This window comes from Mytilus galloprovincialis, chromosome 4, assembly GCF_965363235.1.
Source record: "Mytilus galloprovincialis chromosome 4, xbMytGall1.hap1.1, whole genome shotgun sequence".
NCBI classification, from domain to species: Eukaryota; Metazoa; Mollusca; class Bivalvia; order Mytilida; family Mytilidae; genus Mytilus; species Mytilus galloprovincialis.
Window position 1 is genome coordinate 82,461,395 of NC_134841.1, and position 72,089 is coordinate 82,533,483.

Genomic DNA, 72,089 nt, shown 5'->3' on the forward strand with positions numbered 1-72,089 from the left:
AGTTGCAAATGACATATTCCTATATGTGAGGTCCCCCTTGTTTTTGGTGGGGTTCGTGTTGCTCTGTCTTTTATTTTCTATTTTGTGCTTTTTGACGTACTCTTGTCTGTTTGTCTTTTTCTTTGTTAGCCATATCGTTGTCAGTTTATTTTCGACTTATGAGTTTGAATGTCCCTCTGGTATCTTTCGCCTTTCGTATTGGACAATAAAACATATGGTTTACGTGTCTTCGTTACATAGAAGTTTGATAAATATAAACGTTGACAACCACATTCAAGATTCCTGGCTTTAGACGTTTTATATTAAGGTATATAGGGGGAGGAAACTCTGAGACCAGTGCCTTAAGATAGGTACATTAACATCAACAGAAATTTAAACTAGTTCTTATATACTCATTCTCTTTATTGAATTTCCATCACTGGAATTACAGAAAAGAGAGAGAAAAGAGACAATAGAATAAGTACAGACAAACTATGTAACATTAAAGGCAATTTACAAAATTTACTAACTATTGTTATTTTACATTTAAACTAAGATTCGAACTCATCCGGGCACAGTTAACCTCGGTTTTGACTGTAGTTGTTTACCCTATTGTATTTAGTTTTTTTACATCCCCTGCTTTCAATGTTTTGGTTTTAAGCGTTCTAAATTAACTCAAATAAGCGTGTTGGACGCCCCAAGTTTATAAAGTATTATTTCTATTTGAAGCAGTTTGTAAATACTGCTGCTGGTGGCCTGTTAATAGTTAGAACTAGAGTACCTGAAAACTAGTTAATTATATATTTATATATATAATGTTGTTTTTTTATATGGAAATTATGATTTTATCATACCAAAATAAGGCTTTATATCAAAAACAGCGTATAATTAGAAAGATGTGCTTTATATGGAAATCATGTTTTATATTAAAACTATGCTTTATATAGAAACTTTGATTTTGAATTACTTAAAGCTGAAATATAGACTAAGTTTAAAATAAAAACCGCTGTACTTTTCACGTAGATTCGGTGTTGACATGAATATCAATGATAATTATGTTCATTTCCTGTTACAAAACTTTGAATTTTTAGAAAAACTAAGGATTTTCTTATCCCGGGAGTAGATTACATTAGCCGTATTTGGTAATACCTTTTTGGAATTTTTGGTCCTTATTGCTCTTCAACTTTTTACTTGTTTGGCTTTATAACTATTTTGATCTGAGCGTCACTGATGAGTCTTAATACGTAGACGAAACGGGCGTCTGGCGTACTAAATTATAATCCTGCATATGAAAAGGTGGCTTCTTTTGTATGTTTAATACGACTGAAGACAGATTGCCTCAGATTTAGGATAAGCTGTGTTCTTTTTCAGACTGCTCCCAAAACTATAGACAAATGTGCAGAATAATTGACCATCTTTTCCATATGCAAACTAGTAGGATAAACGGTATTGTAGTTCCATTGGAAGAATAGAGTAATAAATCGGTTTAACTTTAGAAGTAAATCGGTTTATATGTACATAACTTGACAGGTCGACAGGTTGACACTATAAAGGTCGACAGGTTGACAACTGTTAAGGTCGATATGTTGACAAGCGTAACGGTCGACAGGTTGACAAGTTGACAAGTGTTAAAATCTACAGGTTGACAACTGTTAAGGTTGACAGGTTGACATGTGATAAGTTCAAAAGGTTGACATGTTTAATTTTACAATAAAACAAGTTAAAAAGGTTTATCTATTTTACAGTTTCCATTTCTCAAAATGAAATTGTCAACCTGTCGACTTGGCGACCTAACTTCCAGTTACTAATAATTATATTTTACACTTTGGAAATTCTATCAAGTTGTTAACTTGTAGACTTGTCAATCTGTCGACTTGTCAACCATAACTTAATTTTTATTATATCAAATTGTCACCCTGACAACCGGTCAACCTGTCGACCAGTAACCCAAAGTAGTTTGGGCTCAAGTAAATACTTAAAATACAATTATACCACAAATGGTTTTGACGCTATTTTCTAAAAAGTTACATTGAAATATAAGTTAGCGATCAATCTTCATAGTTGATACGGGAAACTCCAATAACGCTATCAAATTGATTGAATTGTTAATGTTTGATTTTGCCGAACGTAGAAGTGTGGTAGTTGTTATGTGCTGAGTAATTAATTGTTCATGTTTTGTGAAACGTTGTTGTTCTTATTCAAAAAAAGACTTAAAGAAGTATGTGTTATCTGTTCCTCAGAACAATATGTAATTTATTTTTTTTTAAATATGACGGTTCCTTATATTTCTTTTTTATGTGAAATCAGTGGTCTGATGGAAATCCAAAGGCGTTAATACATGTATATCCTGAAGAATTTCACAATTAGTTTTAATAGAAAATGCTTATGAAAGATGAATGACATTTATGATCATATTCAAGCATGGGTATTTTATACAAACCAATGAAAAGAATGGTCAGTCACAAACAATAAATCAAAACGACCAGATAAATAAGACAAAAAGAAAAACTCTATATCGATTTCTTTATATAAAAACAATGCAAAATTGAAGCTGTTAACATCAATTATCTGTATGCATCAACCAACAGCTGGCCACATAAAAAAAATAATGTGATAGAAAAACTACCTCTAACATCAAAGTTAGTTGCATTATTCATAAAAATCAGATTAAAATCTTAATCATCCCAGTCCTTATTGTCGGTTGCTAAGGAACATAATTTTCCTTAGCAACCAAGGAAAAATTTACCTCAAAATGACAAAATTTCAATTATGAACAGCTCATTTATTATGTCAGGTGGCTTTTAATAGTTTACCATTAAATGAACAACAGAATATGCTTTATAAAGATATATTTATTAAAGTAAATCATATACGGTGAAATACAGTATGGAATGTCAGAGCTAATAGCTATTTTAAGTACTGTGGATCTTAAGCAAAAAGAGTCAAATTCGACCAAATTTGGTCCCTAAAATATTTTTTTGCAGAAATATAGCCAAAACATGACTCACTACACTTAAAGATTAGGTATTTAGCTAATCATTAATGAAAAAATATCTCTGGGTAAACATATTTTAAATCAATGACGGATAATTCAAATTGGGTCATATTAGGGGTGTAAACTGTTCATGTAGGCCAATTTTTTATATGTTTGCTATCATACCAGACAATTTCCACCATATAAACCAACTAACATGTTATATTTATGTTGGTGTTTGTTGAATATGTTTGTTCAAATGACTGACCTATGGTTGACAATAAAAAACCTTAATGCAAACCTTTAAAAAAATGGGGGGGGGGGGGGTAGTAGTGACATAATTTTTTTTTTTTATTTATTTTTTTTTTTGCACAAAAAAATTAGAAATAGAGAGGCACTAAAATCAAAGAATTTTGGGATGGATACTACAAATGATTTTCTTTAAAAACAGAGATAAATAAAAAGGGTTCATCACTAGGTTCATTATATCTATGGAAAATTTGGGTTTTATGTTAAAAATTGGGGATTTTGAGAATCAATTTATTTTACAGGGTTTACTTTGAGTAATTAAGTAAAAACTCTTTTAAATCAAAACTGAACATATAACTTGGTATTTTTTTTTTCTTCAATTCAATTTAAAGTAAAGGTTAGAGGACAAAATACTACATCTTTGTTGAAAAACCGTAATTTTGGAATTAAGTGTACTTTAGGCAGATGCTAATTTTAACATGTATTACTTTTTCTATGTTGTGATGTTATGCTATTGTTTCAGAACTAGAGTTTCTAAAGAGCCTGTGTCGCTCACCTTGGTCTATGTGAATATTAAAAAGAGGAAGCAGATTGATTCATGACAAAATTGTGTTTTGGTGATGGCAAGACAAGACAAAATATTTTATTTCCTCAGACACAAACGTGTACAAGAGGTCAAAACATAATAAAGTATACATATAAATCGATGGTGATGTGTTTTTACATCTTACTTTACTAAACATTCTTACTACTTACAATTATCTCTATCTATAATGAACTTGGCCCAGTAGTTTCAGTGGAAAATGTTAGTAAAAAAATTACAAATTTTATGAAAATTGTTAAAAATTGACTATAAAGGACAATAACTCCTTAGGGAGTCAATTGACCATTTTGGTCATTTTGACTTGTTTTAGGTCTTACTTTGCTGTACATTATTGCTGTTTACAGTTTATATCTATCTATAATAATATACAAGATAATAACTAAAAACAGCAAAATTACCTTAAAATTACCAATTCAGGGTCAGCAACCCAACAACGGGTTATCCGATTCATCCGTACATTTCAAGGCAGATGGATCTTGACCTGATAAACTATTTAATCCCATGTCCGATTGCTCTAAATGCTTTGGTTTTTGGGTTATTAGCCAAAATCTGCATTTTATATTCAATTTTTAGCCGTGGCGGTCACCTTAGTTAGATGACCGTGTCACCGGACACATTTTTTAAAATAAATACCCCAAAGATGATTGTGGCCGAGTTTAGATTAACTTTGGCTAATAGTTTCAGAGGAGAAGATTTTTGTAAAAGATTACTAAGATTTACGAAAATATGTTAAAAATTGAATATAAAGGGCATTAACTCCTAAATGGGTCAACTGACAATTTAGGTCATGTTGACTTATTTGTAAATCTTACTTTGCTGAACATTATTGCTGTTTACAGTTTATCTCTATCTATAATAATATTCAAGATAACAACCAAAAACAGCAAACTTTCCTTAAAATTACCAATTCAGGGGCATCAACCCAACAACGGGTTGTCTGATTCATCTGAAAATTTCAGTGCAGATAGATCTTGACCTGATACACAATTTTATCCCAGTCAGATTTGCTCTAAATGCTTTGGTTTATGAGTTATAAGCCAAAAACTGCATTTTACCCCTAGGTTCTATTTTTCGCCATGGCGGCCATCTTGGTTGGTTGGCCGGGTTACCGGACACATTTTTTAAACAAGATACCCCAATAATGATTGTTGACAAGTTTGGTTTAGTTTGGCCAAGTAGTATCAGAGGAGAAGATTTTTGTAAAAGTTAACGACGACGGACGAAGATTTTCAAAAAGGGGAAAAACTCATTTTTCGAAATTACATCCAAATTAGTTTGAACATGAAATTTTCAATTGCTGGAATATGTTATATGATATATTTACCCTCAATACATCTAAAAATAGTTTTTTTCATAAGAAAGGACTATTTTATCATGAAAATATTAATATGAAAAATATTTATTTACAAATAGAACCTAAAAAAAGGGGAATTTCAGGGTAAATTACAATGACTAGTATTCTTCTTTTGGCAACTTTCTGCAACATTTACCCAAGAATTTTTTTGCAGCATTTTGTTGACAAAACATCCATAATTTTATATTTTATTGTCCTTTATGTGAGGATTTCTGCGTTTTCGGTAAAATCAGATGTAAAAAATGACAAAAATCGGGAAAAATCATGCCGATTTTTGTGTTAGGTGGACCCCCTTTTGAACCAAAAAACTGTTTTTATTCGAAAAATTTGTCAGTTAGCAATTTAAATGATTGAATTCTTCTCTTACACCCATAAAAATTGAAAATAACAAAAAATGTTATGCTTTATCTCATTTTTACCATAAAATACGATGTTAGCCATTTCTCCTTGCTATACTAATATATACATATGATGTCATATTGTTTCTATGGCAACCAGACTATACAGATTTTTTTTATTGATTTTTTTTTAATTTGACTGTTAGTTTGGACCATTTCAACTTAAAAAAAGTAATCGAAAAAAAATAATCTGGCCAAAATTTTTCATATTTGGTCTATTATTGCAGAGAATTGATGTTAAATTTTGTTCTGATGCCATTCGTATACGGCTGATATTTTTTTAATGTGTTACAGTATACAAATGATATGGTGTGGTATACGACAGCAACACACCACACACATGGGTATCCCTTAAATACATCATTATTTGGAACGCCAGTGTCAACCATCATGATAGGCCTTTGATATTTGGAATGTAATCCTGATAACAAAACTTATACAATTGTTCAAGGCTGTTAAGGGGCCAGGAGAAACTTAGAAGTCTTGAACTATCCAATCTCTATGACTGAATTCAACAGCATTATAGATTTGTCTTAAATTCCTCGTAAATATATATATTCATCTTCCTAAATTCCTCATTATAGTTTTCAAAACAAAATGTATTTTACGTTCAGTTTTCGACAACGGTCATCCGCCAAGAGCATTTTTTAAAGTTCTAATATTGTCCATTGGTCAAAAATGCGTTTAATCTTTGCAAGGAGTTTTCTCTTTCTAAGGTTGCAATTTTTTCATATATCGTCAGATCATGTGTTTTCGTGCGTCATATGAATTCGTACAGGAAATGGTGACCGCACAATTCATTCTAAATAGCAAGAATTAGTTTGAGACCAGGATTAATCCTCATAACCCCACCCAACCCCGGTATTTTCTGTTATTTTGACTGAGCTCCAGACCTCTTCATCTAAATCATCTGAAATTTTTTGGTGTTTGCCGCCTTGATTTGTCTGATTTGATTGCAAACGAATTTAAGAACTGGCATTGAGTTTGTAATACTTAAATATCAACATAATATGCTCAACAACATTCTCTTAATTTGAACCAGCAGTGACAATAGATATTTTTACAATATTCTCTTTGCTCATGTCTATATGCTTATTGGACAATTTGTTGTCTAATTGACGTGCCAGGAAGCTATTATTATAAGGTTATTCAACTTCCGCCATTACATGTAAACGAAAAACAAAAACAAACAGCGTGAATTATCTTTAAAAAAGTACAATTCAACTTTATAGTAAAAACTATTAAAAGATAATATGTTCATTCTATGTAAAGATTTGTTTATTTTTTATGAAGTTTGTTGAATCTATACTAAAAAGTGTTAGTTAATTCAGATATATTAAATGAGTATCTCTGCTCTTGGTGGAAGTAGATATGATATTCGTGATGTGAAATAGTAATATTTGTCAACAAAGTGTTGACTCATTTGTTTTTATTAATATTTTTCTGTACATTCTTTTCATGTAAATAGTCAATATTGAAATGTATTGATAAGAAAATTTATAAACAAATCTGAACGAGGAATAGCTACATGTTAATGTACTTCTTCCTACACTGTAAATTAAGTAATTGCTGCATACATTTATTATTACGATTTATGAACATTGTGCAAAATTGCGAGGTAAATTGTTGCGGCTTTACAATAATGCTGCACACAAAAAAATAAAATTCAATTTGAAATGCTTGCTTTACTATTTTCGAAATAATAACATCATTGAAAAAAAGTGTTTTCAGTATAGCAATATTTATATGATACTGAAGTTGTATTATTTGAGTATTTCCTTGCAACTTGTATTAGGTCCTAATCACCCCCTATAATTCATGGAGCATTGACGCAAGTTAAAATATAAATATTTGTTTTAATTATCCTATCTTAAGTTGTTTCTTTTCCAAAACCTGTGTGTATTCAAATTGAACGACCGGACCTCTTTCCTATTTTTTGGGAGGTCATGTAAAAACAAAATGTGTTCTCTAAACACTCACATAAATTGATGGTAACTTTCATTCATCCTTATATTTTGAAGTGATGACAAAGACCAAAATTTAATTTTGTTGTTGAAAGGACCTCGAAAAGTCCATGGAAAATAGACCGTAAAGACTGCTTTGGCAGAGACCACCATAAGGCGACTTTTACTAAAAAAAAAATTAGCAAAAAAAGCATGATATAGTTTTAATTCAGTATTTTATTTATCGTTTTTCTCCTTCTAGATTTGAAAACCAGATTTAGTCTTGTTTTTACTTGTTAATTGTTAACATTGAAACAATAAGAGAATTATATTGAAATTGTTTTCTTGACTATAAGGCATTTAGTTTCTTCATTTAATACTATTTTAATCTAATGTCGTCGACAATATTTTTCAAATTCCTTTTTTTTTTAAAGAATGCAAAGCTGACCACATGTAATTCAGAACCAAAAGTTTTCATATTTTATTCGTCTTGAAATTTGAAATTATAGTTCATTAATTTATTTATCAAATTTGATCAGATCAGCACTTTTAATAATTCATATACATGTATGATTTTATTCAAGCTGTTGTCTTACAAGCGATAATAGCACGTATGAGTGGAATGAAGACCTATCCATGCGAAGGACACGTACATGTAGCTATATGATAATTGATTTATGTTGGGGAAAAAAACCTTTACTTAGCAACATATTTCATCTATTTACTGTCCTAAGATGATGACGAATATCGATGTACTTATAATTCTAATTCTATAAAACATTACATCAGTTCGTAACTATTAAAATTATAATTTATAAATCAGTACATTATTACAGTAACTATTACAATTCGCAAAGGTTACAGTGCTGTTATAAATGTTCCAACTGCTTGTGTAAATTAGGCTGAAATGCATATTCTAAGTCATCATTATTATGATTTTAATCAGCAATTTTATTTACCAAATAATGAATGTCTCCGATTTCACAATTCATTGTAAACAGTCAAAGTGTTTAAGATGTGTATTGCCAGTGTATGTTTTGTGTCGGCGCCATTCTCTGAAACATTTATTTATCTATTTCTTGTTGGCGCTCTATATTCCCAAACGTTCATAATATACGAGTATACGTTTATCATATATTTGATTCATATTTGACTTGTCTAGGAAAATAGGACCTAATTGTATCTCCAATTTGACAGATTAAGATATCATCTACAGAGTGTTTTACCCTACATATTTCTACCAATAATACCAGTGCCAGTCGGTAGCCTATATTACATTTTTATGCTTAACCTCTCTGCCGTTTTTTTTTTGTAAAAAAATTGCTAAAGGCTTGGGCACAACTTTCCTAAGTAGTTGTCACATTTTAATGCTCTTAACATTATTTTATACGAGCGTCACTTATTCGTCTTTTGAAGATGAATCGCGTGTCTGGTGTATCATACTATAACCCTGTTTATTTTCTTTGGTGACTTCTTCCAAAGATTAATAGTGCTTGAAAGCCTGATAAATCGAAGAAAAAAAAACAAACAATAAATACTTATTGACGAACAGGGATTACTATATTTACCCGCATTATAATGATGATTTCATGAATGGGAGATAGGAGAATCAATTAATTATATCCATGAACAGGGAAGTTGCATTGGTATCTGACTACAATGATTACCTACTATAGGTGAGGAACTGAAATGGTAACATACATTTAGAAATTGGTTAACAATACCTATATACATGGGAAAACTTTGTTTTGGCTTTGACAAAATCAGTTGGTGTATAAGCTTTACTTCTTACATTAGCCAATACTTTTAATGCAAATAATATATATCAGCATCTTTTGCATTAGGTTTCACTTTACAATGTTAAAACGTAGCTTTTGAACTTTACACGTGTTCAGCTGACAAAAGATGTAAGTTTTTAACCAACTATAACTTCCTTCTACGTTATAGTTGGTTATTTGCGTGAGCTGTCATCAGCTGTTACACACTGTCTGAGTATATAGATAACTATCTTACAACTCGGCTGACTACAATACCTACAGGTCTAACATGAAGTTTGTAGCAATCCTATTGATATTGGTCATCTGCTTGGCTGAAGGTGGTCGGACAAGTTACCGATGTAATCCAAGTAAGTGTATATCCAAATTTAGTTACCATCGACAATAATTTACATTAGAGATTTCCATTTTATTATACAGAACACGTTTGCTTTAAATATGATTTCAGTTTCTTTGTTATGCATATTCCTATTTTCCGAAAACAATTCGTTGAGCGTTTAACGTTTTGAAGTAAGCAGCTGTTTTATTTAATTCATTTTTTAAAAGTTTCATTGATACATTTGATCATTAGTTAGTTTCTTTTGTCTTTTGATTTAATTTAATGTATATTCATCCTTCTGCACGTAAATTACACTCGGGGTTTCCTACAAAAGAAACTCACATCTTTGAACACTCATCTTTTTAGAGTGTGGTTTGCAGAAAGACAAAGGGACGTGTTGTAGACGAAGATATTGTTATCCGAAAACTCAATATTTCTATGACCATGGAAAAGGGAGATGTCGGCGGTTTAAATACAAGGGGTGTAATGGTAACAAAAACCAATTTGCCAGCAGATGGAAATGCATGAAAGCATGTCGAGGTATTGTTTAGTGTTTATTCTCTTTTGTCAAACAAATATATAACGTGCGAATTCAGTTTACATTTTTTAAAAAGCAATACGGATGGGTCGGATCTTAAATTGTAGCCGTCTTCCAAGAGGAAAGGGTTTAGTTTTATCCAGCATTTATTTCATACAAGGTAAAGAAAAACTGTCAATGTTTCCTTTATTTGTTTTCTAGATTTTGACAATTTTTTCCAAAAAAAAAATATATTTGAATAATGTTTTAGCGAAACTCTTTTTTTTTTTCAAGGTTTTTCACATTCTTGTGTTTGCCGACAGTTTTGAATAACTTTAAGGCATTTTATCTGAAGATGTGACCAAACTTTGCATGCATTTTTATAGTTGAAATTTGTAATTTTTCTAGATTTTGACAATTTTTTCCAAAAAAAAAATATATTTGAATAATGTTTTAGCAAAACTCTTTTGGAATTGTATTTGTAATTTAATATAAAATCATCCTTAATATCATCCGATGCAAAGATTTACAATACATTTGAAATTCGCCGTATAACTGCAACAGAAACAAATATACCCCGGTATGCTAGGGGCTGGTTTATGTTGGCGTTTGTGTGTATATCAGCTCTGTGATTCTGTTGTTGCATTGTTTTCTTCTCAAAATTAATGTGTTTCCCTCTTTATTGGTTTGTAACCCGGATTTGTTTTCGCTTAATCGATTTATATAACTATTGAACAGCGGCATACGTGCTACTGTTGCCTTTATTTACAAAGTCATTTTTATTTTTGCTGATTTTTTGTTTATTCAAGAATTACACTCTGATATTTTGAATAATTTAATTTAACTCTCTTCTTTCGTGTACATGCTAAGAACAGTCCGTGGTTATTAAAGAGGATAAGGTGAAAAGAAATTGGAAATAATACACTGTTTACTATAAATAAAATGGCATATAGAAAACAAAACTGAAGAGTAAAATCTGTGATGACGAGTCATTGGTCGATAAAAGCACCCGATGATGACGTAACAGAAAAGGGAATCATTGTCTTTTACTGTATAATGAGTAACTGCATATGCACATTTATTTGAGCCACGGGTTGAAAATCACTTCAACCCAGCCATTCATTGGCATGCTCAAATCGAGAACCGTGTCTGTGGTTGTCTTAATATGGTATTTAGAGAATATGGTGTTGTTGGTAGATGTTTATATTTAATTTAATTGATGACGAAATGTGTAGCTAACTTGCTAAATGTTTTTTTGAACACTGTTTGTTGACCTCTTGGTGTATTTTGGAATTTGTTTGTCGTTTGATTGGTTAATCATAAAACGTATACCTCACATATCCTTAAATGCATACGAAAGAGGTACCAAACACCTTGACTAAAATTAATTTGGCTCGTTTAAGATTAAGACCTTAATCAGTCGTCTAAAATAAATGAATATACGAAATTATACATAGTATTTTGATTTTGTCGCCTCAATAATTTTATATTATTTTAGATTTTGCTCACTCAAATATTAATTTACTGACACTACACTTAAATTGTCCAATATATCATGATATGCTTATTAAACATGAATTATGATCAACTTTGTTTAACTTAATTACAAAATATTGTTGCTTTAAGGATGTGATTTCAAATATGGCTACGGCTATGGTTATCAAAAAGGAAAAGGTGAGGTTCATGGATATGGCTATACAAAGGAAAAGGGCTATGGATATCAAAAGGGAAAAGACGGAGGTCATGGTTATGGATATGGATATCAAAAAGGAAAAGACGGGGATAGTGGTTATGGTTATAACAAAGAAAAAGGAAAGGGATATAGCTATGGATATCAAAATGGAACAGGTAAAGGTCATGGCTACGGCTATGGAGGTCATGGTTATGGCTATAGCAAAGGAAAAGTAGAGGGACACGGCTATGGCTATGGATATCAAAAAGGTAAAGGTGAAGTTCATAGCTATGGCTATGAAAAATTAAACAGCAATAAACATGGTTATGGTTATTTATATCAAAAAGGGAAAGGGGAAAGTCATGGTTATGGCTATGGATATCAAAAGGAAAAAGGTCAAAGTCATGGTTATAACTATGGTTATCTATATCAAAAGGGAAATGGCAAAGGAAAAGGACATGTGTATGTCAAAGGAAAAGGACACGGCATGGGAAAAGGATATATGTATGTCAAAGGTAAAGGACACGGCATGGGAAAAGGATATATGTATGTCAAAGGAAAAGGATATATGTATGTAAAAGGGAAAGGACACGGTATGGAAAAAGGACATATGTATGTCAAAGGTAAAGGACACGGCATGGGAAAAGGATATATGTATGTCAAAGGTAAAGGACACGGCATGGGAAAAGGATATATGTATGTCAAAGGAAAAGGACACGGCATGGGAAAAGGACATGTGTATGTCAAAGGAAAAGGACATATGTATGTTAAAGGAAAAGGACATATGTATGTCAAAGGAAAAGGACATGGCATGGGAAAAGGACATGTGTATGTCAAAGGAAAGAGACATGGCTTTTACAAAAGAAAAGGACACGCATTGAGCAAAGGAAATGGGCATTTTTATCGCAAGGGAAAACGTCCTTTTTATCGCAAAGGAAAACGTCCTTTTTATCGCAAAGGAAAAAATCATTTCTATCGCAAACGAAAAGGTCATTTCTATCGCAAAAGAAAAGGTCATTTCAATAGCAGACGACAAGGACGTTTTTATCGTAAAGGAAATGGACGTTTTAGTCGCCGTGGCTAAGACCTGAAACTTTTAAAGGGAAACTACACCAATATAGCTATGAAAAAAATAACATACACATAATACATATGAGTATTGAAAAGAAAATGATAAATCTAACTAGGCCCTCGAAGTATATTGGAATAATTTGGAAATTATTGCAATATAGTAACCACTATATAAAATTCTGCTGGTCCAATAAACCAGTTGAGCTTTTGAAATCACAACCTACTTTTGAAATTTTTTTTGGTGTTATAGCATTAAAATTATTTAAAAAATACTGAGAGATTGTTATTTACTGTACCCTAATAAATTTAAATAAATTGCATTAAGTAGCAGAAACTTGATCGGATTTAACGTTGACGTTAAAACACTCATTCTCAAAACACTCTATGCTTTCAAGAAAAGAAAAACAATAAATTTATACGAACATTTACTAATACATACATGAATAAAAGTAATATAATTTGATATAGATAAATATAGATGCAAAAGCAGTAACAGATTGTATATCTCTATATTAACTTTATCTAATTATGTGTTCATGTAAAGTATATATTTTTTTCTAAATCATATTAAAACTGTACATTTTATTGATTAGTACAGTGTCTATTTCTAAGTATCAATGTTTTCTTTTAGAATTATATTATTTCTGTTGAAAGGTTATTATTTTTCCGCGAGTTAACAATATGAAAATATAATTAAAAAATGCATAAATTTGATTTGTTTATATCCGGGGAACACACACTAAAATGTCTTGCATGACTTAACAATATATTTCATGAACCAGTCAAGAGAAACCATTGAAAATGTGCGAACACTGCAACAATTCAAAGACAGTAGACTTAAACATACTCCATGTATACTTTGAAATGATCACTTCAAGCAATTTTTCACTTCAAGCAATTTTTAAAAATTGGATAATGCAGTCAATCATCAACCGTGTTATTTTAATGCCTAAACATCGATAGTAGAGGAGCTTTATGTTTTTCGGTCTGTGCGTCCTTTCGTACGCTCGTATGTCCCGCTTCAGGTTTAAGTTTTTGTCAAGGTTGTTTTTGATGAACTTGAAGTCCAATCAATTTGAAACTTAGTACACGTGTCCCCTATAATATGATCTTTCTAATTTTAATGCCAAATGAAAGTGTGATCCATGAATTCAACATCCACTAAATATAGAAAATAAAAGTGCAAGAGGGGCACTCAAGTACTATGAACACATTCTTGTTTATCAGATGTTTCATTCTTGTCTATAAGCAATAGTCAATATAATCTTAAAATCTTATCGTTATTGACAGGGTTAGCCACGCAATCGACAAATGGTTTTGGGTTTAATGCAATGGAGATTGGAATATTTGTTTTAGATACTAAACGTTTTGTTTATCTTTAGTCTTCTATGTTGAGTCTCGTGTAGTATTAGTTGTCTGTTTGTCTTTTTCATTTTTAGGCATGGTGTTGTCAGTTTACTTTCGATCTGTTAGTGTGAATGTCCATCTGGTATCTTTCGCCCCTCTTCTAGTTATCCACATGAGGATGTATAGGTGTGTAGTGTAGATGACTGTGTAAATTTTTGAAGTGTTTGGGGTTCAAACATTAACATTAAACGTTAGGGGGAATATCATAACAAAATTTGTCTTTGTTATACAATGCATAAGTTCAAATCCTGTATACATCTTGCATTAACAAGTTCAATGTTTATAAAGACGTCTGTTATACTTGAGTGAGTTAAATGAATGTTTCATAACGCTTACTATTGGCTTTAAAATGGTCTTCAATTTGTGAAATCAGCAATCATCGACGCTACCATTTCAATAGCTGCTGGTTGTTTTGTTAAACAGGAGAGAGTATTGAAACAACCTACAAAATGTTTTGTATCAGCTGTTGATCGTTCTGGACGTAATTATTTCGTTCTTTTCTTTGATTCGTACCAATCTGCAACTCTTGAAATATCTAAAATATTTTCGCTATCTTGCACATTTGTAATAGAAGACCTTCCTCTTGCCCCAGCTCTCTGTTTCGACGTCTTTAAATGAAACGTAATAATGGCACAATAAACAGTAATAATGACAAATACAAAGTTAAAATACATGAAGATGAACAACATGATTAATCCAAACAATAAATAATCAAACTGTTTGTATAATCATGCAAAAATTGAGCAGCTCTAAAAAGACTAAATTTAAATTTAAATAGTCTGCCAATTGAATGAAAAACTACTGGTATCAATTCTTACTTTAAAACTACCACTATTCAAAGTATAAATTAAATTGCACAAGTATTGGTACTAGCTAGTCCTGACACAAAGGACACTAGTATATTTATTTGATTTTTAAATAAAGAAAAATAAGATCTAGCATTTTATCATTATCCATCACTTCACTTTGTCTATATTAAGAAACCTTTAAAATTGTTTTACACAATCTAAAAACTATGAGAAATATGTTTTTACAACTTTTATGTAAATAGTAAGTGATTCGTTTATAACCAATTGAATGTGTTTTTTTATAAAAAGAAAACAAATCAAAGAAACAATCTGTCACTTATGTAATTAATAGTCTATAACATTTTTTCATAAACGTCGCCTTTTACGTCAAATTTTTAAACTATCCGATAAGGGGATAGATGTTCATTAACTGTTTATTTTATGATTGTTTCCTCAAAAAGTTTACAAATTAGACTCAACATGTGAAATTATAAAAAGACAAACACACTTAATATGTATAGGGCTTCATTTTGCGTTTGCATTTGTTGTCCGTGAAGAACAGTTTCGATTGTTAGCTGTATTTGGCAAAACTTGTACGAATTTTTGGTCCTCAATGCTCTTCAACTTCGTACTCTATTTGGCCTTTTAAAAATCTTTTGATTCGAGCGTCACCGATGAGTCTTTTGTAGAGAAAACGCGCGTCTTGCGTAAATATAAAATTTTAATCCTGGTATCTATGATGAGTTTATTTGTTACATTTCTGTAGGCAAACATCTGGTGTTCTTGCCGGTTATATGGTTTGTTATCGAATTAATAGAGAATTTACGGTCACCGTAGGTTAATATCTTTGGTTAAATTTATTTAGCGAAAAGTACGAATGTTACAAGAGGTAAAGAAACAGATAATTCCATCGGAGTACCTTCAGATGGGTAGGATGTGTATTGCTAAACTTTTAGTTTGCTATGCATTGTTTAAACAAATAATGTTTTCTACTTTTCGTCAATGTTTAATCTTTCTTTTATTTTTGGCTAGTAAATTCACTTTTTTTTAAAAGGACTAGTGGTTCGATGAGTGGTCTGCATCTTCTTTATTTCAGAAATTAATAATGAGCACAGTCGCTATGAACATTGTTCATAGACACCAGTACTTAAAACCCTCCATCCTTTATGGGTGCATTTTACATAGATAAATTAAATCGTATAATATAAACAAAATGAGGATGTTAAATTTGATGTATGCCTTTTTGTGCTTCTTCGTTACATTTGTTGTTTTTAAAGTGATTTAGATGATAACGCAATGTTGACTGCTGTACTCCTATTTTTTTTACCTTTTTACCTATTGTATCTGTTTTGTTCACGCATCGGTGACAATATAATGGAATTTGATGCGACTGTCATACAAGTGAGAGGTTTAGCTAGCTATAAAGCCAGGTTCAATCCACCATTTTCTACATTTGAAAATGCCTGTACCAAGTCAGGAATATGACAGTTTTTGTCCATTCGTTTTTGATGCCTTTTGTTATTTGATTTTGCCATGTGATTATAGACTTTCCGAATTGATTTTCCTCTGAGTTCAGTATTTTTGTGATTTCACTTTCTCTATCCGGGTTTTGTTTTCTCCTTTTGAGGGGTAGTGTATTTGTTTAATACATGTTTTCTTTTCACCTACTTTCATCTAATCAATGTGTTCTTGCTCTTCTCTCTACTATATTATGATAACCGTATAACATAAAACGAAATAGTAATATCGTATGGATCAGAGAAAGTACATTGAAAAGGTTGAACATAAGTTAAAATGATAAGGGACATTAACTAAATAAATTTAAAAACACAAAAATGGGAAAAGAAAACGAAGAAATTGTTCATAATTGAATATAAGCCTTTCTGTCAATTTGTAGACGTTTCGTTTGTCAATTCTTCGACGATGTTTTTTTAAGGAAAATAGGGCAATTTAATAGTGAATATGTGATTTCAATGAACAAATACAGCACATATAATAGTAAAAACAATAGACGAAAACAATTTATTTTATAATCTATAACATTTAAAATCTCATTTTAATTACATCAGCCCTTTGCACCATTAGTTCGTCTGTCCCACGTTGTTACACAAATCTAACGGCACAAAGTTAAAGATCTGATTTCAATTTGTTTTTAATTATTTTTGACAATGAAAGTTCAGATTTTTTAAACGTGACGGATGATGAAATTGAGGTAAAGAGAATGATTTACAAACCACTCGTTTTTGTCATTCAAAAGTACGTTATATGTAGATACCTTATGGGGATGGAAGACTGTTTACAAAGGTCATTGATTTAGGTATATTTTCTTTCTTTATAACAACTCAAGTTTAAAAGAAAAAAGAAACAAATCGAAGGAAGCATTTACAGGAAAAAATATAAGAATTAAAAAAGTCACAAAGAACGAAATATTTATCTGACGTACACAACTTCAAAATATCATTTAAAGCAAATGAAATGAAAAAGTAAAATTAAAATCATAAATACTGAACTCCGAGGAAAATTCAAAACGGAAAGTCCCTAATCAAATGGCAAAATCAAACGATAAAACACATCAAACGAATGGACAACAACTGTCATATTCCTGACTTTACACAGGCATATTATAATCCTGGTACCTTTGATAACTATTTACACCACTGAGTCGATGCCACTGCTGGAGGACGTTTCGTTCCGAGGGTATCACCAGCCTAGTAGTTAGCACTTCGGTGTTGACATGAATATCAATTATATGGTCATTTTTATTAATTTCCTGTTACAAAACCTTTCAACTTTGTACTTGTTTGACTATTTTGATCTTAGCGTTTCTGGTGAATTTTGTGTAGACGAAACGCGCGTCTGGCGTATTAAATTATAATCCTGGCACCTTTTATATCTATATACATGTCATGCGTTAAGTACACTTTTATGGATGTAGCTTCATCATGAATTCTCAAAGCAGAATGTCTAAATGTAACAATAACAAATCAACTGGAAGCAAAGGTATATATATTGATTTCATTATTCAATTTTGGCCGATAAAGAACTGACATCAAGCAAGCATCACGTTAATTATCAAAGCGCTGAGCCGTAAAGTAAAAGTTAAAATCGGCTTTGAATTAAAGATTTATTAAATGTTAAATGAGCAGATATAGATAAAACAAACCCAGACGAAACAGTTTTGAAAGTCGTTCAGATACAGAACTACTTAGAATGTTTCAAAATGCTGTTTTCCCTAGAAATATATTACCTAAGCTGTATTTGGCAAACCATTTTGGGATATTTTGGTCCTTAATGCTCTTAAATTTCGTACTCGCTGATGAGTCTTTTGTGGAGGAAACGCGCATCTGGGTATTTGCTATAGTAAAATCTATGATGAGATTCTTTACTTGTTACATAGCTAAGTTGTAAGAAAATCTCATTTACTATTGTTATCGAGTCTTTGCGACAATATACTTTATTGGTATCAAGAATTCTTTGACACCAGAAACTATATTTGAAGACACAAGACATATTGACGTCATACAACAATCTTTTTTTTTCAAACTGGCGCAAGACATTTTCCTTCGAACGTCAAAATGATACGAGGAACATTTGTAATGTAAAAAATGACTAACCAAAAACCAGCGATAAGGCTAAAGCTGGCATGTCAGTTAACTGCTAGTAGTCTGTTTTTTTTATGTATTATTGTCATTTTTTTTTATTTTCTATGATTATATCTTCTGACATCAGCTCGGACTTCTCTTGAACTGAATTTTAATGTGCGTATTGTTATGCGTTCACAATTCTACATTGGCTAGAGGTTTAGGGGGGCTTGAGATCTCATAAACATGTTTAACCCCACCGCATTTTGCGCCTGTCCCAAGTCAGGAGCCTCTGGCCTTTGTTAGTCTTGTATTATATTTAATTTTAGTTTCTTGTGTACAATTTGGAGTTCATTATCACTGAACTAGTATATATATTTGTTTAGGGGCCAGCTGAAGAACGCCTCTGGGTTCGGGAATTTCTCGCTGCATTGAAGATCTGTTGGTTACCTTCTGCTGTTGTCTGTTCTGTGGTCTGGTTGTTGTCTCTTTGACACATTCCCCATTTCCATTCTCAATTTTAGAAGGTGTATTTTAATCAATCACCAACAACCTTGTAGTGTTTGGGATTTATATAATTTATGTTTGATATGTTGTTTTTGTTGATGAATATGTTGTTTTTGTTGATGTTTCAAATTGTTTAAAGTAATAAGGATGACATATAAATCACTCCTGTTTGACATATGTGATAAACGTGTTTTTCCAACAAAAAGACTTTAAGTGCAAATGGTTTTATTCGTTTCTTCTTCTTTTAAATGTCCTTAGACTAGCACATATTATATGTTAATAGATATCAAAGTGAAATAATGTGCTTTATACTGTCCATAGAAAATTGCAAGTACAGTAACATGTGAATGCTTATCAAAATTTTAAAATTATCAATCACGACTTTGCTGTAATTTATCTTGTAAAGATATACGATACAAAATGAAGACTACCTAGCGATTGTTGTTCAATCCTGAAATAAAGTTCAACCGCTATTCAATACAATAAAAGTTTTGTGTTATTTTTCCCCATTTATTTGTATTGTATTCCTTCCATGTAATGTTGTCACTTTAGTGTTATATTTAACATTTCCATTAAAGTGAGAGTTTTGGCTAGCCACAAAACCAGGTTAAACGCAGCATTTTTCTTAAAATGTCTTGTACCAAGTGAGGAAAATGGCTATTGTTATCTTTTAGTTTGTTTCTGTGTGTGTTTCATTTTAGTGTTTATGTTGTGTCGTTGTTCTCATCTTACTTTTTATGTGTTTCCCTCAGATTAAGTTTGTAACCGGGATATGTTTTTTTTCTCATTCGATTTATGAATTTCGAACAGCGATATACTACTGTATTTATAGCAATGAAAACATTTTTTGGCATTGCACATTTAATAGTCTTCTAGGACTGTTTCTGACGTGTCTTTATGAAATCATAGTTATTTTCACTTGGAAGTGTGAAGTAAGAAACGTAATTTTTGAAATAAAGAATTTCAAAATTTGAGTGAAGTGAGATATAACAACTAAACTAACAAAAACTCGACCAGAGAAATGAGAAGTTCCAATTTGGACGAAGGCCAATAGAAAATAAAACAAAATGCCCTTCAAATATTGCGATAAAACGGACTCATCGCTATCAGGCATTTTTTCGATCTTTCGTTCTACAGTTTGCGATTATTAAACTATAAAAACCACCCTGGGAGATTTTTGTTTTTTTTTTTCCATTTTTTCGTCAAAATATATAACAAGAACGTTTGTTATGTAAATGTTTACGTCAAATAGCAGAACTCCTATGATGTAATTTAACATCCAACAATAACCTTGATGTACATAAGATTTTTATGATTTATGTTTGAATATGTGGTTTTTGATAAATATGTTAGATTTTTCTCAAATTGTTTTTAAAATTAATGTGCAATATAAATCATTCTTGTCATACATAGTTTTTGCTAAATATATATCTAATTTCATCGCACTTTTTCTTGAAAAAATATTACTCGACTAACAATTACCAAAAAAAATGATTTTTAATGTCCCTACCTATCATACGACTATCTAATACCATCATACCATACAAAAGTATACCATCTGTTTTATCTTTTTCAATACCCCATTATTCCAATAACATCCTTCACACATGATCTACTTTGCAGAACATATGACCAGTTGTTTTGTAATTAGCTATCAAATATTCGTATATATATATTTGTATATGTTCTATGTTAAAAAGAATGTATACATAAAAAAGAAGATGTGGTATGATTGCCAATGAGACAACTCTCCACAAGAGACTTACATGACACAGAAATTAACAACTATAGGTCACCGTACGGCCTTCAACAATGATCAAAGCCCATAACGCATAGTCAGCTATAAGAGGCCCCGACAAGACAATGTAAAACAATTCAAACAAGAACACTAATGGCCTTATTTATATAAAAAATGTACGCAAAACAAATATGTAACACATACACAAACGACAACCACTGAATTACAGGCTTCTGACTTGGGACAGGCACATACATACATAATTTGGCGGGGTTGAACATGTTAAACATATAATCAATAACAAATGCAAAATCACATTTAATACAAGAAGGTTTGAAGAAAACAATCAACGCAAGATTCGTGCCTTTAAGGGGGAAATGTAAGGAGATAAACTCTGATATTTGATATGTTTTTGAATTGCAAAATTAGAAAATATGTTTTATTGGTTGCTTCACCTGCATCATGCAATGATAAAAGAAGCCAAAACTGATCTAAATTTTATAATGTCCTCTGAAATGGTCAGCAGAAACTACTTAACATGTGGTATCATCGAGTTGCAAAGGTAAGTATAAACTCTGTATTAAGTCTAATGCAATAGATAACATTCGGAGAAAATTAAGGCGGGATGGTTGTACAATGATTGAAACATATCAGTGGTCACGTCATCTGTGAAACTATCAATATTTTGAATTTTCTTTGTTTGTTCTTCCTTCTTTTTTTTTTATCATAGTATTGCCTGTGTATATTTGATTTGTTATTTTATACACGTCCAACTTCCTATCTGATGTCTCATTTAGAGTTCTCCATATGTAGGTGCGTTGGAAAATAAATGATAACCGACATGCCCAATGCACGTGATATATAGCATTGTTGATAATAAATTTAAACATTTTTTGTTTTTTATTTTCGTTGTACAATAAAAAAAAAATAAAAAAAATACACTATATGCATTTTCAGCAAAATTTCAAAATAAAAATATATTTAAATTTGCAAAGCAACAGCAAAAAGAGTGTGAACAACGACCTACAAGTATTGTATAAGTATATACATGTATGTCAAAATCAATTGAATATATTAAAGCGTGTCACTTAGAAAAAGTGGAATTTCTTTGTCTGTCTGGTAATCAGTCAATGTACTTAAGGTTTATAGTTGTGATGTCATAAAAACCTCTAAAGTAATTCATAATCCAGTAAAAAATTCTGTAGTCGAACCCAATACTGACTGATATTACAATGGAAGTATATTGTAAATAATGTTTATAAATGATGTTTTAATGCGCGGTTATTTTCAAGGTGATTTTTACATCATTTAAGGAATAAAAAAAATGATAAAAAGTTTGTATTTTTTGTTATTATTTTTACTGTTTGACGAATCAATCATATTAATCTCCATCTTGCGGTTCATACTAAGGTATATAAACCATTCATAACACTGTATCTGTACAATTCAACACATCAAAAGGTAAGTTAGATATCCTGTATTCTGCTTAAACACCTTTGGTTTACTCTCAAATTCGTTTAAAATTAATAGGGGATAAAAGTTATACGTTTCAAGTGGAAAATAATCCTTTTTGGGTCTTTAATTATAACTCTTTTTTCGGGGTAACATTTTTTGACAATTACTCTTATTTTTTCATTTAATGTTGGGGGTAGACGATGTTATCATTTGATTTTTCGCTATGGATGATAATGATTGGTGACTGCTTAAGAGCTTCAATCTTATTATTTTGATCTTGGAAGATTACTAAGACTTTTATATCAAACTTGTTGTTTTTACCCGCCCCATTCTTTATGTGCCTGTGAAGAGCCTGTAATTCATTTTGTCGTTGGTTATTGTCCGTTTTAATTGTTTTTTCGTAAATTTTATTGTTATGAATAAGGACATTTGTTTTCTCGAAGGAATTGTTTCAAATTCATGTCCAATCCATTTTATACCTGACTGAGTGGTAAAGGTGGAACAGTTTCTTATAACTGTTAATATCTTGGCACTAACACTCTATTCGAGCTGCATGACGAACCACCATGATAACCGGAACCTCAATGCAAACTGACAGATGAGCCAATAATTGACTTTAAGCACTCTACAACTACACATTTCTAAAATTAATTAGTAGTCTTTATAAAATCTTTAAAAAAGATGATAATTTGATTTGCACATTTTATTTGTTTAAATTGACATATTTATGATATTTTTAGCTAAAAATGAAGCTCACCATTGCTCTCGTTGTACTATTGTCAGCCGTATGCATAAATGCCCATGCACCATGTTATGGTCAGGGCTGTGGGTATGGAAGTGGGGGCTATGATGGCGGATATTATGGCGGATATGTGAGATTAGGAGGTTTGGGCTATGGTGGATTAGGCTATGGCAGTTATGGCGGAGGATTTGATGGTTATGGTGGAGGATATGGTTATGACAAAGGGTATGGCGGATATTATGGTGGGTTAGGTGGTTTAGTCAGCTATGGCGGTTATGGATTAGGTGGATATGGTGGTGGATATGGATTAGGTGGATATGGTAGTGGATATGGATTAGGTGGATATAGCGGAGGATATGGTGCAGGATATGGTGGTGGAAAGAAATACTAAGATCTTCTTTTCTCGAAATGACAAAACGGACATGAAATTATATTGTAATCCTTATACATGTTTCTGTAGATATTATACTGCAATAAAGATATAGCCCGCACAATGGTATAGTGCTTACTGATCTTTACTATTACATAAAATAAGTAAACACCCTGAATTTTGTTATGTTAAACATTTTTGTATATGATGAAGTTTTATCTGCATGTAAAAAAACAAGGAACTGAAAGCCCAAATCTAGAAGAGAATTTGCTCGTGTTGGCGCTTTTATTGATTGGGTCGATTTAAATGAGTATTATGAAACTGTTTGCGGCTTGAAACCTTTTAATCTGAATGAAATCAAATATAGATATTGGATATGAAAAGAAATTTTAGGTATACTCCTATAAAACAGTAACAGCAGATATTACACAAATAGATGCAGGATCAACACATTGAGAGATACGGTGTAACTCCAACAATGGGTTTTAAACGTTCATGTATGATCACAACGACAACTTCTTTTCAGAGAAGTGTATCAAGCGTTGAAAGGTATAACATTATTGTTGTTATTGTTTTGGAAGCCTGTCTTCTTATTTATAGTAATGATACCTGTAATTCGTATTACATACGGTGTTTGCATGAATATCAATTATATGGTCATTTTTATAAATTTTCTGTTACAAAACTTTTGATTTTTTGATAAACAAAGCATTTTCTTATTCCAGGAATAGATTACCTTAGCCATATTTGGCAAAACTTTTTTGGAATTTTGGTCCTCAATGCTCTTCAACTTTGTACTTGTTTGGCTTTACAACTATTTTGATCTGAGCGTCACTGATGAGTGTTATGTAGACGAAACGCGCGTCTGGCGTATACAATTATAATCCTGGTACCTTTGATAACTATTTACACCACTGGGTCGATGCCACTGCTGGTGGACGTTTTGTTCCCGAGGGTATCACCAGCCCAGTAGTCAGCATTTCGGTGTCGACATGAATATCAATAATATGGTCATTTTTATAGATTTTCTGTTACAAAACTTTTGATTTTTCGAAAAACAAAGGATTTTCCTATCCCAGGAATAGATTACCTTAGCCGTATTTGGTAAATTTGTTTGGAATTTTGGGTCCTCAATGCTTTTCAATTTTGTACTTGTTTGGCTTTACAACTATGTTGATCTGAGCGTCACTGATGAGTCTTATGTAGACAAAACGCACGTCTGGCGTATACAATTATACTATTGGTACCTTTGATAACTACAGATATAATGTATTTACATTCGTATTTTTTAGTATAACTTTTGTGAGTAAATATATAAAACTGTGAGGAACAGGGTCGACCTTTTTACAATAAAATATACAAAGCAAAATAAATAAAACACACAAAAAACAAATTGAAATAAAAAATTGATAAAAAAAAAAAAAAAAAGATAGTTCCTAATGAAATGTGAATTATTTAAAGTCATAAGAAACGAGTCACCGGTGAAAAATAAAGTTCTTCCAATTCTTGAACCAATGCATACAAACATCATAAACTTAGTCTTCTGTACACGAATTTATAATTTTTTTTAGTGTAAATTTCGTATAATCGTCATTTTTTTTTCAATCGGTCAGTGTTGTTGTGAAAATATGGCAGGTAATTAAAGTTCGTGTTTTGAAGCCGAAGTTTAACGATTGTCACCTGTTTGTCAACAATCGACAAAAAATAAACAAAAAAGCACGGAAATTGAGCACGTGCTTAACATGTAAATTCAGATAATAGTTTATTTTAAGGACATCCATGCGTATTGTGATCACCGGATTTTTACGAAATGGGTCACACTGAGGTCACTTTGCATACGGAGAATATTTCGGGGGAATTGCTTCCTTCCTGGAAGGAAGCAATTAAAATAAAGTAGACTTCTTTTAAATATGAATAAATTAAAGAATTTTCTTCAGAAAAAAGTATATGTACATAAATTTTATAATAAAAACTATCCATTGAGTTATAAAAAAACATCTGCATTATTTTTTTTGATTTGAGGTTTCTTATGACTTTAAGATAGGTATCATAATTATATATTATTGTTTAAAAGTTTAATCTAGTTTTTCACCTTAGTCTCATCTGCGATATCGAGATTACAAATAAGAATAAAGGTCCCTTTTTTTAATGGTTCCTCACTAAAATCCTTCTTTTGATTTTGAATGTTTATGCTTTATCAATTAAAAATCACAATAACAAAATAAAATTAAGCAAAAATATATTTTCTTTTAAGATTGAATGTTAGCCAATAAAGGACTAAAATCAAGCAGTGATAAACTATTTAGTAAAAGTATAAAACGATCTTGAATTAAAGAATGATTAATATTCAAAGTAAAATAAGCACGTATAGATGAATAAAAAGGATGTTACCATTGTAAGAGTTATTCCTTATACAGAAGAAGACTAAATAATAAACTGTTTATTTATAAAACTTAGAATTTTCAACATCCTCAGGACTTTTTTTCCCTTTGGGAAAGATTACCTCAACTGTAAAAACATTTCAGGTGTTTTGGTTGTTAATAATCTAAAACTTTGTTCATGCTGGTGAGTCTTTGGTAGACGAAACGCACATCTGGGATCGAAATTAATATAGTGACATCTATGTCAAAGAACGTCTCGTCATTTTTCTTTAAAATTTCACCTGAAGGTACCAATACCTTGTTGATGATTTATTCAGTATCCACTTCACAAATAATACACGATGGTCTTGAAGTATAGATTCTGGGTACTGACGTTATTTGTCATCTGAATAACGTGTAATACTGTTCTTTTATTTGTCTTTATGAATATTATTATTACTGTTTGGTCTGTTTTTATTTACTTGATATCCATTTGACTTGGCTCTGTACTTGTATACATCCTGTCATTGTGTTTTTGTTCTATGATATATATGACGTGGATCTGTACTTATACATCCCGTTATTGTGCTATTGTAAAACATTTGTATTTTTTTGTCTTTCATTTTTGCTTATATGCTTGGTCTTTATGCCATTTTGTGCTTCTTTGTAACATATTTGTTTGTTTTTATTGTGATTAAGATTATAACAAAATATTGAATGATGTACCCCTATTTGTAACATTTTTACTTTGGATGTCTATTTGTTTTGTTCACACATCGTTGTCAAAATAATAAAATTTGATACAACGATCATACAAGTGACAGTTTAAGCTAGCTTTAAAACCAGTTTTATATATCATTTTCTACATAACGATTGCTTGGATCAATTCAGGAATATGACAATTGCTATCTCACGCCTGGTAAACCATCTAATCTCAACCAAATGGTTGAGACGGTAAAAAGTATTCTGACACTTCCTGTTGAGCTTTTCTGGTTCAAATTATCCAAAATAAACACAGGGTAGGTCGACTTTTCGTCAATTTACTGAAAATCAATGCGTTTTTTTGTAAAAAAGGAGAATGTCATGCCATAGATAATTGTATTAGGGTTTGTCTCGTGTATAACATGGACCAATATGATTTAAAATGACATCGGAATGACTTTTCTCCAGCAGGTAAATGTGGCCAGTGCAGTCAGCTTTTGACAAAATGACACTGATATCATTGATAAACTAACGTATATATCAGTAAATTAGTATTTTTCTAAAACCTTATAAACCTAAAATTAGTTCTTTTTTTTTTACTTATATAATTTCATTAAGCTAAATATGTTATAAAGTATGTCATGCGAGATTTTCTGGTATCGGTTGTGATATTCTGGAACAATGTTGAGATCTTCTGGTTAATGCAATTTTCAACTAGCTTAGTATCAATTACATATACAACCGTCAAAATTCATAAACTTGCCGTATATTGTTTGACATTTCAACGGTCATTTAAATCTTGTCTGTAGTTATGACAGCAGCTTCTAAAGAGACCTTTGGTTGTAATAGAGTCTACATAGTAAACATCTGTGTGTTTTTTTAACGTATTAAAGTTCTAGCGCTGGAGATTAATAGTCTAGCGTTTGAGATGCAGTTTTGCATAGAAGCTATAAAGTCAATCATGGTGTAATTGACATCTCCAGGGCTCCAGGGCTAGAATTTATTCCTACATCGCTCATCTTGACATCTCAATAGCTAGCTTTTCGATATCTACATCGCTATACTTTACATTTGCAGTGCTTGTGTAAACATCAGCACTCTACACTTTATCTACAGAACTTAATTTTAAAACCGTTTGGACGGAACAATTTGCATCCCCTGCGCTCCATTAACATAATCAGTGCTTAACTGTGAATCTTCGAACACTAGACCTTTATTCTGACAGCCTCATACCGTGGTAGGGGTTTCCTTCTTTATAAAGAATACATAGACGTGCCACAGGAATGGTCTCCTTTTCATTGTCAAATTATATATCAGCGGGTAGTAATTTCACCAAAGTAAATGTCAGTGGGTCAATTAGTTTTCTATAACGTTTTTTTCTATGTTTATAATCGACATGAACAGGAGTAAAACTGCACAGATTGTAGAATTGATGTTTGAATGAGTCATTAACGCCCATTGTCTAACTACATGCATATTCAAGACGAGAACATAAAAATGTTGCATGAATATAAACCCTCCTTTGCACTAGAATGACACGCCATGTGTGCTTTTGAAAAATATGCACGTCCACTTGTATATGTGTCCTTCTAATGAGTTAAGCCTTTTTCAACTGATTTTTATGATTCGTTCTGATGTTGCACTGTTATTCCACTATCCCAGGTAAGGGGAGGGTTGGGATCCCGCTATAACATGTTTAACCCCGTCTGTCCTAAGTTAGAACCATGTATTTCAGTGGTTGTCGTTTGTTTATGCGTTACATATTTGGTTTTCGTTCATTTTGTTATATAAATAAGGCCGTTAGTTTTCTCGCTACAATTATTTTACATTGTCATTTCAGGGCCTTTTATAGCTGACTATGCAGTATGGGCTTTGCTCATGGTTGAAGGCCGTACGGTGACCTATAGTTGTTAATTTCTGTGCCATTTTGGTCGCTTGTAGAGAGTTGTCTCATTGGCAATCATACCACATCTTCTTTTATATATATATTTATAGTATATACAAGGTATTATCCCGCAGTTAATATTTGTCACTTTTTAAGAACGCATTATTCTAAATCTAAGCCTAGAAGTGTTTACTCCTCACTTAAGCTGTTATCACACCTTACCAGATAGCACGAACGGACGCCTAACGGATAAAAGAAAAAGGTTTCCGTTGACAAAATTGTTATCCGTTGGGAGTCCGTTGATGAAGATATGGATTAAAAACGGAAACGGAACGGACAAGTACCGTAAACAACGGACGCCTACCGGATTTACAACGGACACTTCATCCGTTGAACGTCCCTTAAGTTAACACGATACCGAATGACGTTACACCACGAGTTATCGTTCCTGACGTTATTGAATAACGTTCACACATACAAGCCACTGCAGCAGAGTCTAGAGTCTGCAATCAGAAAGTGATTAAATAATAACAATCCTTTTTTTATGGTAGTTATGTGACATTTTGAACGGTAAATTTCCCTAGATGCAGAGTGCCGAGAGTTTTGATAAAATACGTAACGGTTATTTTCCACGGGACAGAAAGGACATTGATTGATAAAACGGATGCTGAACGGACATGAAACGATAACTAAGGGATGTCTAACGGACAGGAACGGATTGAAAAAAAGTTATCCGTTCGGCGTCCGTTTGCGCTATCCAATAAGGTGTGACCGGTGCTTAAAACTCCTGTCACCTTACCAGATAGCGCGAACGGACGCCGAACTGATAACTTTTTTCAATTCGTTTGTGTCCGTAAGCCGTGTGTTGTTATCCGTTAGACTACGGTCGATATCTGTTTCATTTCACTCAGTGTCGGACTGTCCGCTTTATAACTCGATATCCGTTTTGTCCGATGGAAAAACTTAAGCATGTTCAAAACTTTGAACGGACGTTCAACGGTTGAAGTGTCCGGTAAGCGTCCGTTTTTTTACAATACTCGTCCGTTGTGTGTCCGTTTTGTATAAAAAGGTGAACTCGATTTTCTCTTTTCGATACAATTGAACAAACACTTTTAGTTATAATTATTTCAATACAACACCTGTGATTGGACGTCACTTATAGTACTTGCAAAGGAGTTTTAAAATCGAATCATATTTTTTGTGTGTGATAAGTATTATAAATAAATGACAAAAATAACATCTTTTACTAGCATAGCTATTTTAATAGTTTTTATCTTTATATAGTAATAATGCACGCGTGTTGGATTGCCAGTCATAGTTAATTTGAACTTTGAAACCTCAGCGCCAATGTTTTTAACACTAATTATATTTCGTGACACAAAGTAACCAGAAAGTCTCAACATTGTGACAGAAAGACTCAATCAATACCTTTATATCTCAAGCATTTAGGATTTTTCATTTCTGTGCTAAGACTATGCTTGGCAAACAAATATTCTTGCAATTTACAGACGTGGTTATCGTAAAGCATAAAAAAACACAAATAATTGACATATTTTCTTGCTTAATCATTAATATCATAGCAGTTCTATCGGATTCAATAAAAGTAAACATGATAATCCATAGGAAAAAAGTGATTGTGACTTCAATTTCAGATATTTTGAAACAAGAAGAAAATATTAGTTACAATTATCATTTATCTATGGCATGACATTCTCCTATTTTACAAAAAAATCATTGATTTTCAGTAAATTGACGAAAAGTTGACCTACCTGTGTTTATTTTGGATATTTTGAACCAGAAAAGCTCAACAGGAAGTGCCAGAATACTTTTTACCGTCTCAACATTTGGTTGAGATTAGATGGTTTACCAGGCGTGTATCTATTCATTTGATCTGTTTGAGATTCTAACTTTTCTTTTTGATTAGGAAATTTCCTTTTTGAATTTTCCACGGGATTTAGTATTTCCGTGATTTTACTTTTTCTATGACAGTTCCTATTTTTCAAGTAAAGCTACTTTGCTATTCTTTTGCTTCTTTGCTACAACATACCTTATTGGTATCAAGAATTCTTTGACACCTGAACCGATATTTTATAAATCTCAAATTTTAACTTATTACAACAATTTGGAAGTGAGAAATAATATATCGAAACTGAAAAAAAGTGGACTAGAGAAATAGGAAACGTCAATTTGGACATAGGAAATTAAAAATTTACAAAAAAATCAAGAATTGCCCATTGCGTATATTGCGTAAAAATTGACATTATCAGGCATTTTTACGACACTTCATCCTACCGTTTGCGACTCTATACTTCTTAAACTTGGCAATGTGACATCAAGTTGGTTTCCTATTTTTATTTCGTCAAAATATATATAACAAGAACGTTTTTTATGTAAAACATTTACGTCAAATAGCAAAAACTCCGATCATGTAATTTAGCATCCAACAATAACCTTGATGAACATAAGTTTTTAATAATTTATGTTTGAAGATATAAATATGTTATTTTTTTCTCAAATTGTTTCAAACATTAATATGTAATATAAATCATTCTTGCCATACATAATGTTTGCTAAATAAATTTCTAATTTCATCACACTTTTTCTTGAACAAATTCTTTGACACCTTGATCGATATTTTATGACATTAGACATCTTGACGTTATAAAACAATTATTTTTTTTTTCACACTGGCGCAAGACATTTTTCTTCGAACGTCAAATAGTTATCAAAGGTACCGGGATTATATTTTAGTACGCCAGACGCTCGTTTCGTCTACATGAGAATCATCAGTGACGGTCAGATTAAAATAGTTATAAAGACAAACAAATACAAAGAGCATTGAGGAACCAAATTCCGAAAAAAAAATGTGCCAAATACGGCTTAGGTAATCTTTACCTAGGATAAGAAAATTCTTAGCTTTTCTACAAAAATCAAAGTTTTGTTAACAGGAAAGTTTTGACGTTTGTAATGTACAATAATGACTAACGAAAGAATGGTGATAAGGTGTATTTTAATCAATCACTAACAACCTTGCAGTCTGTGGAATTCATGTAATTTATGTTTGAATATGTTATTTTTGTTGATGAATGTGTTAAGTGTGTTCCAAATTGATTAAAGCAATAAGAATAACAAATAAATCACTCCTGTTTGACATATATGAGAAACGTGTTTTTTCCCAAAAAATATTTGTAAGTTCAAATAGTTTTATTCTTTTTTTTTCTTCTTCTTCTTCTTTTAAGTGTTCTTAGACTAGTACATGTTATATAGTAATAGATGTGAAATTGAAATGGTGTGCTTTATATTGTCGACAGAAAATTACGAGTATAGTAACTTGTGAATGATAATCAAAATTTTGAAAAGATCCATCATGACTATGGTGTAATTTACCTTGAAGAGATATTAGATATATGATTAAGACTATTTAGCAACTGTCGTTGCAATTCTTAAATAAAGTTTAACCGTTATTTATTACAATAAAAGTTTAGTATTTTTCCAACGGAAAAGGAAAGAAAGTAAGGCTATGCTTGTTTTTTTTTTTGTTTTTTTTTTACTTTCATTTATTTTGATTGATGCCAGCATTTTTGTAAAAATTGAAACGGATTTAAAAAGTGTTTTTCTTACTTACCATTTTAAACTGTAACTTCAGAAATTGCGGATGTGATGAATGACGGACCGGACTCATATCTATACAATGTATTTGAAACAAACAAGTAAAAAGTAGAATCACAGAAATACTGAATTCCGAGAAACTTCAAAAAGGAAAGTCAGTAATTAAATGGCAACATCAAAAGCTCAAACATATCAAACGAATGGATAACAACTGTCATATTCCTTGAATAGTTTATATTAATCATATTTTGATTTGTTGGTAGTTTTTTTTTCCATGAATATGTATGTTTTGTCCATATCTTTTTAAAATTCAGAACTGTAATAACTCGCAGACTCGTCGAAGGATAATCATTGATCTATACTTTTATCAGATTGTTTTATATTTTTCTTATTTCTATATTTTGACTTTTAATATATATCTATTACGCGTTATTTCTTATAAAAAAAACGAAATTGTTTATTCTGACTTCGTGTATACAGTAGACATGTTAACACATCCTTAAATCACAAATTGACAGTATCTATATATGGTTGTTAAAATTATTGTTTTTAGTAAAAAGTAAAATCTAAAAAATACTGAACGCCGAGGCAAATTCAAAACGGAATGTCCCTAATCAAATGTAAAAAAAAATATGATAAAACACATCAAACGAATGGACAGCATCTGTCTTATTCCTGAATTGATACAGGCATTTCAAATGTAAAAATATAGTGAATTGAACCTGGTTCTAAAGCGCTAAACCTCTCACTAGTATGACAATCGTATCAAATTTCATTATATTTACAACGATGCGTGAACAAAACAGGCATAATAGCTAAAATAGTCAAATATTGGTACAGCAGTCATCACTGTGTCACAATCTCAAAACAAACTTATATTTAACAAACAAGCACTAAAAGCATTTATCAAATTTTAAAACTACATGCATTGATTGCTTCGCGTGGTTGACATCATAAAATGTAAACGTCACATATGAAGAAATATAAAATATTATTACCGTTCAGTGTTTTTTTTAAACAAACATATAATTTCACATGTGGAATGGTGGTATACAGGGTTAAAACAATCAAAAGTATGTTAAAATTAATTTCAAAAACAGACCGAGATTCAAAATCATCCAGAAGTTTTTTAGAATTTTTAAGAATCCACATATGGTTAATCCTCTTTCTCGAGTAAAATAATTTTGTCGTTCAACGTAGTTTCAACTTTATTGAACAATAAAATAATGACATATAATAAAACAATAACACATTGACGGGATCTTAAGAAGTACAGAGTCGCTTCATAGAAACAAAAGTAACACAAAAAGTCGCACCTACAGGTGGCACGGTAGTATTTCCTGGCCCATAAGGGATAAGGATAGCCCTTAAGTTAAGGCTTGTTTTTATCATAATTGCCCTTAATCAATTTTTTATTGTTAAACTTACAAACTGCATAGGTAAAAAAAGTTTCTTTATTGATTTGATGTAAAAAATATTTACCCCCTTAAGGTGGCACAGTAGTATTTCCTGGCCCATAAGGGATAATGATTATTTTTTTTTTAAATTTTCACCACTTTCTAACACTGCAAAAAATCTACGTTCACAGTTAACTGAAGGACTCTCATTTTACTATTCAGAAATGAATTTGAATATGTATCATGACCGTTTACTTTTTTTGCTATTTTTAAAAACCTAAGGCCACTAGTACTTTTAGGTATTTTATGGTGCAGTAAATACAAAATTTAAAAAAAAAATAAAAAATTCATCCCTCAGTTTGGGAAAGTATGTTCAATTGATACTGTATTTTTTGTCCAATCACACTGTTTAGATATATTGACCTAAGTAGGGTACACAAAAGAGCAACCTAAATTCTGAAATGCAAAAACTACCGTGCCACCTACAAAACACACCAGCAAAAATGAAAGATAGTACAAACACAATGACGGGATGTTTAAGTACTGAGCCAAGTCAAATAGATATCACAGAACACAGACCAAACAGTAAAAGTAATATTATTGTATACATGTAGCAATATAGTATTTCCCACAGAAAATAACCAAAAGTTAACGTGCAATTAATTCTAATATTGCACTAGTTCAATAAATCTTCAAAATTCATGACGTCATCAACGAAAAAATCTTTCAACCAATTTTTACTTTCAAATATTATATTGCTATACAATAAAAGGGTTTTGCATAAATATTGGGGAATATTGTCCCTCGTAGAACATACATTGCACTCGCAAGCTCGTGCAATATAAAATTCTACTCGGGACAATATTCCGCAATATTCATGCAATAACCCTATATTATTAATAATAATAGATAGAACAAAGACAAATGAAAGAACAACATGACACGTTGTTAAAATGATGAACAACGTCAGTACGCATAATCTATACATCAAGACCATCATGTATTACTTGTGAAGTTGATACGGAATATTTATCAATAATTGTCATAGATTCTGGTATTGAGATGACTGTATACATCAAACTCGAGGCACAAGTCTAAAAATGAGGCGGAGGAAGCCGTGTCTGTTGTTTCTTTAATTTCTAGTTCTGGGAGATACATAGATGGAACCAAATCAGAAAAGTTCGGATTGTTAATGGAAAGAACATCATCAATATATCTGAAAGTGAAATTAAATAATCTGACTTCTTTGATCTTCTTGTTTTTGACAAATGTCTGAAGGAACTCCGATTCATATGAAAATAAGAAAAGGTCGGAAGTTAGAAACGATTGCTAGTGTCAAATTTAAATTGGCTTCATAATTTTGTTCGTTAAAGGTAAATGAATTATCAAATTGCTGATATGACATCATTTTACAATTTTTTTTATTTAAGCCATATATTTTATACAAATGGAAAAACATTCAAGTAATTTGTTTTCTTAAATTGAAAATAATCTCAATATTTTTAATGACATAAACAGTTAAAAAAAAATGAAAATAAAAAATGTAGACATGATAGTATGGTATAACAACACACGCACTTACACACACACACACAAACGATTCATTTCGACTAATACAACCCACAAAAAATATTTTTTAAGACTGAAAATAAGATTCCGTTTTACGTTCGCCTTTGGTCAGGGCATAATAAGAACAGAACCGTCAATAAGTAGCAAAAAAGGGAAGCAGTCTCATTGCATTGCATGCATTTTTAGTTTCGTCAGAGCTTACGTGTTTGTAGTTTTTTTCGTGAATAGATTATGAAATAAATTTATGATAAGGGAAACAGCAACTAAACAATAATCCCAAATGGAAGTCGTTGTAAAAACAATAAAATGTATAAGAGAAAAATAAAAAGTGTGGTAATTCGACAAAAATATAATTGACCTTGAACGTCAACAAACTCCATTGTAATTTCTTAACCTTATCGCGTACGATTCTTTTGTTGGGAAGGAGAAGGGAGTCTAAATATTTTCCTTTGATATTTTTTTTTAGTTTGAAGCAATACTGACATACTGTTTTTATTATCTATTATTTATAGCAATACAAATACATTATTATTTTTTGGCATTGCGCACTTAGTAGTCTTCTCGGACTGTTTCTGACGTGTCTGTATGAAATAATAGTTTTTTTACACTTCCAAATTGCAATTTTTAAGTTTTAATTTGACAATTCTCAGTTCAAACTTGACCATTCTCAGAATCCAGTTTATATTTTCTAACTTCCAAGTTTAAACTAAAAAATTATAAACAGTTGATATCTTGGAAATGAGAAATCTGGGAAGTGTAAATTTGAAAGTAAGAAACGATATAAAATTTGTCAAATTTGAACTAGGAAATGTCAAGTTGGAACTGCGAAATCTCAAATTTGGAAGTGAGAAACGACATCTCGGTACTAACAAAGCTGGACTAGAGAAATGGAAAACTTCAATTTAGACGTAGCAAATCAGAAACTTACAAAAAAAAAAATTGCCCTGTGCGTTTATTGTGTAAAACGGACCTCATGCCTAATAGGCATTTTTACGAAATTCATCCTACCGTTTGCAACTCTATATTTTGCAATGTGGTATCAGGTTGGTTTTCTTTTCGTTGTTCGTCAAAATATTTCTTATGTAAAACATTTACGTCAAATAGAAAAACTCCGATAATGTAATTTAACATCCAACAATAACCTTAATGTACATTTAATTTTTATAATTTATTTTTGAATATGTGGTTTTTGATGAATGTGTTGATATTTTCTCAAATTGTTTTAAGGGGGTTCGCGGGTCTAAATCATTTATATAGGATTTCTCTATATTTTTCTATAAATGAACTTTATCTTATAGTTAATAGAAAATAAAATAAAAAAGTGGGGTCACCGTTCATTTGCTCTCACAATCTGCCTTCGAAAGAAGCATACATTTTTGTAAAGGTGGTTGAAGTAATAGGAGAAATATAGGTAATATCGAAATAAAAAAAGAAATTTATTACAGAAATCGCTCAAATTTTACAATAATTTAGTTTAAGTACAGCTTATATGGAAATTATATTAAAAAATATATGTCACCGATGAGTTAAAAAAGATATTTCAATTTTAAAGCCAAAAAAAGGCATTTTTTCACCAAAGGGAGATAATTTGGAACTTTTTCAATGATGTATACATTTTAAATGTCATCTGGGGCCAACACGAATTGATTGTTTTGAATGATTTTTGTACCATATGATAAAGTAACAACTACAAAAGGTAATAAATAAAATTTGTAGTGAAAAAACAAATGTTTAATTTTTTCTGAAATTTTTATACCCTCGAGCCTCCTTAAACATTAATATGCAATATAAATCATTCTTGTCATACATAATTTTTGTTGAATATAGTTATAATTTCATCGCACTTTTTCTTGAACAAATATTACTCGACTAACATTTACCATAAAATTTCGTTTACCTACCTATCATACGACTATCTAATACCATCATGCCCTACAAAATCATATCATCTATACTATATTTGTTGATACCCCATTTTTCCGATATCATCCTTCACCCCATCACCTACTTAGCAGAACATATGTACCGTTGGTTTGTAATTGACTATCAAATATTCGCCGCAATTTCTGCCAAATCAAGATAAACGGTCAAATCGGAAAATTTCTTACTTTACAAGACATTACCTCTTTTGCATATTCTGTATTCTTAACAATTAAAATCTGTATTGGAATAGGAAAATCTTTAAGAGCAGAAATGAGACAATTATAACCGTATGTTTTAAACTGATCGGGCAGAGCTTCCGTTTCAAATTTGGAAGTGATCAGAAGATCTGTGTGATAAGGATGATTGCCGTGAAAAAGTATTATGGATTTCTTATCACCTATCAGTGTCCCATAACAGTATAAAATAACTACATATTATGCAGATTTACAAGAAAATCAACGGTTGTGTCTCATTATCTATTTTGCGAAAACACCTATAGTGTTTACATATTTTAACCAGATCAATGACCATAACAGAGGGACGAAAGGTACCACAGGGACAGTCAAACGCATAGAATAAAAATAAACTGACAACGCCATGGCTAAAAATAAAAAGACAAACAGACAAATAATAGTACAGAAGACACAGAAAACTTAAGACTAGGCATCACGAATCCCACTAAAACTGGGGGGTGATACCAAGCGCTCCGGAAGGGTAAGCAGATCCTGCTCCACTTGTGGCACCCTTCGTGTTGCTTATGGTATTACAAATCCGGAAAATAGTCTAACTCGGTAGGTCACATTCGTGAAAGGGAAGGGTATTGTATTAACGACATAAGGAACATATCCGATATCATCTGTGAAACGGTTATTCCAAAACGGTCAACCAACTCGTGATGTCGTCCGTAAAATTTGCGAAGGGATGATTTCAACTTCACCATTTATAACTCTTGGTTTAATGGGTTCCCTGTGAGCAGCAATCCTTTTTCAAGGAAATCATAATAGGTAATAAGAGCCCTAGAATATCGTATTAATTGGGAGATATTATGTACTCCGTATGCAGGCGCTCCTGGAATGGTGCTAGATAGATGGAAAGTTCACAATTGGGATGCTGAAATCATCTCTTTTATCGTAAAGTTTTGTTTTCAACCCACCCTCATTGACACTTCATTGATGAGTGTATCCCAAAACTCCTGTCTAGTCTATAGATGAACTGATCTTTAATGAGCGAACTGGCTAAACTCCGCACCGTCAAGTGAAATAAATCAAGTAATATCAAATACATTTAAAAAGTTAAATGATTTTTTTTAAAGTAACTTCTTTTTCAAGAAATTTCAGTGAAAGAGATAGAAAGAAGGAAAAACCAACATAATTGTTTGTTATAAAATTGTTTATTCCCATTTATGAAAATAACATATTTCATTGAGTAACTAGGAAGATTTTGATGTATCATTAAATGACTGCTATCTTTTATTGCTTAAATTCTTGCTAATTTCACAGCAAATCTCAACAACCCATACAGTTAGAAAATACCACCATTTCCAAAAAGATAACTTATTTTACATGTTCTATATCGTATCATCGTGTTGCTTATGTGAGTATGAACCCTGTAATAAGTCTAATTCATTAGATCATATTCGGAGAAAATGTGGTACAATGATTAAACAATATCAGTCGTTACGTCATCTGTGAAGTAAATATTCCATAACGGCAAATTCGCGGTGCTACATACTAGCAAACATTACAGATACGACGGTAGAAGTCGTTTGATTTAGTGTTCCTACTTTTTTTTATAAATTCAAGTGGTTTTATTCTTATTGTCGGGAAAGGTATCATCACAAAGTTTGTATGGCCCCCTTCTAATTTCTATGTTTATCAAGCAACAGTTTAGTTACATGGAACTTCAGTTGCGTTGATTGATAAAGTCTCGTGTTTGATTTTGTCAGTTTTGTTAACGTTCTCTCTTTTAAAATTACATCAGAATTTGTAAACTTTTTGGTATTGATGTTTATTCTTACCAACTGAAATATATATTCATTTGCATAATACAACCCCAAATGACAAGCTCGCAATTAAAAGACACAAAATTAACAGTTCTAAAACTTAAAAATAAAACCCATTCTTTATAACAAAAAAAAAACCCCCACCGTAAACATGAGGATACAAGTTGATAAAGGAACCTAGTATAAGAATGAGTTATATCTTAAATGGAATATTAGCAACACTGGATCTTAACGAATGCAGTGTTCATTATTTCTGGTATCATAAAAAATTGCCAAACTGTACACCCAAATGTGTATGTCTCGAACGAAGCGATATTCTGCTTTAAAGAATTTCAGCTAGAGCATAATAAAAAGTGCTATCTTTAATCCTCTGTTTAATTTGAAAAAAAGTTTGCGACTGAACAAAATATGCCAAAATATATATATAAAAAAAAGCATAAACAGCACATTCAAAACAAGATGGGCGAAAAATCCAGAGAGAAATTCAAACTCATAGATTGAAAATAAACTGACAACGCCAAGGCTAAAAACAAAAAAGGACAAACAGATTGTTTTTAATAATAGTACACAAGAATCAACATAGAAAACTGAATATTAAGCAACACGAACTGTGACGTGGAATAAAGCAACTAAAGGTCATCGTAAATACTTCATCAATGAGAAAAACCCATGCAGGAAAGCCAGCTATAAATCATGACAACATATGAAATACGTCAAATAAAAATACCTGCATGACAAAAAAAACAATGTTATAGACACATCGTTGTAAATCACTTTTTATGTGTAAATAAATTTCAAACTTGCATTCCCATGTTTCTATATAATGTAAAAAAAAAAAAAGAAAAAAAAGAATAGAACCAATCAACCGTTCAAATGTTTTTAATAGAGGTTATGTATAGTTACAATCGGTTTAAACTATAAGGTCATAAAATTGTTTATCATATGTGGATATTGCACCACAAGCCTCTTTAATTTTCAGTGTACATGAAGTATATATCTCCAATTTACTACGCTTATAATGGACTTTTGTTTATTTTCAAGATTTATTTTATATAGTGTTACTGCTTATAAGGAAGCAATTGCATTATAATTTCCACATGGTAGTGATGATATAACATCACGAAAGTTTTACGGGTACCAGGATGATTGGCTGACCGTCAAGGAATGTTAGTGTCACTCGTGTAACACGAAGTGTTCATCGATCTGAAGCAACTTTGTCACACCTGTTTGTTTTTCTGTTTTTTTTTATCATGTTGCTCAAAATGTTTACTTTTCTTTATAGTGTTGGCCCTTCCGTCGGTTTATTTGTTGTCATGGTACTGTCTGTTTACATTAGATTTGTGATTTTTTTACCCTTCCTACTTCCTAACTGAGCCCTCATTTAGAGTTTTCCGGATGTAGGTGTTTATGAATATATGAGTGACAACAATAACCGTCATGCCCAATACACGTGATTACGGCATTGTTGATGATAAATTACATTTTTTTCATTTTTTTTATTTCGTTCTACTATTAAAAGAATAAAATAAAATACAGTATATGCATTTCCAGCAAATTTTTAAAATAAAAATATCAAGTTTTTAATTTGCAAGCATAAAGAGTGAGAACAACTACATACAAATATGAGTATAGGTCTCAAAATCAATTGAACACATCAAAGCTTGTCACTCAGAAAAAGTGGAATTTCTTTTTCTGTGTGGTAATCAGTCATTGTACTTGAGGTTTATAGTTGTGATGTCATTAAACCTCTAAAAGTAATTCATAATCCAGAAGAAAATTCTAGTAGCCGAACCCAATACTTACTGATATTACAATATATTGTAAATCATGTTGATAAATGATGTTTTAATGCGCGGTTATTTTTAAGATGTTTTTACATCATTAAAGATATAAAAACAAAATAAAAACAAATTGTATCTTTTTGTGAAACTTTTTACTGTTTGACGAATTAACCATATTAATCTCCATCTTGTGGTTCGTGCAAAGGTATATAAACAACTAATAACACTGTATCTGTACAATTCGACACATCCAAAGGTAAGTTAAATATCTTGTATTCTGTTCAAACACCTTTATTTTACACTAAAATTTTATTGAAAATTATTAGGGGTAATAGTTATTTAAGTTTCAAGTGGAAAATAACCCTTTTATTTGTTTGGGAAAAGAGCTGAACATAATCAGAATCAATACAAGAAAGTTCATGAAAATTAACTTAGATACTTAACAATGATTAACGTTTTTCAGTTGCAGATTTTTCAAATCATATTAAGATCAAAATCACCGTTTAAGACTAAAACCAATTTACGCTTGTAGATTTGCATTTTAATTGGAAATCGTTTTGGAAATTATTTTTTGAATAATAAATTCAACAATTTTTACCGTTTATTATAATCAGAGCTTACAATTCTTTCAAAATGCTCCCTTACTAGTTAACAATTTAAATTATGACTACCATGTCGATTTCAAATTAAGAATATGCATTTTAATCATTCTATTTGAAATGCACAATGTCACAACTTGCCTCTCTCCTATATTCAAATCAAGACATAGATTTTGCAATTTGTAATTGCCTTCAATAACTTTTTGGGATTCGAGCGTCACTGATGAGTCTTCTGTAGACGAAACGCGTGTCTTGCGTATATTCTAAATTTAGTCCTGGTATCTATGATGAGTTTATTTGTTATGTATAAAGTAAAATCAGAAAAATACTGAATTCCGAGGAAATTTCAAAACGGAATGTCAAAAATCAAAAGATCAAATAAATAAAAGGAACGTATATTTCTTTATTGAAAACAACGATTTGTATCTTTTACGTATCGTTTACAAAATCTTAATCGATACCTTGTCTACATATTTAATTTTAAAGAGACACTAATAAGCACTTTAAAAGAAACAGACTACCAAACTGGTTTGAACGCTAAAATAGTTAAACTTTATATTAAAAGATATTACTTACCAAAATAAACTAATATGTAGCTGAAACATAATGCTGAAATATAGTCAAAAATTGACAAATATGTCAAAGTTGCTGTCTTCAGACATTTATAATTGAATGCTTTGTTAAGAAATAAGCCTTAATATTGTAAGTAGCCTTAGGTTGTGAATTTAAATAAAGTCTGTTTTAAAAGCTTTCTGACAAATGATCTCTCGGGAATACCACTATATATTAGTTGTAATTGACATTGAACAAGTTTTCAATAACTGCGAGTCCTCTTGTATCGGTGCTTTGTATCAATTCTTTTAATGTTTTTATGGGGGATTTGTTCCGATTTTTTTAGCTAAGCCATTTTCAATAAATTATCTATTTGTTTATATGTCGTGATGTAGAACAACTGTTCCGGAGAGGGGAGGGAAAAGTCTTACACACTTGTTTTTCGTAAATTTTATTATTATGAATAAGCCATTTGTTTTCTTAAAGAAATTGTTTAAATTGACATATTTATGATATTTTTAGCTAAAAATGAAGCTCACCATTGCTCTCGTTGTACTATTGTCAGCCGTATGCATAAATGCCCATGCGCCATGTTATAGTAAGGGCTGCGGATATGGAAGTGGGGGCTATGATGGCGGATATTATGGCGGATATTATGGTGGATATCGTGGTTTGGGCGGCTATGGTGGATTAGGAGGTTTAGTCAGCTATGGCGGTTATGGCGGAGGATTTGATGGTTATGGTGGAGGATACGATTATGACAAAGGGTATGGCGGATATTATGGTGGGTTAGGCGGTTTAGGAGGCTATGGTGGATTAGGTGGTTTAGTCAGCTATGGCGGTTATGGATTAGGTGGATATGGATTAGGTGGATATAGCGGCGGTTATGGATTAGGTCCATATGGCAGAGGATATGGCGCAGGATATGGTGGGGGAAAGAAATACTAAGATGTTCTTTTCTCGAAATTACAAAACAGACAATAAATTATATTGTAATCCATATATACATTTCTGTGGATATTATACTGCAATAAAGATATAGCCGGTAAAATGGTTTAGTTCTGACTGATCCTTATTGGTACATAAAAAATCTAAACTGAATTTTGTTATGTAAAAACTCTTGGTATAAAATTAAGTTTAAGCTGCCTGTAAATAAACAATGAACTGAAAGCCCAAATCTAGAAGTAAATTGATTCATACTGGCGCTACAATTTATTGAATCGATTTGAAGTTGATATTATGAAAATGTTTGCGACTTTAGTGAATGTGACCTACCGAATTAGACTATTTACTGGATCTGTTATAACATGAGCAACACGACGGGTGCCACATGTTGAGTAGGATCTGTTTACCTTTCTAGAGCACATGAGATCACCCCTAGTTTTTGATGGGGTTCGTGTTACTTATCCTTTAGATGTCTGTGTGGTGGCATGTGTACTATTGTTTGTCTGTTTGCCTTTTTCATTTGTAACTAAATGGCCATTGTTATATCATAGTTCGTTTCTGTGTGTGTAACATTTTTACGTTGTGTTTCCGTTGTGTCGTTTGTTTTCTCCTATATTTGAGTGTGAATTCACATTACTATAAGACGTGTCATAGTACTTTTCTATCCCAAATTCATGTATTTGGTTTTGATGTTATATTGGTTATTCTCATCGGATTTTGTCTAATGCTTAGTCCGTTGCTGTGTGTGTTACATTTTAATGTTGTGTCGTTGTTCTCCTCTAATATTTAATGCGTTTCCCTCAGTTTTAGTTTGTTACCCCGATTTTGTTTTTTGTCCATAGATTTATGAGTTTTGAACAGCGGTATACTACTGTTGCCTTTATTTATTCAAATAAATATTAATTGTTGATCTTACTAGGCTACCTTAAGTTTCTTTATTTACTAGAATTGTTCTGTTCTAGATGAATAAGGGCAGACATCGACTAACAAGTAATGTCCTTCTTTAAAAGTTGATATCTAATCGTATGCAACTTTAAAATTAGCTTGTGTGGGTTATACGATAATGATACAGCAAGCAAATAATATAAACATTAAAGAAAACATGTATTTAGGGGCAAACTTACAGTCTTCAACTACAGACATAATGTCTTTTCAATACGAAAGCGCTAAATCATCTCGATCGCGCGTTAAGATAAGCTGTAAATATAAAACAAACATGAATATGCTTTCAAAGGGAGATTCACTAAACCTCATCAAAAACACATTAAAACATGAGAAAGGAAACAACAGACGAGGTACCTGACATTGGAGAGACACATGCACATGTGGCGGAATGAAACATTTTTCAGCCACAACTTTTGATTTCGAAAGTTTAATAAAAAGAAGCAATTAATAATCAAATGTATAATGCCAGTTAGTGAATAAAAAAGAAAAAAACATGGTCTTACAATATTGTTTTAGAAAACGGTCTTTTGTTTCTGAGTGTCAGTTTAAAGAATTTAATCTTATGAAATTATTCCGACCTTTATTCTGATTTACCGGTATTTGGTGTTCCTCGGAAGAGATGCTAAAGAGTAATTTACTTGTGAAATGTAAAAGGGATGAATTGTGTAGTCTCCTTTTGTTGAGATTTATAAAAGCACGACATTGTCCAGTTCTAATTTAGTAACTGTGGGGAATTTTAATGCAAGAGGCAGATATAATCCAATTATCTTTATAAAGTATGCATGATTTTATTTTAATTTTAAACGGACAAGGATATTATCAACCAAACATTCAACGAACTGGTCAGCTTTCTACATGTCAAAAGGGAGTTTTTATTATTACAACAGATAGATTTACACAAAGATTTATCGGAATACTATTCTATAAATAGGGAACTCTTTTTTGTTAAATGTGAAGTTGATCGTGTAAAATTCACAAATGTCAATCGACAAAATGTTTTTATTGAACATTACTTGTCATACACCTCCAACACACAGAAATAGAAAATACAATTACAAATAAAGGCAACAGCAGTATACCGTTGTTCAAAACTCATAAATCCATACACTTTGCTACACTATCTAAAACACAGACTTATTTTTCTTGACTTACAACTTCAATCAAAATCCACATATTTTAATAACAAATTTTCGGAAGGGCATGTAAAGGCATGTAGAGGTTTGAATTATTCTTACAGTGATATCAATCAATGATAAATGATATATAACATTTAACATTCAAGGTGGGCCAATAAATACCAAGCTGCAAACTGTCATGAATTATATGCTGTCTTGACAATAAATATGTCTTTGCACATGTCATCACCAAATTTAAGAGAACGCATTTATTCGTAAAACAGCATACTATTAACTAAAGAAACTTAGGTAAAATATTTTTCTCATATTGACTCCAGAAAACGACTTCTTAACAGTTACAACATTGTTTTCCATATTTGCTTGATAAAAAAACACTGACGATACATAGTTATTACATGCATAAGTAAAAACGTTTACTTTTGTTTAAAAGTTTGTAAAGAGTGTTTTTCCTCCATGTTTTCCTTCAGGAATGCATCAAACCTTTCATTATCAGCAACTGTAAAGTGGTTTTTCCAGTCTCCGATCACCCCTGCAAAAACCAATACAACTCGATATTATATAATGTTTATACTTAACTGGCAGGATGTGTATACAGTAACATAAACAGTATCAATACCTGCATTGGATGCACATTTTAACATCGTATGTCTCTTCAGTAATGATCGAGGCCAACATTGTTGGGAAAAAAAACAACGTACATAGAAATTTTTCATTAAACAGTTTGATTTTCATTCACAAATCAAAGGATCGAAGACGCCTTTAAGATTGATACTCATAGATAAATCGATGATAACTTGGTCTGGGAATTTGTCTTTCTCATTTTTAGTTATGGCGTTGTCAGTTTATTTTCGATTTATGAGTTTGACCGTCCCTCTGGTATATTTCATCCCTCTTCTATCGATAATAAAACATAAAAAAAAAAAAAAACAATCATTAAAATCAAACAATCACTTTAACAACACAATTTCTATAATTACTGAAATCACACCACTTGAAATAAAAATGCTTCAGTTCAACTTTTAAATGTCATAAAGCATTGTTCTCGAAGTGATTAGGAAGCGAAAGACAAGAAACACTCAACACACTAACAACGGTATGACAAACGACCAAAATACAAGAAAGTTCCCTCATCATGACAAACAAAGAACCACCAAAATACAAGAAAGTTCCCTCATCATGCAAAACAAAGAACGACCAAAATACAAGAAATTTCCCTATTCATGACATACAAAGCTAGAGAGACTGACTCACACGACCAGAGATGGCTCAATAGCTGGTATAAGTTTAGCGATAAAAATTCTATGATTTCATTTCAGTCAACGTTTATTCTTTTGATGTATACATTATACGTCTGTCTATTCATTAACTTATTTCTTTGTTGTATGCGTAGCTGTTTGTCTAGTTTGTGATGACTTACATGAATGTTATTTGCATTCTTATAAATATATGAATACCTGCATAACGGAAACTTCTAGATTTACTTGAAGTATTAAAATCATTTTACAAGTTTTCTATAAGCAATAAGTATTTGCCGTGGTATAGATTCTTTATCGGCTATATAGGCCTTCTACTGTTGAAGTTTTGGGCCATTGCATGTAATGTCATCAAATATATGCAGGAATGAATCCAGAAAAAAAGACTTCTTGAAGTTATACTGAACTCCTGGTTAACCATATTTTTGATTATTTTGAGGTTCCGGTATAAAAAATAATATTGCAACATTTTTGATATTGTACAGAAACTTTCGTAGGAAATAGGTTTGTTAACTACAGAATTATAAATGGGAATTTGATTCAACATTAACAATCCTATAAATCTAACAATTAAAAAAAAATCAGAAGGTTGCAAGGTTGGCAAATAAATCAAAAGTACAGAAAGTCAGAAGTCAGAAGTTTCAAACTGAATACACAAGAACCTCGTGTCAAAAGACATCGATTTATTTGCACAATCCATAATAATATTGAATGTACCTTTTCTATATAGATTAGAAATCCTTTCACCAGTCGATACCTCTGTTCCACTATCTCGTCTTTTTTCTACTTCTCGCATTTTGCTTACGGTACATTTATCCTCTATTTCTTTTAATAACTCTAGATCCCTTGGGTAACCAATGAACTGTCCAATCTCTGATAAACATTCGATAAGGTTCTGAAAATGCCATTATACAATATATCTAGTTTTTCTGGTACATTTTATAGTTAATACAATAGTTAAGCATTTCATATTTAGATCATGGGAACTAATTGTTACAGCCTTTCATTTTGACTAGTTTTTGGGGCTAATACCGGAGTTATTAACTCGACAAAGAAAAACATTTCATAACGAACTTCAATATACAATATAAATCAAATCTACCCACCCGCATTTGAATGAGCCCGTCACTAGTTAGAAATCTTTAACAAAACCGAATGTGTATGTGACCTCTCAAGGAATTTGTCCTGCATGATATCATAAACTATTCAGTCATTAAGGTTAAACTATTTAGACAATATATTATAAAAGTAAATCTGACCATAGAAAAAAAACACAGCCAGCAAGTCTTATTCTGTTCTTATACAATGAACATCCTTGGGTTTCTAATGATTGGCTTTGATCGTTCTTCGTTATCCAGAATAGGGTTTTGAACGCTTGAAATTACAAAGTATTGTTTTTATTTGTTACAAACATGATAGCAGTAAATTAAAAATGACGACATATTATTCGAAAACAAAACTAAATGTTCTTCACTAATACATGTAAGCCAACTAAGATATCAAAACCTCCTTGGTTCTAGAAAAAAAGTATCGAAAGAAGCTCCTAAGATTTCATATGTTTGATTGAAAACTCATAGTTGTGAGAGACCAATAACATTTCAAATTTTTACTAAGGTAAATGTTTGTTTGTTAATGATTCACATTTACTTTATGCTAAATTAAATTCAAATTCATATGAAAGAAAAATTGTCTATGCAAAAGACCAAGCCACTTTACTGACTTTAAAGCAGGAAAGTATGGATATTGTTCTTTAGAATTGACATGATAAATAAGTTTGTATAGTTTTGACAAATTTCTATTTGATGCTATTATTTGAAAGATTTTTAACACTATGAAATCTTTAACAACTTACCGTTTTTAGATCTTCGTAGTTTAGTATTAGAACAGGCTGATCTGTAGATGAAACAAACTCTGACCATCTCTTATTGTAGAAGAACCAATTTGAACTAACATCACGATCTGGTCATAAAGAAATATAACAAGAATCAGAAGGATAAAAGTGAGAATGAAGACCACAGAGAAATATCATGAGTCAAATACAAGCTGACGACGTCATTGCAAAAATCCAAAATCGACCAAAAGACAAAAGAAAAAACAAGTTATAAATGGTTATCAAAGACACCAGCCATTAAATTTGATACGCCAGACGCGCGTTTCGTCAACATTAGATTCATCAGTGATCCTCAGAATAAAATAGTTATAAAGCCAAAAAAATATAAAGTTGAACAGCATTGAGGACCCGAAATTCCAAACAATTATGCCAACTTCGGCTAAGGTAATCTATTCCTGGGATTAGAAAATCCTTAGAATTTCGAATAATTCATACTTGAACAGTTAATTTGTAAACTAAGGATCATATCATTGATATTCATGTCAACAATGGAGTGCTGACTACTGGGCTGGTGATACCCTTGGGGACGAAACGTCTACCAGAAGGGGCATCGACTCAGTGGTGTAAATAGGTACCAGGCTTATAGTTTGATAAGTATGATAAGACTCATCAGTGGCGCTGAGATAAAAAATGTTGATAAAGCAAACAAGTATAAAGTTGAAGGGCATTGAGGACCTACAAAACAGGATAATGAAAAGTAAAGATTAAAGCTAATTCTGTGATATCACATTCGAAGAAAAGAGAACGTGATTACCGTGTTGACTATACTTTGAAACAATTATGTCTAACAATTATTTAAAGCTTGTCATTTTGTTGAATTTTCTTTCCTTTAAATTTGTGATGACACAAAACTTTTAATGATCGCATATTGATTCTCTATAATGAAAAAGATTAAATGAACTGTTTCCATATAACAATATATTATGTATTTGCAAATTGAAATGAAGACAGAAACTTATGTAACATTCGGTATGACGCAACATGGTAATCAATTTTCAATTGTTTTTATCTACAAAAAACGTATTAATATGTTGTTTAAGGTGGTACCTAACACTACAGGGAGAGAACTCTATAATATCATCTAAACGTTTAAATTTCGTTGAATTGTTAAGGGAATATAAAGCTACTCAATGATCAAAATTAGTGTTTGTCAAACTGCTATGTAACCAGTGTAAATTTTCTGATAAAATGGTTGGTTGAAATATTTTGAAATTTTTATATATACGTCAAAGGGTCAAAATAAATACTTTGTCAAAATTTGATGAAAATTAAACAAGCCAAATTAATTTCAGCCAATGAGTTGGGTACCACCTTAAGCTGCTATTCAATTACGTATTTTGGCTGTTGTACTGTCAAACAGTGATTCAGGCTGATTTGTTCCGAGGAAAATCAAGACTTCAAACCGTGCGAGGGTGGGAATTGGTTATTATTTTTTTTTTGTTGGAAAGATAGTTCATTATATAATCACTAGAGATATATAACTGTAGGTCAAGATGGATTGGTATTGGTTGATTAAAGCGCAAACGCGAAGATACATATCGAATGAAGTTGAAGTAATTAAAGGAATTATTTCAATTTATTGTAAACTTTATAATTCAATAACCAATGACTGCAGTTGAACATACATAGCAACTTCATCATAGTTTTTTTCAGAAAGGGGAGGAGCCATTATATTTCAGTAACTTTTGATTGAATTAATCGAGGGACCGTTGAAATGAAATAGCTATTCCACTGTAATAGATTATTGTTCATTTGGGAAAAAACGTCTGTATTCACTCGCTGCGGATCCCCCATTGCTTTTTGGATAATTATTTATAATGTTGAGACTAATAACGATATTATTTCTCATCGTTTTCTCGCAATGTAATGGTTTTTTTCTGAAACGATAATAAATATAGGCAACAGTAGTATAACCGCTGTTCAAGAATTCATGGATCGATAAAGCAAGCAGAAATGCTTGTTACCAACTAAAACCGAGGGAAACACATCCACTATAAGAGGAAAAACAAAACAAAAACAGAAATATTGAACTGCAACAAAAACAAACTTCAGGATACCTAAAAACGGACTATTTGATTACAACTGCAGTATTCTTGACTTGGTACAGGACATTTTTAGAGACAATGGAGGGTTGAACCTATTTTATAGCTAGCTAAACCTTCCGGTTATATGGCAATGTTACGATACATTCAGATTTTGATTGCTGTTATTTCATGCTTGATTTTCACAAGCTATGGCTAAAATATATTTCTATATAAAATGACTTTATACTTACTATTTTCAAATGTGTATTGCAGGAATTGGGAAAAATCAAAATTTTGATCCATTGATTTCGTCACAAGTATATGATGGTAAAGTGAAGTAAATATGTCTTTCGGATTACGTAGAATTAAGATCATTTTACAATTTTTATCACGGATTTTCTTTGGTAAACATCTTGGTGTAAAATGCGTATTGAATATTCTGGGTCTCTGTAAGTCCTTGTAATCTTCTGGGAGATGAAATTCCATCATACAAGATTCCTTAGCCTTCTGGTGGTATTCAGCTTCGCCTTTTACCAACATCTGGCACATTTCCCACACCCAATGGGTTCCTAAAATATACTTAGTCTATAACATTGCAAACAGTTCAATGGTATATGAAATTTATGAAATTTTCAATGGCTTTCAATATCATAAATGATAATTTTCTAGAATAGTAAATCAGTCAAAAGCTTTTACAAAGATTATTTTATATACATTGGATCTACAACGTAAATTTGAAAGTGAATAGGTTTGTTACAACGGAGAAAAATGTGAATCTTTTCTTTTGATAACGATGGATTTTGTATTCATTTCTAATGGATATAAACTACAGTTGGATTGTATATGTATGGACCATGTATGCCTATTGACTGTTGAGGTGGAAAACTCATGCACATAACCAAAGAGCCTTTGAACGAAGATAGTCTAGCTCAGTCATGAATACACGAGATTCCTTCGGGGTTACCCTTTACTGTTTTATCCATTTTAGGCTATGTCATCTTGGGGTCGCTCTGTATGTATGCATTCCCCCAATGCGTATGTGCCTTATTCATATTCATATGCCATTTTGCTTTGCTTTGTTTCAGAGGGATTAAGTTTTAACACAATGTTGATTACTTTATTCATATTTATTTTACCCACCATTTTTTCCTTTAAAAATGTCCTGTACCAAGTCAGGAATATGGCCATTGTTATAGTATTGTTCGTTTCTGTGTGTGTTACATTTTAACGTTGCGTCGTTTGTTGTCTCTTATTTTTTAGTGTAATTTCACATTGCGATAAGACGTGTCACGGTACTTGTCTATCCCAAATTCATGTATTTGGTTTTGATGTTATATTTGTTATTCTCGTGGGATTTTGTCTGATGCTTTGTCCGTTTCTGTGTGTGTTACATTTTAGTGTTGTGTCGTTGTTCTCCACTTATATTTAATGCGTTTCCCTCGGTTTTAGTTTGTTACCCCGATTTTGTTTTTTGTCCATGGATTTATGAGTTTTGAACAGCGGTATACTACTGTTGCCTTTATTTAATATTATTACCTATTATGTCAAATTGTTGTAAAGTTGTTTTTAAATCGTTGTTCAGTTTGCTGATATAGTTGAGCGTTTGGTTTTGTCAGTTTTATCGACTTTCCTTTTTCTAATTTTCATTGCATTTCGGTATTTTCCTTATAACTAATTTTACACCTCTTTACATACATTAATTTATGTATTTTTACAAAATCTTTAATATTAAATAGGACATAAAGTATTAAACGACAATCCATCATTGTATTTGGCCTTGCTGTCATAAATATGCAAAGCAATGGACAGCTTTGAATTTACAGAATTAAATCATACTTACCACATTTGGGGTATGCGCATACAAAGATATCATCATCATAAACGTCCATGTTTTGAGTTTGAGGTATTAAGACCCTCGGATCAGGATAATATCCAAATTTTCTATCAATTACCCTGGTCTCATATTCATCTGTGAGGAGATACTCAGAAACTTTGCCACCTGGTAAGGCGACGTTAATAATTTCATCTTTTGCTGTTATTGGTCCTGCAATAGTTATCAAAGGTACCAGAATTATAATTTAATACGCCAGACGCGCATTTCATCTACATAAGACTTATCAGTGACGCTCAGATCAAAATAGTTGTAAAGCCAAACAAGTACAAAGTTAAAGAGCATTGAGGACCCAAAATTCCAAAAAGATGTGCCAAATACGGCTAGGTAATCTATTCCTGGGATAAGAAAATCCTTAGTTTTTTGAAAAATTCAAAGTTTTGTAACAGGAAATTTATAAAAATGACCACATAATTGATAGTCATGTCAACCCCGAAGTGCTGACTACTGGGCTGGTGATACCCTCGGGGACGAAACATCCACCAGCAGTGGCATCGTCCCAGTGGTGTAAATAGTTATCAAAGGTACCAGGATTATAATTTAATACGCCAGACGCGCGTTTCGTCTACATATACTCATCAGTGACGCTCAGATCAAAATAGTTGTAAAGCCAAAAAAGTACAAAGTTGAAGAGCATTGAGGACCTAAAATTCCAAAAAGTTGTGCCAAATACGGCTAAGGTAATCTATTCCTGGGATACGAAAATCCTGAGATTTTTAAAAAATTCAAAGTTTTGTTACAGAAAATTTATAAAAATGACCACATAATTGATATTTATGTCAACACCGAAGTGCTGACTACTGGGCTTGTGATACGCTCGGGTAATTGATATTAGTTCTTAACACTTTTTTTTAAATATTCGATTCAATAATTTCCAACCTGATAAGTAACCTGCATAAAAGATCAATGTTTTAAATAAAATGAACACTTTAAAATGTTGTGCTTCCAAGGTGCTTTTCTTGATTTACATTTATCAGGCACGCTCAGCCCTATACGTTTTAGTCAGGGATATTTTGATATAAAGCAATGCTAGGAGCTATTGACAAAAATGTCTAAATAGAATAGACAAGTTCGTCTTAGCTTAGCTTTGGTTAGGGAGTTGGGGACCTTAGTTTGATAATAATTTAATGTTTCATGAACAGAGAACCTACCACTTACAAATAAATCATGTTAACCAAGACCAAAATATCAATCAGCACACATTCAAGTGATTTAGTGTTAAGACGTCAATAGTATGAGAAAAGCATGAAATTGTGCTAAATATTAGTATCGACAGCATGTTGCACCATCAGTGTTCATAAGTGTATAAAATTATAATCCATAGAATTTTTTTAATAATTTGCCAAAATGTAGTTTATATCATGCTTTTTAAAAAAAAGATAAAAAAAAATGGGTCACCGGGCTTATTTTCACACTACACGGTGTTCAAAATTGACAAATTTTGTATAGATTATGCATGGAAAACCCAATTTTCTGCAAAAAAGCGTAATCTACACCATAGAATTTTGAGAAAACATATGAGAAGATGGCTTTAAAAGTATGTGTTCAGTTAAGAAAAAGAAACAATCGGGTCGCCGGACCCGTTTTCTTGCTACATTATAAAATAGGTAAATTCCTAACACATTCTATCGTAAATAAAGGCAACAGTTGTATACCGCTGTTCAAAACTCATAAATCCATGGACAAAAAACAAAATCGGGGTAACAAACTAAAACCGAGGGAAACGCATTAAATATAAGAGGAGAACAACGAAATAACACTAAAATGTAACACACATAGATCAAATCCCACGAGAATAACAAATATAACATATATAACATCAAAAACAAATACATGAATTTGGGATAGACAAGTACCGTGACACGTCTTAAATTACCTTAATCTAAATTATCATATAGTAAATACCCAATATTTCAAACTTAAATTTACAATTGTACATGTTGGTTTTTGGGTTTTTTTTCTTTTAGTTTTGAATAAATACATATATGATTAATGGAAAAGAGCTAACTTCACGCAATATCATAATCAAAAGAATAGAGCTAACTTCGCGCAATATTATAATCAAAAGAATAGAGCTTTATAGATGATCATCCTCTTCAGGTTAAATTGAAAACTCAACATGAAGCAAATACTCTCACCTGACTGCAAGTACAAGACGACCAAGCACGGTTCAGTACATAATTATTTTCTAGAAGTTGATCAAAGCAGTTGTTAGGTAAACTTTAAAAAAGTAATTTTCTTGGCCAAGAAACAGATACAAAGAATAGCATATTTAATATTGATGCAGCAAAAAGAGGTTAAATTTTAATTATTTGTTTTTTTAAAGGTATGCCTGGAAAATCTAGTATCAATGAGATTAGTGTCAAAATGATTTTATTCATCAAAAAAGTTATTCGCAATTTTGCGCCTGTCCCAAGTCAGGAGCCTCTGGCCTTTGCTAGTCTTGTATGATTTTTAATTTTAATTCCTTGTGTATAATTCGGAGTTTAGTATGACGTCCATTATCACTGTACTAGTATTCATATTTTTAAGGGGCTAGCTGAAGGACGCCTACGGCTGCGGGAGGTTCTCGCTACATTGAAGACACACTGGTGGCCTTCGGCTGTTGTCTGGTCTATGGTCGGGTTGTTGTCGCTATGACACATTCCACATTTCCTTTCTCAATTTTATACAAAATTAAAATATAATTTTTGTTATTTATTGAAACAAAATCCAAGGCATCTGCTTTCTACAGGGTAACCCAAAACGGAATAACTGAACGCACTCGGTTTCAGAAGTAATAGTGTAGAACTCTATTCAACCCTTTGAATATGTGACTAGTTATTTTTTTGTCAAATACAACCATAAATAATATAACACATGTTATTTTCTATATCGAAGTGGAAGTTCTTACACATGAATTACCTACTACTCTAAAACTTTGCACATTTTGTTAAAGATCTAGACCTTGTTTTCTGGTATTTCCAAATCCAAAATGGAGGAAGACACCTTAAGGATGTATTCTTCTGACTTTTCAGTCTCGTTCAGTCTCGTTGAAATCTCGTTCTTGAATTATTTACAAAACATGTGATACAAGTTGAAAATTTCAATGAATTTTTAAAATATTATAATAAAACATAATTCTGTGAAAAAAATGTGTATTTACAATGAATGGTTTTTGAGTAATCCAGTTTTCAAATTTACGACCAATCAAGTCAGTATTTCTAGCCAAATTTTGAGAAAATGGGTTAGGGATACAAAAAATGATTTTACAAGAATTATGTACATCCCATATCATTAAGGTCTTTTCAAATTTTTAGATATGTATTTTTAAATCATTTATAACAAAAAAAATTGAAATAATATGCATTTTCTTCTTAAAATTGAGAAAAATCGCAAAAATAGAAAATTGACAAGCATGGTAAATTTTACTCAAAAAAGCGTCAAAATATGATAAAACTTTCTTATATTTACACCTACCTATAGTTTTTTTAAGTTAAATTTATTTAGATTGGTCCCCTTCATCTTTATAGAAAGTATGAAAAAAAGTTTAATTGTGGAACTGTGATTTTTAGTATAGCTCAAAAATAGGTAAAAATCGATTAAAAATGAAAAATCATCAAAATTGGGCGTTTTCAAAGGGCCGTAGCACAAAAAGAAGTTCACCACCATATGATTTTTTCTTCACCAATTATTTTGTTACAGTCTTATAAACCCAAAAAATCAGGTTAAGAAAAAAAGTTTAATTCTAGAATGTTTTAGCTTCTCAGAGGTGTACATCCTTAGGTGTTAAACTTTATAAAAAAAAACAAAAAAAAATGAGAATAAATGTGTTCCCTGGATAAATATCTTAACATGGATCTTTTCTTAATTGTCCCAATCTACAAACAACATCATCGTAATTTAGGATGTGATTTCCAGTTTGCAATTATGTTTCTACAGATACATGAAAATTTCAAACCAAATCTATAATAATATAAAAACAGGTTTTAGTAGTCTTGACTTGATAATATACCCATTTCAAAATTGAGAATAGAAATTGGAATTGTGTCAAAGAGACAGCATGTGTACTAGTTAAGTGATAAATAACGATATACTTAATTCAAAAATATATAATAATAAAAATTAAAAAAAAACATACAAGACTACAGAAAAAAGGCCAGAGGCTCCTGACTTGGGACAGGTGCAAATATAAGGCGGGGTTAAACATGTTTTGTGATATCTCAACCATCTCCCTATACCTCTAGTCAATGTAGAAAATACAAACACACAGTAATACGTACAGTAAAAGTCAGGTTTAAAGAAGTTCGTGACCAATGTCAGAATTATACATATTATATTCCGTACATTGAAATCTTTATCGTCACGTCAACAAAACAAAAGTCAAAGATATCAGGAAAAAATACACACCAGTACAGATTGATCATCACAGTTCACAAAAGAAAAACTAACAATAGTTAAAATCATTTCTTTTGTCATAAATTAATAATAAATTCTTAAATTGTACTAAAGGACATAGTCAACGTTAAGTGGCAGCGAAATCAAAGCGTCATGTTACAGATTTTGGTAACATTTTGTAGACAACTTTTCCTCGTTGAACTATATAATGACAATCGAACAAAAATTATGCATTTATCTCTTTTATTGTCTAAAAAACTGAAACATGAATTCCTTAAAAAAGTGAAAAATATGTATACAAAAACACTTAAAATCAGCGAAAAAAAACGTTCTAGAATTCTTTTTGAAATTGTCAAATCCATTTATTATGTAAATAATATGTTTTTGATATACCGTGAAATTCCACGTCGTTGCAACCATGCGTCAGGATAACCAAAATAAATCTCGATACATTGACCGAGATATTTATAGTAAGATAAATTACAATAAATTATAATAAATGAATACATTGTTTTTATTTTATTTGAGTTAACAGTACAACACCGAGTATTCGTTTGAATCTGTCTCGATCAATACCTTACGATCATGCATATTCACATTATACGGATATCGTAAACACGGTTTGCTGTAAATGAAAACACTGGTCCTTCTAGTCCTGAGGAAATGGACACCTCACAGCTCACCGGTCAATACCACCGACGCAATTTGTTAACCAAAGCAACGTGTCTGTATATGTATCAGTTAGAGGCAAATGGTCGTAGTATCATATTTTAAGATACTACAAAAGTTGTACTGAACGTTTCCTGTTCCCTACCATGTAGTATTAACGCAATCAAATTTGCTTTACCTGCTGACACACTTTTTCTTGCTCTATTTATTGTTCATAAGATTTCTTCCTTGTTTATCTTGATTCGTATATTGATATCTTATTTTTCATATTTGAACATTGATAAACTACGATTGTCTCTGAATACACATTTTATCATTGGAGATAAACACAAAATCATGATCAATTATTTATGTTAATACAATTATTTGGTTATCTATTCGATATGAGCTAGGATAGGGAAACAAAATCACCTGTAATTATTTTATTAGAAAACAAAAGAGCCATAGTATGAACAATCTGACCGTTCAACTTTTAGAATAATCTATTCTTTTGAATTCAGATCAGTTACCAATAAAGAAAAACTATCATAATATATCAGATGCAAATTTTAGAAAAAAAAAGAAACACATACGAATCAGTAACACTTAACAACTTAACAGTATACTAATAATATAAAGTTACCATAAGCAAATAAGTTCCTCTCCTCCTTTCTAGACATTGTACTAATACTACGTATACAAAGAATGTGCCTTGAAAAATGATTCAACTTGACCTGTTCTTTGACCTCAAGTAATCGTATAGTGTCACTGATTTCTACCTCCTATCTATATTTAGATGACCGGTTTCTTGTGGTAATTAAATTTATTCATTGGTAGGTTATATCATTTAACCTATATAAGTTAAGTATTAAATAATAATTTGTCAATTTGATTGTTAGTAAGATGATTAAAATTGCTATCTGAAATCGTCCGATATTCACATGGTTAAAATCATAGTTATCATATAGTAAATACCCAATATTTCAAACTTAAATTTACAATTGTACATGTTGGTTTTTGGGGTTTTTTCTTTTAGTTTTGAATAAATACATATATGATTAATGGAAAAGAGCTAACTTCACGCAATATCATAATCAAAAGAATAGAGCTAACTTCGCGCAATATTATAATCAAAAGAATAGAGCTTTATAGATGATCATCCTCTTCGGGTTAAATTGAAAACTCAACATGAAGCAAATACTCTCGCCTGACTGCAAGTACAAGACGACCAAGCACGGTTCAGTATATAATTATTTTCTAGAAGTTGATCAAAGCAGTTGTTAGGTAAACTTTAAAAAAGTAATTTTCTTGGCCAAGAAACAGATACAAAGAATAGCATATTTAATATTGATGCAGCAAAAAGAGGTTAAATGGTAATTTAAAAATTAAATTAGAGTTTATACATATTTGATAAATTCCTAGGGTATGTACTTTCCCTGGTTTTATTTTCATTAATGATAAGGTCAGCTTTCCATCTTGGCAGCTTGGCAGTTTGTTTTTAATTAAGAGATTAAGGGATATGTATTAGATCATAGATAGGAAACGCAGGATGACAGCATGGATGTTATCAGAGAAACATCTGTATATAATTTTGATAGGATGGTCAGTTTTTGTTTGAGCATCGCACTGTTAGCAGTCATATTTGTACTTGTGGAAAATTAATTCAGCCCACCCACCGTTTCCCCAGCTGCACCTTAAAAAATTAAATAGTCATTGTTTAATGTCAAATATTTTGTATATGTATATTTAAAAGGGGCTACTCATAACAATATGTGTTTTGTTTGTTTTAGTTTTATGTTTTCCTTCAATTTGGCCTACTTAATTTCAGGGAAATTATTTTCCCCCAATTCATTCATACATCTTATAAATTATTAAGGCTTTGTTTTATTTAAGGGTGATCATTAAGTTAGTTTTGGTACCTGTTGGGATTTACCGCAGGAATTCTCATTTTTCAAATTTATACCCGTCTGGGCTCTACCAGTCAGGTTCTAATAGTACCTGTTGGGATCTACCGCAGGAATTCTCAGTTTTCAAAATTCATACTTGTCTGGGCTCTACCACTCAGGTTCTAAAAGTACCTGCTGGGATCTACCGCAGGAATTCTCAGTTTTCAAAATTCATACTTGTCTGGGCTCTACCACTCAGGTTCTAAAAGTACCTGCTGGGATCTACCGCAGGAATTCTCAGTTTTCAAAATTCATACTTGTCTGGGCTCTACCACTCAGGTTCTAAAAGTACCTGCTGGGATCTACCGCAGGAATTCTCAGTTTTCAAAATTCATACTTGTCTGGGCTCTACCACTCAGGTTCTAAAAGTACCTGCTGGGATCTACCGCAGGAATTCTCAGTTTTCAAAATTCATACTTGTCTGGGCTCTACCACTCAGGTTCTAAAAGTACCTGTTGGGATCTACCTCAGGTATTCTCATTTTTAATATTTATACCTGTCTGGGCTCTACCAGTCAGGTTCTAAAATAAATTTTTCACCTGTCAGGGCTCTACTGCAGGTTCTTAAAATTGCATAATTTAGGCAATTTATTTTCTAATTAATTTAGGTAGTGTTTTTCGATTTGGTTATTTTAATTAGTATTTTCGTAAGTTTTAATGAGTAGCCCCCTAGAAAGCCAAATGATACATTTATTATTATTTTCATATGTATTCAGTATAATAGATTTAGAATTGATTGTGAATATGATACTAGTATACTGTGTATACAATATGGTGTCTTAGTATATTAGTTTGTTAATAAAATTAGAATAGTTATTATACAGTTTTGCATAAATATCAAGTATCCAGTATGGCAGGATAAATGTTCCATTCAAGTAGAACATTTCCTTTTCTACTCTTAGTATCTATATTAGTATAGACAATGTGGTATGATGCATGAGACTAGTAATTGTCTATAAGGAGACATCCTCTGTTCAATGTGGTATGGTATATGAGACTAGTTATTGTCCATAGGACACATCTACTGTTCTTTGTGGTATGGTATATGAGACTTGTTAGGTTTTATTAGGGGACTACTACTGTTTCTATGTGGTATGGTATATGAGACCTGTCAGTGTTGTTTAGAAATATCTACTGTTCTATGTGGTATGGAATATGAGACTTGTCAGTGTTTTAAGGAGACATCTACGTTTCTGACAGGAATAGGTATAAATTTTAATTATTTGTTTTTTTAAAGGTATGCCTGGAAAATCTAGTATCAATGAGATTAGTGTCAAAATAATTTTATTCATCAAAAAAGTTATTCGCAATTTTGCGCCTGTCCCAAGTCAGGAGCCTCTGGCCTTTGCTAGTCTTGTATGATTTTTAATTTTAATTCCTTGTGTATAATTCGGAGTTTAGTATGACGTCCATTATCACTGTACTAGTATTCATATTTTTAAGGGGCTAGCTGAAGGACGCCTACGGCTGCGGGAGGTTCTCGCTACATTGAAGACACACTGGTGGCCTTCGGCTGTTGTCTGGTCTATGGTCGGGTTGTTGTCGCTATGACACATTCCACATTTCCTTTCTCAATTTTATACAAAATTAAAATATAATTTTTGTTATTTATTGAAACAAAATCCAAGGCATCTGCTTTCTACAGGGTAACCCAAAACGGAATAACTGAACGCACTCTGTTTCAGAAGTAATAGTGTAGAACTCTATTCAACCCTTCGAATATGTGACTAGTTTTACCGGGATTATACTTTATACCATTGCGCATTTTATTTACATACAGTATTTCATTGGACTTGAATACACCACTTTGACGGCCAAATCAATAATAGTTAGTAAAGGTACCAGGCTAATATTATTTTTAATACGCCAGATGCGTGTTTCGTCTCCATAAGTCTCCTCAGTGACGCTCAGAAAAATAATTATAAAGCCAAACGAGTACAAAGTTGAAGAGCATTGATGACCAAAAATCCAAATAGTTGTGCCAAATACGGCTTAGGTAATATATGCCTTGAATAAGAAAATCCTTAGTATTTTGAAAAATGTAAACAAACTTTGTAAACAGGAAATTTTAAAAATGACCATATGATTGATATTTATGTTAATACCGAAGTGCTGACTACTGTAACAAAGACAAATAAGCACTAACACAAAATATCCATATAATTCTGCAAGGTATAGCTCATGTTATTTAAACCTCCAATTGCATGGCGTTTACATATCACAATCCTATGTTAACAACAAAAGAAATGAGTTTCTAGATAGGATTGCTACTCGTAAGAAAGCTATTAAACAAAAAGTTCTAAGTGGTGAAGATAAAACTCATGCATTCGAAAATTTAAAAGTGATGACATCAAGAGTTAATTGAACGTTATGAAATACTCGATACACAAATGACGACGGATATGTTCAAATCATCGTAACTGCAATACCGTCCTCTTTTTCACGAATGTGATCTACCGGATTAGAATATCCAGGGTTTTTGTAATTATATGAACAACACAACGGGTGCAATGTGGCAGGATCTACCTAGCTAACTGGAGCAAATGAGATCCACCCCGGTGTTTTTGATGGGATAAGTTTTGCTCCGTGTTTAGTTTTCCAAGATGTGTTTTGGATAGTGATGTTTGTCTTTTTGATTTTGTGTCATGGAAGAGTCAGTTGATTTTCGACTTATAAGTTTGAATGTCCCTTTTATATTGTTTACCTATCTTTTGTATATGTAGATTACCTTCAAAAAGATTGTTAATAACTTAATGTGTAACAGAAATGATCTTTAAATATTTAACTATTTAACAGGGTTTCGTTAACAAACGCGTTCTTCGATAGCTTTAAATGATGAATGGTAAACATCAACATCGTAAGGCAAATATCCGAGGCCTTATGAGTTTAAAACTGAACTCATAAAACGCAACTGCTACATGTTAAAAGCGGGAAATTATTATTTCATATACTATTAAAAAATGTATATATTAATACTCGGTTTTAACACTTTTGAAGCAACAAAAAAGAGACCACCTCTTACTTAAAAAGAGCGTATGTTCAGCTTTTAGGTTAATATGTCAAAAAGTTCATGAATTTCTTTTCCAAACACGTTAATTTAACTACTAGCTTTTACTGATGAATGGTGAAAAAAAATCAGAATACCAATATTTCCTTTCGAGAATTCTAAACTGATTTTATTGCGAAAACTAATTAAGACAAAACAAAAATTTCCAATATATAATTACATTAAAAGTTAAGATCGGTGATTCATCTTTCAAAATACTCCATTTGACAGGAGTAATATTATGGTGTTGCATAAGGTCCAATTGAAACTGGAATTGTATTATAATGATATTTCTATTGACATATTACATACATGTATGTCATCTTTGTTACGCTTTATGTACTTAACTTAAGATACCATATCTCCTTTTATGGATTACAAGTACAAATTCCAATTATAAGTACAAGTATCAACTGAATCTTATAATATAAATTAAGTGAATACTTCAACATTTCTATTCTATACATATAGTTGTTCTATTTTCAGATCCATTAATAATAAACAGTAAACATAAAACATTGTTAAAATGTATAATTATGTCTTTGAAATCAAAACTAATACTTTTCCAGTGACAAATCAAGAAACATATTTGTAAAACAGAGACATGTTTCAAACTGTGTTCTAAGTTTTAATAGGAAATAACTAGATAGTGTATCCATAAATATCTTTCATTAACTTGATATGTAATATGTTGAGATATTTTTTAAATAAGTCATTGTTGGAATTTATAATTTATTTCACCACTCTTATATTAACACTTTTCAAAGATATTATGCTTATCGAGTCTCTAATCATCGTTGGTAAATAATTGTTGTGTCAGTTGTGATTTTTTTTTAATCTTCAACGACTAATGAATACATGAGGTTATATTGGTGAAATAGTAGTGGCAAATCTGCAGTTTCAATTAAAGTATTTTCAATTTCTCTTTCAAGGCTACTACAACAGTCCTTTCCTTCAATAATTTGGCAAACAAGATCTGAAAGCTTTGATCCACTTTTAAAAAGGTACATTTCTGTGACTGTATTCCATTCACAGCATATTGTTAAGTGCAGTTGTACTATTGTTTGTCTTTTTCCTTTTTGGCCATGGGGTTGTCAGTTTATTCTCGATTTATAAGTTTGACTGTCCCTGTGGTGTCTTTCGTCCCTCTTTTGTACAAGTGACAGCTTCACAGTCTGATTAAATATAAACTGTAAAAGTTTGACGTAGGGACAAATCTATGGTTAGTGTCTTGTTTCAGCTCCAATGCAAAAATTTGGATCTTCATTGCAACTGCTCACAATATCTATCGTCTTACACAGGCGATCGGCTAAATTGTTTTGGTGCCGTTGCAGTTCTTAGTATGACTTAAAAGAGCTGTTGTAATGTGATATGATTTCAGTGCATTGTCTAACCGTCTTGATAACTTGTTATGATTAGAGATTTTCAGAAATTTGTGAACATCACTATGACATTGCGAAGTGGTCTGTTACTTTGCATTCGACACTACAATAAGACAATCTCCATCACCAAGCATCACAGTATGAATAACGAAACCCTTTAGTGACAAGATACTTTGTAGAGTCACTTGATGTTTGATCAGAAAGTTGAAAATCTGGAACGAAATCGGCATATATCATTTTATCGACAAAGGGTTATGTTTTTCGTTTCCAAACTAATGAAAGCTGACATCCTGATGGACATCTTCCATACTGCAAAGTACCAGTTGGCATATCAAGTTCGTAGACAAGCATTTCTCCATGAATATTACTTTCTGCTTCTCCATTCGTTTTTGATGCGTTTTGTTATTTGATTTTGTCATGTGACTATAGACTTTCCGAATTGATTTTCCTCTGAGTTCAGTATTTTTGTGATTTTACTTTTCACATGACTAACACATAGTTTCTATTGCTAAATCAATAAGTACAGTGAGTTCATTTGAAACAGCTTTACTAGTTCCACTAAAAAACTTATGTAGTCTTAACCGATCTTTATATAGTGACATGTATTCGCCAGTTACAATGTTTTCTCAATTTGTTGTGAAACAAACGTCATAAATGAAATTGGTTTCTTTTTTTCAGGCCCCAGTATTGTTAGAATCACAAGAAAGTAAAAAATAATTTAAAGTGTTCATCACATCGTATTTGTGATCTTAAAAAGCTCTTTTCTACGATTCATTTTGCTCTATAAGTGATTTTTCGGTAAAAAGATTCGACAGCGTTTTTGATAATATTATTTTTATTTCCAGATCAAGATGACTGTACTGCGATATCTGGCACAATTGGTTTGAGAACTACCAAACAGTCACATCCAATTGTGTTGAAAGCACAAGAAGGGTCAAATTCAATCATTGTGCTTTCTTCTCCAAATACTGTAGTTTTTTCTTCCATACTTCCACATGGCATTAAAATTCAAATGCATAGTACATCAATTAAATCATTTAAAGTATCACGATTTTTTTTTCACAAATATATACAAAGCTTTATAGATATCTTTGATTTCATCATCGTCATAAACTATTGAATACTTTGTTCTCAGATTTAAAAATAATCCATGTTCTCTCATGGCAAAAAAAATCTAAAATTGAGGGAGAAGTTACTAAGTCTGAACAGTATTGATGATGGTTCTATTGCCTAATTAGAATATAACAAAGTAATTTCGACCAATGAAATTGTACGATTTCATGCTTCTCAATCGTGAATAATGAATGTACATCATGTTCATAGTACGGAGTATCCTATTGTTTATGTCTATTTACAGTTCAAAACAAAGAGTTTCTATAAATGAGTTGCGACTGCCCCGAAGCACATGTATCAGCTTGAAAGGATTTCTGATTGATCTGACTAATAAAACTTTTAATTTTGAAACAAACAGGCAAATCACAATTAAAATTTACAATATTATATTAAAAATAACTTCAAATAACTAAAAAAAAAAGCTATATCAAAGCAAGGCAAAAAAGTCTAATCAAATATAACCTTTATAACTATGTAGCTGATACGGAAAATAATTGAATTAAATTGGATTAAAAAATTACAGACAGTCTACCCTCTCGGTCTTCATGATAATGTCATGGGAATTGGTAATATATGAAGAACCGATTCCGTTAACATTTTGGATATAGTTTCTAAATCTGTTCGTAAAAATCGTTCTCACGGTCGTAGAAAAAATCGCAATCAAAGAAAATTTCGGACCAATCATACCAATATTTCGGACTTTAAAATTTCCATTTCAAAAAACAACGGCAGGCATTATCTGTTAACAAAGCTCTGTTCATTACCGGTTAATAGGTTAAATAAAATTTTGGAGGATTGCAACACAATTTCATATAGCAGAGTCCTAAGTATGAAATAGTTCAAATTATTATGGCATATTGTTATTCCAAACTATTTCCCAAAATTGATCGCCCTGAAGATCATAAAAACATTTTATTAAAATAAAGTATGTCAATAAAGGTTTTGATTTTGTAAATATTGCCGGTATATTTAACGACCATTCTGTTAAAGAACAAAGTCCTGGATATTTTGACAATACTGAGTTCCCACTTATTTGTTATATTTACAAGAAATCTACCCGGAAATTTGTGTTTAATTATAACCAATTGTGTAAAGATGTTAATATCAGTGAAAATACACCTACTTCATGTAATTGTAGTTTCTTAAATCTTAAATCATTTGGTAATTGATAATCGATATATTGTTATGCTTTTTTTATGTGTATGGCTCTGATTTGGCCGTGGTTTAACATCTAAGAATTGAAATAGTTGAATTCATATTTATGATTTATGTCAACATTATTGTAACAATTAAAAAAATCATTGTAATAAATTACTTTGCTCTTCATGAGCCCTTTAATTGGAATAAAAAAATATCTTATAATTATTTTATGAAATTATTATTATTGCTCTTTTTTCTCTTTTCTTTATATTTTAACCCCAATATTCTCTCTTCTTTATTTTTTTTTTTTTTTTATTTTCTTTATTTTTTTCCTCTTGCTTTATATTTTAAGCCCTAATATTCTCTATTCTTTATTTTTTTCTATTTTTTCTATTCTTTATTTTTTTCCATTTTTTGTTAATTTGACCCTTTCTTCTTTATTCCTTAAACCCCTTCAAGACCCTCATAAGAATACTTAATGGGCACCATGGCATTCATACATACAAAACAATACACTTTATGAATTTGAAAAACATTTCCACCTGAAATAAAATTAGTGATATTTGCAATGTGTTATTCCAGTTGCACTTTTTATATTGGGATCCTGATTGTTTTTCCTTTATACCTAAGCAAATTAAGGTATAAAGGTAAAAAAGAATTCAGAGACAAATGCCTGTGATTGGGATTGCAATACAAATAACTATATGATGAGAAAATTAAAATCCAAGAAAAGTTTCCTCTTTTTTTTTTTAAATATTTTATCTTTTTTATTTACAAATAATTCTGTGACAGCAACTGTACATTTATTCATTATAGAGAATAAAAATCATTATTGAAAGTTTATCTATATAAAATTTGTAGAATTATTAGTTGTAGGAAAATAAATTGGATTAAAGAATTTTCTGTATTTTTTTCTGTTTTCGTCATTTCATTAATTTTAATTAGCACATGCTCATGTATATAAACATAATTGGCATATAGTGCCTTTGATAGCTTTACTATTTAAGGATTAGCATTTTCAAAGTTAGGGACAACAATACATGTATGTATAGGCTATGACTTCATTTTGTACATGGATGTTCAAGTTAAATAACAATACATTTTGTTTCTAGACTAATTTAAATGCTTATTTTGTCAATTCTTAAGTCCTACATACACATGTCAGATTTTCTTATAGTCATTCATCACCTTCTCACAACTGTTAATTGGTTGGAATTTTTTTTTTCGAGGGGAGGGGGGGGTCAAACTTTTCAAACTCTGTTCTTAAGAGGGTCATTATCTGGTTTTTAAGAATTATTGGGGGGGGGGGTTGCCAACAAAAAATTTTATGTGAAAAATTTGAACCGACCCCCTCAGCTGATAAATAATGACACTTCCCTAAAAAGTAACTAAAAATCAAATTATTTTGTTTTTTTAGCCTCACAACACATTGATGTGACTGTGTTTTAATCTTATTGCCATCGCATATTCCTTTAAGCGCTTGACTTTTGTTTAGGTGACATTGTGTTAAATATATATGTTTTGTGTTAGATTATTACAATTCAGGGTTTACGAGTCTCCTAAACCAAATAAAAGGACACGAAGTACACATCATAAACCAATAAGATGTATATTTGGTAAAAATAAATATGCGGATACCACTACAGCCTTCCACTATTGTTTATCAAATTCATTTTACCTTAAATTTAAAAAAAATAATTTTATTTTTATATTTTAACAACCGCTTCTTACAATATTCGAAGAAACATGCTTATAATAATAAGTATATGCACATCTCAGTCTTGAATTGGTAAAGTTTGTTGAAAGCAGTATCTTAGGAAGAATAGTTTTTCTCTTGACTATTCACAATAACGAATATTTGTTTTAGACTTTCCGTAACAACCTAGAATGTTGATAGGTAGTAAACATATTTTGAATTATACATGTCAAAATGACCTATAAATTTGTTTTCATAAATCTATCTGACATGTTTACAATCTTTCTTATATGACTCTGGATACAGCTGATCTTTATCACGTGATATTCATCACGTTGAAAAAATATGTGTCATCTTACCAGTAATTGAACTATCTATGCTTGCCTATTTTAGGTGCTGTTGGAGATTGGGGGAATCATTTTACAGTTGCACAGAATAAAAAGTTTGAAGATCTGTTGGAGAAAAAAATGGATGGAGAAGATGTAAACTTTACATACGAACTATAAAAAGGATCTACTACTTCACTATTCCTACATATGTATTAACTTTTCATTTAATGCATATTTCTAGATCTACTTTGTTGCAAGTTATAATGATTAAGGATTTTTTTCAGTGTCTTCTATTAGTTTTGATAAAAAAAATATATTGGGTCAATTCAATGAGATAGAAAACATCTTCGATTTTAGAAATAACCTTTGTAATTAAATACATGGTAATAATCATATATTATTCTATATGTATATCTTAGTTAGATGCATTTAGAACCAACTTTACTACGACTTATATGAAATATACTTCCAATAAAAAAAAATAGAGATGATATATGATGTGTAACAAAACCCTGAGCCGAAAAAAGACAGACAGCACCATATAAAAATACGAACAGATTTATACCAAAAACAATCTACATATAAAACTAAAGTTATGGAAATGCCAGATGTATATTGCATTAAGCTGGGGTCACACATTCACGATTTTTACTGCCGTCCTTGACAGGACCATTACCGATTAAAATTTGTCGAAGGTCTGATCAAGATCCTGTGAATCGTGGATGGAAATTCAAACTTTAAATAAAATTTGTAAAACAAATAATTTAATCACGACAACAATCAGATATTGTTCAGGAAGCGTCGATATTCAACCGTTTCCAAGCGAATTTATCCCTTTAATCCCGTTCTCAATCCGCTTCTAATCCAAATTGTATATTTCGCCTGGTAAAATTCGACCGAGTCTGTCACGATTGCGTCGTGATTGTACCGAATGTAATCCGACAGATATCAGACAGTGACCAGACAGTTAGCCGATACTGACGGAAGTTATCCGTTCGAAAACTGTCGGCAAACTCGGGATGATCAGTTACTCTCGGAACGTAATCCTATCACGGTCCACTATATCGCACTGCAAACGGCTTTGTCTGGTCTCAGTCGTATTGCATTCTGTAATTGTCGGGACTCTGACGTGGGTATCATTGACGTATTTCGTATTAATAACGGGACTGTTCCGGAACAGTTTCGGCAAAAACGGTTCGCAGTCGACAAGATCTGGATGCAATCTGAACTCAATCGGCAGAAAAACAGTAATGAAAAATTTCTCCAGATCATTCCCGTTCCACAGGACACCGTCCAGAATACAAGGAACATTGTTAGGATTTTGATCCGATACAGCAGAATCTGTCACGACATATGCACGCCTGTAATTTGACTAGACAAAATCGGCTGAGTTTCCCCGAATGTTACGGGACGCACCTAACTGTCGGGGTGCTTCGCCGAACTATTTAGACCCTTCCCGACCCGTAGGGATCTGTTACGAACTTAAACGACTGCATTCAGACAATGATAGGACATTCTAGATAATTCAGGAAAGTAATCCGACTTTTTCACTTTCTGTGTCGTATCGCTGCCTGATCTCAACGTATTGAAGCGCATATGGTACACCCCTTGGAAAGTTATTTTGTTGCTTATAAGTCGGAATTATTAGTTAAGTTGTGTGTAATAAGCTGGAATGAAATTATCATGAGGAATCAACTTGTCGGAATGATAAAGAAAAAGTTGCATTACAATGTCGACTTGCTGATATAAATATATTGACATGGTAATAAGAAGTCGACATGTTAAATTCAACTTGTTATTTGATTAAGCCGACAACTTATTTGATGATGAGATAAAACCACGTGACCATTTTGGTAAAAAACATAATTAATCTTTAAATCGATTTTCATATGTCGTTTGTTTAATGTGCTTCGGGTGAGTGTCGCTATCCATTGAGTTAAATTTCAAATTAAAGTTCGAGTTGATGTTCTGAGTTATTTGGTATGATAAGGGGTAACGGCAAGTCAAAGTACTAAAAAATTTCGGACATAAGGGGGATATCCCCACACTAGTACGGCTGTTTTTCCATCCCTTTTTCTCAAATGGAATCAGTATTATAATAAATTCGTGAAGGACTGCATGAAACTTTCCGTCTCGCCTGAGATGCTGCTGCAGAGGAATTTGTGTACAATTAAAAATAAAATCGTGACAATATATTTTAGCTGTTAAATGGGTTATGCTTGTTTGACTGTCCGTATTTTCCGTATGTCCATACATTTTTGTAGTATAAAACTAAGAAGATGTGGCATAATTGCCAAAGAGACAACTCTCCATAGGACACCAAATGACACAGAAATTAACAACTATATGTCACCGTACGGACGAATATTAGCAACACCTTTTTTACGCTTTTTGACACAGTTTAATGATACAAAAGACAAATGATTTTAGTTGAATTCGTGATATATATATATGTAAACAGTTTAAAACAAGAATGTGTCCTAAGTACACGGATCAGTCAGGATCCTACTTCGTCAAAATTATCTCCCCATTACGCCAGTTCATTTTCACAATCGTAAAAATGGAAGCCATTGTAGCGATGACGCGCTACCAATTTTGCTCTTGGAAACCGATAAATTTATCCACATTGCACCAATACGATCCTTATATGTCAGTTATATTTTAAAAGACAAATGTATCAACTAGCTAATGAGCATCAGTTAATGATCTTGTCTGCATTGATTCAACTTAAAACTATTGTCTGATCGGTTGTTAGGTGGAATTTTCGAAAAATCATAAACATTTAAAAAAAATCTAATTAAATATTTCGTGGAAGGGCAGACTAGATTTTTTTAGTGGTTGAAGACTATAAACCCTAGTTATCACACAAAAAAAAATAGAATTTTTCGAAGATATGCATTTTCATCATCCAACTTGTAAGACTGTCGTCAAGTACTTTCAGTAAAAAAAATAGCTATTCGAACACACCTTCCCTGTTTGTGTGACTCATTAGATAGGTATTTCACTTGACCCATATATTTCATCTTTTAGTACTGTTATTTTTTTGTGTTATAAAGTCAACCTGTAGCTTTAATTTATAAAAATGATAGAATCTGAAGCGAGACGATGTATGAAATATTCTTACTTTGAACGATATCAAGACAAAATACTCAACTCAAACACGCCCTAACATAAAAAGGTGCACTCGATTTTCTCTTTTCGATACAATTGTTACCTATTTTTTGGAATTTTTTCTTCAGTCACATAATGGAAGGGCAGACACGAAAATTACTGAACTAATAGATTGATATCTTTTCCGTCCGTGGTAATTTTTTCAAAAAAATCGGAGGTTGTGCATTTTTGTCATCCAACTTGAAAGATACCCATGTCGTCGACTTGATATCTAATTGTTCTGCTTAACTATGTACTAGATAAATTGAAAACTTATGCAAATGGTGTTTTTGAAATAAAACACCTCGTAATTGGGAAGAAAATTGCAGTTTTGTTTGTTTCTATTAACTTTTTAAAAATTTGTCACTATAGTAAACAATACAGTAAACATTTATCGCCTTCTCTAATAGAGAGCTTCGATTCTTTTGTTCTATTTCAACCTGGTTTCCGACTGGGATGTCCCACTCGCACTTTCATTTTCCATGTTCAATAGACCGTGAAATTGAGTAAACAATCTAATTTGGCTTTAAAATCAGAAAGATCATACCATATAGGGATATATATATATATAACATGTGTACACAGTTTCAAGTTGTTTGGTCTTCAATTTCATCTAAAACTACCTTGACCAAAAACTTTAACCTGAAACTCCACTTTCCATTTCTATGTTTAGTGGACCGTGAAATTGGGGTCAAAAGTCTAATAGTCTGGCTTTAAAATTAGAAAGATCATATCATAAGCAACAAGTGTAATAAGTTTCAAGTTGATTGAACTTCAGCTTCATCAAAAACTACCTTGACCAAAAACTTTAACCTGAAGCGGGACGGACGAACGAACGGACGGACGAATGGAGGCACAAACCAGAAAACATAATGCCCCTCTACTATCGTAGGTGGGGCATAAAAAGGTATTCTCCGGTGGATTGAAATTCTAATTTTGGCCAAATTTTGGGGAAATATGTGACATCTTTACCCTTTTTTCCAACATTATTAGTAAAAACAAGCAGTTTGTTGCCATTGATACACCAAAAAGAAATATCTTGAACCATTGAACTAATTTTTGTATCAAATCTACGGAAATTACTGGGAAATTACATATGCACATGTATGCCACAAACTATAGGCTTAATTTGTAAGAAAGCAAGGAAAAGGGGGTGGTAAAATTTATGTATACTGCTGTCTAACATCAGTGTTAATCCAGTGACACATTTTGAAGAAAAAAGCAGTAAAACTCCCATAACAAATCAGCGTCCTAATAACTTTTAATAAGTTTTTATAACCATTGGGATCCTGTTTGTTCAGCTCCTGCAAGTCTCTAATACCTGTGACTTTGCCATCTGATTAGGGACTTTCCGTT

General features: G+C 31.6%; 3 protein-coding genes across 3 annotated transcripts; 2 read left to right on the forward strand and 1 right to left on the reverse strand.

The window, feature by feature from the left end:
- The first annotated feature begins 9,967 nt into the window (after window positions 1-9,967).
- On the forward strand, window positions 9,968-13,064 carry LOC143070796 (uncharacterized). Its single transcript, XM_076244937.1, has 2 exons — window positions 9,968-10,135; window positions 11,739-13,064. Exons 1-2 carry the CDS (start codon window positions 10,120-10,122, stop codon window positions 12,866-12,868), a joined length of 1,146 nt encoding a protein of 381 aa, XP_076101052.1. The 5' UTR covers window positions 9,968-10,119; the 3' UTR covers window positions 12,869-13,064.
- A 29,262-nt stretch (window positions 13,065-42,326) lies between these two features.
- Window positions 42,327-42,918, forward strand: LOC143073142 (uncharacterized). The gene has a single exon (XM_076248475.1). It carries the CDS (start codon window positions 42,351-42,353, stop codon window positions 42,768-42,770), a length of 420 nt encoding a protein of 139 aa, XP_076104590.1. The 5' UTR covers window positions 42,327-42,350; the 3' UTR covers window positions 42,771-42,918.
- Window positions 42,919-44,693: 1,775 nt separating this feature from the next.
- On the reverse strand, window positions 44,694-57,729 carry LOC143073141 (sulfotransferase 1C2-like). Its single transcript, XM_076248474.1, has 6 exons — window positions 57,576-57,729; window positions 51,857-52,060; window positions 50,268-50,585; window positions 47,954-48,060; window positions 46,819-46,996; window positions 44,694-45,377 (listed from the first exon to the last, which is right to left on the reverse strand). Exons 1-6 carry the CDS (start codon window positions 57,610-57,612, stop codon window positions 45,262-45,264), a joined length of 960 nt encoding a protein of 319 aa, XP_076104589.1. The 5' UTR covers window positions 57,613-57,729; the 3' UTR covers window positions 44,694-45,261.
- Between the last annotated feature and the right edge of the window lie 14,360 nt (window positions 57,730-72,089).

Excerpts from the sequence above, each read along its gene's own strand:
- LOC143073141 (XM_076248474.1), bottom strand. The coding sequence starts at position 57,612 with ATGTCTAGAAAGGAGGAGAGGAACTTATTTGCTTATG. Across the intron at positions 48,061-50,267 it reads GCAATACACATTTGAAAATA|ATCGTGATGTTAGTTCAAAT; the intron begins GTAAGTATAAAG and ends CTTTATGACCAG. Across the intron at positions 45,378-46,818 it reads TTCTAATCTATATAGAAAAG|GGGTGATCGGAGACTGGAAA; the intron begins GTACATTCAATA and ends TGGTTTTTGCAG.
- LOC143073142 (XM_076248475.1), top strand. The coding sequence starts at position 42,351 with ATGAAGCTCACCATTGCTCTCGTTGTACTATTGTCAGCCGTATGCATA.